General features: G+C 44.7%; 2 protein-coding genes across 4 annotated transcripts; one reads left to right on the forward strand and one right to left on the reverse strand.

Moving 5' to 3' along the window:
* Positions 1 to 10,938: 10,938 nt before the first annotated feature.
* On the forward strand, positions 10,939 to 17,410 carry ccnh (cyclin H). Of its 2 annotated transcripts, XM_080852098.1 has the most exons (10): positions 10,939 to 11,258; positions 11,615 to 11,741; positions 11,853 to 11,972; positions 12,068 to 12,141; positions 12,320 to 12,530; positions 12,651 to 12,814; positions 13,153 to 13,223; positions 13,624 to 13,729; positions 17,084 to 17,147; positions 17,243 to 17,410. In XM_080852098.1, exons 2-10 carry the CDS (start codon positions 11,625 to 11,627, stop codon positions 17,276 to 17,278), a joined length of 963 nt encoding a protein of 320 aa, XP_080708224.1. In that variant the 5' UTR covers positions 10,939 to 11,258; positions 11,615 to 11,624; the 3' UTR covers positions 17,279 to 17,410. The 2 variants fall into 2 exon arrangements, with proteins under 2 accessions (XP_080708224.1, XP_080708223.1); XM_080852097.1 differs by having other exon boundaries at positions 17,084 to 17,410.
* Positions 17,411 to 17,827: 417 nt separating this feature from the next.
* Positions 17,828 to 51,900, reverse strand: rasa1a (RAS p21 protein activator (GTPase activating protein) 1a). 2 transcript variants are annotated; one of them, XM_080852094.1, is made up of 25 exons: positions 50,734 to 51,900; positions 35,359 to 35,511; positions 33,776 to 33,911; positions 33,056 to 33,126; positions 31,311 to 31,428; positions 31,135 to 31,166; positions 30,382 to 30,434; positions 29,993 to 30,143; positions 29,065 to 29,143; positions 28,691 to 28,814; positions 27,478 to 27,634; positions 26,270 to 26,357; positions 25,999 to 26,079; positions 25,702 to 25,859; positions 25,488 to 25,564; positions 24,876 to 25,048; positions 24,173 to 24,332; positions 22,897 to 23,039; positions 20,665 to 20,780; positions 20,112 to 20,198; positions 19,908 to 19,975; positions 19,546 to 19,634; positions 19,289 to 19,366; positions 19,025 to 19,159; positions 17,828 to 18,774 (listed from the first exon to the last, which is right to left on the reverse strand). In XM_080852094.1, exons 1-25 carry the CDS (start codon positions 51,261 to 51,263, stop codon positions 18,691 to 18,693), a joined length of 3,141 nt encoding a protein of 1,046 aa, XP_080708220.1. In that variant the 5' UTR covers positions 51,264 to 51,900; the 3' UTR covers positions 17,828 to 18,690. The 2 variants fall into 2 exon arrangements, with proteins under 2 accessions (XP_080708220.1, XP_080708221.1); XM_080852095.1 differs by lacking the exon at positions 50,734 to 51,900 and adding an exon at positions 43,600 to 43,663.
* Between the last annotated feature and the right edge of the window lie 20,189 nt (positions 51,901 to 72,089).

Genomic DNA, 72,089 nt, shown 5'->3' on the forward strand with positions numbered 1-72,089 from the left:
ATTATAATTGTTTTATGTTTGTGGGGTTCAAGGGGGAAAAAGTGTATCTTAGTCCAAAAAGAATTCATTTATTGAATCTTGACCCTAAATCCCACATGTAGTCACCACTGCTGTTCACAGCTGGAAGTACAGATTCCCACAGAAAGGGAGAGAAGAACATGGGCGCTACATGCTAATTGCATTCTGTGATGGGACCTTGTTTAATTAAAGGCTGTGAAGATCCCTCTATATCCACTCACACAGAAACACACCCACACACAAAAGGGCTTTTATTTCAGTCTTTTGCACATACACACACACACACACACTCACTCACTCATTCACTCTATCACACACACACGCACACACGCACGCACGCACGCACGCACGCACGCACGCACGCACGCACGCACGCACACACACACACACACACACACACACACACACACACACACACACACACACACACAGGGAACAAGACAAAACTAGCTTATAGGTTAATATACATTTGAAAAGGTTCTGTTTTAAGGGAGATTTTTGGGAGGCACTGTGTCCCTTCTCTGTTGGTTTTGGGGTTTCACTAGGCCCCCCCTAACAGGAAGCGCTTTAATCAGGTATGTAATGTGGAACTAAAAGAGGTAGACCAGGGCATTATGCCTGAGTGAAAGGGCGACCAAAGGATGATTCTTTTCCCCCGTGTCTTTACATTCACCTGCTGGGACCCATTTGGTAGCTTTCAAAGAGACGAGAGAAGCAGGGAGGAATGAATAAGGAACACAGACATGAGAGGCACCCACACCAGGGCAGGGTTTAATCACCTGGCTCTCGGAAACGCCACAGTCACACACCGCACGCCACTGTGTTTGCAAAACAATTAGCATCTCCCCCTTGTTCCTATTGCAATCCAGTAACATAGATGCTTTAATAACCAGAGCCGAGCCTTGGGAAAACTGGGAGCTAATTAGATGGGAAAGCCCTTGCATTTGTAGCAGTTCAATTACGTGTGTGTGTGTGTGTGTGTGTGTGTGTGTGTGTGTGTGTGTGTGTCTGTGTGTCCATTTATCTACTGTGTGAATAATGTATTCTATGCGTATACTGTTTCTGTATGTCTCTGTTAGTGCTGATTATGTAAATGTGTGTGTTTGTGTGTTTTCTTACAGGTGTTTAAGAGATTTCAGGCATCTTGGACTGTGCACATGTGTGTGTGCATATATATGGATTAATGGTTGCATTTTTGTATGTCTCAGTAAGTGCTTTATGAGTATATGACTGTATTTGTGTGTGTTCTTGAATACAGGTGTTTATTAGTACCCATTATGGACTGGGAATGTGCTTGTGTGAGCATGTGTGTGTGTTTGTATGCAGGTGGATGAGGGCACATTTGTGTGTGTGTGTGTGTGTGTGTGTGTGTGTGTGTGTGTGTGTGTGTGTGTGTGTGCGTACATGTTCTACTCCATGGTCTTTATATTAGAGAGAACGCAATCCTGTTCCATGGAACATTCCTTCAGAATCCGACAATATGGCAGGCTTATGCATGAGCAAACAGAGGTCTTGTGTCTCCATCTAGTGGTCAGTAGGGCTGCTGTCCCTACGCTATTGTTACCAAGCTTGTGTGTGTCCACTTGACTAACATTCTTCATAAGCACGTGGATACTCCAGTCGAATGAATAGCTAGTGTCTTTGCATCATGATAATTTACAAGATCTTACAGTCAAATACAGGTATTGTCAACATAGTTACATTTATGACTTTAATGTTTAAATGGCTAAATGTCTAAATCTGAATTAAGTAAATACTAGAGGCCTGATTTACTGTATACTTGGCACATACAATATCCAAATAATGTACCCTCAAACCAACACAACGCTGACACATTATGATAGTTGTTTGTGTTCAGACTAATATAATTGAAAGCAAAAGCAAATAACCATCACTCTCTCAACGCTTTCAATGAGGGATTTTTATCAGATATTTTATATTATAATAGCAAGGGAACCTGTATGTACAAAATTCTTAACAAAGAGCAATAGGCTATGGTCTGAGCTCATTTTTGCTGGTTTAGTAAAAAGTATGAAAGGTAGGCAATGCAATTATAACATGAACGTGACTATAGTAGGTTATACCTAATCATCGAGCTAAGGGCCAATCAAATCACTCAGAGGAAAGCTGTTTTTTAGTCCGCACTCACAGTTCTGGTACTTCATGGGCGATGACTTCTAGGTTAAGGTCTAGGTTAGGTTAAGCAGCTGCAAATTAATGCTTTGTTAAAGGAGAAAATGGGCTTAATAACATGAATACTATGTTAACTACAATTACTGAGATCACTAATTATCCATGTACAATTTTTGTCATTTTTCAGGAATCAGGAGGCAGACACTCTACCTTATCCTTATAGTAATCTAAATGCTATAATGTATAAATGTATGAGACAGGCCTAACAGCTTACATTATAGTAGATGAGGTAACAAGGGCAAATATGTATAATATTGTATATATTTGTATTGCCTAAAATGACTACAAAACTGATCCAGATCATTACATGTAATCACACTTTACGAGTGAACAGAACATTTTACATTGAGCACTGTAAAAAAAAAAAACACAAAAAAAATGATGTGATGTGTATCTGCACTAAACCATAACAGAGGCTGAGGCAATGATAGAAGCTACCTACAAGTCAGGCTCACTTGGTAAGATTAAAGAAACCAATACAGCAAGGCCGTGGATGTGATCTGACAGTAAAAAAAAAAAAAAAAAAAAAAGGAGAAAAAAACTAGCAGGAATCATGAAAGGCAGCGTGGGGCCCGGCAAGTGCGGGGGAGGGGACCCTCAAGGTTTTGACAACCTCGTCGTTAAAGGTGTGTTAATCAGACATCCTTTTCTGCGGATGTCTTCGGCACGGAAATAGCACTCCACCATCGGTGCTGTCGCAATTCATTGTGCCAGGAAAAGTGCTTCGCTCTTTTTGATATAGATCAAAATGTGCCCTCTCACCCCACTGCAACCCAGACTCACTTTCGTTAGGCCTGTATCACTGACTGATTTTCATTGTTGGAGGAGGCCCGGTCTTGGCTAAGACCTTCTCCAAGAGAGCTCTTATGATAACAAGGTAGAGAAAAAAAAGGTAATTACTTTTTCGGGGGGCTAGAAATTTCTCATTATTAGGAGCTTCATTTGAAAAGATAGAAAAAAAGAAAAGATTGCTTGAGAATAAGAATGGGGAACCTCCACGCGATGTAGGACAAGAGATCATTCATTCTAACCATAGGGTTTTAAAAAAAAAATACACATTTATGAAGACTCATAGACACCCATTGCTTGGATTTAATGATTGCAGAACTGATAGTAAAGATCTGGCCTTCTGCCCTCTCTAACTTAAAGACACCATTACCCAAAATTCTCTTTGGAAGGAAGTGTATGAGATACAGCACATCTGAGTTGGCCAGAATGACAAGTACCATAAAGGGAATCAGCTTCAGCATCGTTATGGAGCAAACTCTGGATCATGACCTGATTCAAGTCATCTGTCAATCACAAATAACAAATGATCAGTGTCCTCCCCACGGCCTGGTCCATGAAACCCCTTCATGCTCAACTGATGTTTCTTCACAATACTACACACACACACCTACAAAGACATTGAGAGGAACTATGAAACATACACACATACCTACAAAGACAATGAGAGGGCCTATGAAACACACACACTCACACACACACCTATAAAGACAATGAGAGGGTGAGGGCCTATGAAACACACACACACACACACACACACACACACACACACACACACACACACACACACCTATAAAGGCAATGAAAGGGCCTATGAAACATAGTGAAACACAGACACACACAGACACACACACACACACACACACACATAAACACACGCACGCACGCACGCACGCACGCACGCACGCACGCACGCACAGCTCCAGTCACCACAGAGTCAGAAATCCAGATCACTGCAGACAGACCCTACATTCCTCAAACCCCCCAGTGTAGAGACATCTATTCCTCCAAAGCGCTCTGGCTAGTTGCGGAGGCATGGACATGGCACATTGATAGAAAGGGTCATTTTGGGGACTTTGCAGGAGCCGTGTACTGTGAAGGATTGGATTCTCACTTGAATGCCCACACTTTCACTTCTCTGGACCCCAGCTCACCATCCACATCAAGATAGCCTTTGAATGGCAGAACTCTATTTTTGATCACTGTCTGATTGTTGGAATAAACACACTGACACACACACACTCACACACAGACACATACACAGGTGCCCCTGATAGCATTTGAATCCAGATATTTTTGAGAGTGAGCAATTGAATTCATAGGAAAGCTTAAGAAGATGGCATTGTCAGATTAAAACAATGGACATTAGATGCTTTTAAGAGATGAGAGATATCAGAGGTTCTGTAGGTAAGGAAAAAGGGACACTCGTGATTTCCGAACTAGGATTTGACTCCACAATCTACTCAAACGACGTTCAGTCTTCCCTATAATCAGCAGCAGCAGCCGTTCTCGGCCATCACCTGCCATCTCGTACTTCAGAACCACATCATACGCAGTGACCCAGCGACACCCACCACTGTTCGAACGGAACAAAAACCACCACAACTATTGTCCTGTTTTGTATGTATGGCTTCTACATATATGACAATAATCACTGTAAGGTGTATAAGTGTATGGATTTTAGGACTGTGTGTGTGTGTGTGTGTGTGTGTGTGTGTGTGTGTGTTGCTACAATGCATTCAAATATATTTTGCTGAGTCCATCATCAAACCTACTGAGAGGATCTTATTAATTTATTCACATAAACAATAAAATAAATAAAATAAAACATTTGTAAAACTAAAAGTATTTTCCACCGTATAAATAAAAAAAAGTGCGAGGCTTCATGAAACATTTCTGTTCCATCATGAAAATTAGGTAGAGATAAAAATACGGTGAGATTAAAAAACATGGGACTGTCTCTTTGAATTTTCATCAGTATGGGTGGCAGCCTTGTGATTTTCCCCCCATTTCTTTCAGCTTTCAGTTCCCCTGTCTCTTCTTTTGATGTAATTGCGGGCGAGGTTGTTTTGAGGGGGCTTCCTGTTTAGTATGCATGTCACACAAAGTGGGCCTCTGCTCCTCATTTAGCCTCGTACTGTACAGCTGGAGGTCTTGCCAACACGCCATGCAAATGAGAGTGAGCTTTGAATGAATCTGAAGCAGACACAAAGCTCAATTAGAATGGGGGCCTGGCCCGTGCCTCGTGTCTGAGGGAGAGAGAGAGAGAGAGAAAAAGAGAGAGAGAGAGAGAGAGAGAGAGAGAGAGAGAGAGAGAGAGAGACAGGGATGGGGGGAAGGGCTGACTTGTGCCAACTTAAGACACTTCAGTTGCCAACACCTTCTTACACACAGTATAGACACACACCCACACCTTCCTTTTTCTGACATAGAGCTGTTTTATATTTGTAAGACAGGGGAAACGAGGAGTGAGTGGAAAACTGGATTAAGTAATTTTAGTGAATGTGTAAATAGAAATGTGCTGGCAGAATGAATGATGCAGCGAGGTCATTTTTTCTTCAAAGAGTCTTACCTCTCTGCATGAGCCAAAACCAGACATAAAAAATATATTTCTTGCAACTACATATTTTGCTTAATTCTACGACTTTTTAGGAGATAATATTTTAATGTAATGTTTATTTTTCTACAGTGATGCATATCTGATTGTTTTTAGTGAATTGGCATGCTATTATTGTCCTCTTTCTAAAACAAAAATATGTTTACTATAAATAGAAAAATGTACACATTTTTCAAAACGCGATCAATAATTCTTTCCTTGTAACCAGGCTTGCTCGACATGATGCTTTGTCTTTTTCTGTTTCTGATGGCCTGATTTATAAGGAGCTTGCTTGTCCTTGCTGGAGCTGCTAATATCACAACAGCCACCCTGTCTCCATAGTAACTGCTGAGTTAAAAAGAAATGAGGAAATTAAATCATGCTGTCACGGTGAGACCACATTAATTTTGCATAAGGAGGGGGTAACATGCACGTGACCAACCCGCCCCTTTCACCACATCCAAATTTGTGTCTTAGTGGATACCCTTCTCTGTGTATGCGAACAACGTAAAAATAGCTTGATTACAGTTAGATGTTTGTCCATAGCATTTATTGTCAATTTTTTTTTTAATTATTGTTAATATTTCTTTTCGGGAAAACACAAAAGAAGCCACTCTTATAGCTCATATTGAGGTTTGAGTTTATATATTAATTTAGTATATTCAATTATGAAAGGTTAGTAATATTGACTGTGTCAAAAAATAATAGTAGATAGAGCAAGAAAAGTAAATCAATGCATTCTGTTTTTCACAGGAAGAAAATAAATTAATAAATAATCAGAATAAATAAAATAATCCAGATTAATAGTCTTCGTAAATCACAGTTTTATTTTTCCCTACAACAAGTGGAACACATGGAAATGTATGTTTTATTTTCATATTTTGAAATGTGTTGTTGAAAAGGTGGAACAATGTGTTCCTGGCATTTTACATTCTACTGTCCCTGATCCCTGATCCCTGACTATACATTAATGCCTTTTGGTGACAACAGATGATGAGAGGCAAGTAAAAAAAAATGTGCCTGGACAACAGCAACATAAAAACTAATTTCACTCCATAACAAGCATAACTTTGTTAATGAGGTGAGGTGTGTGTGTGTGTGTGTGTGTGTGTGTGTGTGTGTGTGTGTGTGTGTGTGTGTGTGTGCGTGCGTGCGTGCGCGCGCACGCATGTGTATTTGTGTACGATAAAGTGGATTCTCAGAAGAGAGACATTTCTGTTCTTTTAGCTGCAGACAGAATTAACACAGGTGTTGGGGTGAAGAAGATAGTTTGATGTAAGTGCTGGCTAGGGGCTGTGAGGGGACCAACACTGATGTGTCTGCATCCAGTGTCGTCCACAAAGGGCTGTCACTATGCTTTCCTGTCTCTTTGAGCAAATATACTGCACAACCCTCTCTATCATGATGGCAAAGACAGGAGCTCCAAAGACTGCTGTAGGTGGACAGACACTTTTGATGTGCTTTAGCATTATCTCATGCAATCAGATATGTGTAAGTAGGTTTATCACTGTGTTCAGCCCAGTAGCCATATCGTAGTTACCAATCATGCAATACTTCCTTTAAAAAAAGGTTTTAAATTGCAACACACAGAGGCTTTGCAACCACATGTTTTTTGAATTGTAGCACATAACAGCCCTCACCAAAAATAAGGGCACTGAAATAGCCTCCACAGAAAGGAAAGCACTACTGCAGGGGTCTCAGGGCTCTGACAGAAGAAGATTACCATATAACGCCTCTGCTGCCCGCCCTGCCCATCCAGGGACAAACCCATACACAAGTAATTAAACAGGAGATCATTCACACACACACCCTGCAGTTATTCCCACTCTCAAGACAACACTCATATATACACACACACACAAACACACATAGGCAAAAAGCCTCCCACAACACACATCCCCTGTCGTCCCCGCACAGACAGAAGCCCATTTAAGTCAAAACGCGCCATCCCTCGAAAGCGCCAAGACGCTCAGGAAACCCTTCGACGGCGTGATGAATAGAAATGACATCTGACGGTGCGGGGAGTGATCAGAGGACCAACAGCAGCGGGAGGTAAACACTGGCGCAAGACAAGAAATGTTTTTCTCACACACAAGCCTCTCCCTAGTGGAATTTCAACAGTATCTAAATTCATTCCTTTTTGATCACTAATGCACATTTCTCATAGCCCCAGCACCAGGGGGGGAATTGGTGCAACAGCCCCTCAACACACACACACACACACACACACACACACACACACACACACACACACACACACACACACACACACACACACACACACACACACACACACACACACACACACTCACACACACACACACACACACACACACACACACACACACAGCACTGGTGAGTGAGAGTGGGAGAGAGAAAGAGAAAGATAGAGAGAGAGAGAGAGAGAGAGAGAGAGAGAGAAAAGCAACAGAAGAGAAGGAAATGTAAGCGATGAGCATGACGTCTCTCCCTGCCTTGCGTGGCAGTGGAGAACACGGGCACAGGATAAAGCATTTACCTCCCTGTCTGTCTCTCTGTCTGACTGCCTGTCCATGTGTCTTCAACACGGCTATCTCTATAGCGTGACTCCGGTCTCATCAATAATGCAGCACCTCTTCATGTTTATGCATCTGGCACAAAGACCAGGCACAGACGTGCGATGGGTACTGTAGATATTGACAAGCCTCCTAAACACCCACAGCAGCCCTAGCCTCAGACCACATCTATAGATGTCAGCAGAAAGAGAGGGATAAAACGCACGACACAAATGATCCAGTTGGAGCAAGAAAGCACCTTGACAGAGTAGAGAGAAAGGGATAGAGAATTAGGAGTGGAAAGGTAATAAATGCTTACCTCCTTTTAACTCTCCTTTTGATTCGGCTTTATGCGAGTTCTTATGGCTTCATGATAGCGCAGCACGCAGGAAAAATAACTGTAGTGCCATGGTGATATGCAAATTAACGGATCAAGCCGAATACAAGTGCATTTATTATTCATAAATTACTCATGTTTATGCAAATCAGGTTACACAGAAGCACACAGAGGGGGGTGGCTGATTCCTCTGTCTTGCTGTTAGTCAACATTGGATGAAATTGCTCTTAGCTCTTTTAACATACAAAAATGTCATGTGTATATATGTGTAATAGGCAAAAAAATGATTTGAATAGCCTATATGATAAAGGTGTTCATTCTTCACTTATAATGTGCAAAAATATCATTAATACGACACAGTGTTGAGCTGGTTGTAGACATGTTTCTAAAAGCTCAGTATTGCGTATAAAAAAATGAATAATAATAATAAAAACAGCCAGACAGATATAAAGATAGACCGACAGACCGACAGGCAGACCGACAGAGACAGACAGACAGACAGACAGACCGACAGACATTAGATATTAGATAGATATCAGTAAGTAGGCAAAAATATTTAAGGTAGTTAGATTTGCAAAATATATAACAAAACATGGCGAGGCAGACCCTAATGGGTATAATGATAGAGAAAGGCACATGAAACAATGTCTCTCAGCCAACAATACAGGAGAAAGATGCAAAATGAAGATCATAGGCACTTACAGCATCAAATGTCCCTAGTGGTGGCCAACCCTCAGAACACCTAGTCAGCTATCACCACAGCTGCACGCATTTGATAACGGGGAACACACATATTTGTATTTTGCCAAACGACCCTTCAGTCCCAGTGGCCCGTGAATGCAGTCCTTTTTGGAAGAAAATCGTGATGGAATCTTTACACCATGTTTAAAGGAATGGTTGTTTCAATCAGGTGCTGAAGACCTTTCTGTCAAAATGTTTCAGTGATAATAATTAATGATTATATTTCAATATTAGCCATATCAATTGTGTGTGATCAATTGCATCTCTCTCCTGTATTGTGCTATAAGTACCTCCCTAGGTATACAATTATTGATGTAAGGTTCATCTTTTTTGAAAAGATACGCCCTAGAAATGTGGGGTTGTGGGGAACGGGGTTGTAAGGTTCATCTTTTTGGAAAAGACACGCCCTAGAAATGTGGGGTTGTGGGGAACGGGGTTGTAAGGTTCATCTTTTTGGAAAAGACACGCCCTAGAAATGTGGGGTTGTGGGGAACGGGGTTGTAAGGTTCATCTTTTTGGAAAAGACACGCCCTAGAAATGTGGGGTTGTGGGGAACGGGGTTTAAAGCAAATAAAACAGGTGATGAATTATTTATTCTGGTCACATTGCTTAAGTTATTAATATTTGCAAAAGGATCATGAACAGTAGTACATATACATACATAGCCTACATATACACACCACACACACTTAATGTGTCAATTTAATGCCTCTATAATGCTAAGTTGAATGGTCAAAGCTACACTGCCAGAGCATATAGCCTTTACATCAAAGGCTCCTTTGAATTGGACCACAAAAATGGGGCAAAAATGTATGTATGTATGTATGTATGTATGTATGTATGTATGTATGTATGTATGTGTATATGTATGTTTGTATGTATGTATGTATGTATGTATGTATGTATGTATGTATGTATGTATGTATGTATGTATGTATGTATGTATGTATGTATGTATGTATGTATGTATGTATGTATATGTATTTATGTAGGCCTATCTATCTATGTATGTATCTATGTATAACCTAAATTTGAATGAACAAGGAAGAAACCAACACCATAGGTAACCTAACCTATAGCGAATTTAGCGATCTACATAAAGTGTAGAGCATAATTGGAAAAAAGAAAAAGACATTTCCTTTGTAACCTGACAAAAAGGGTTGAATTTTGACACCTTGTAATGTGCTACTGACAGATAAAGGACGTCACCCAGTGGACGAGATTCTCCACGGCAGCGTAGGTGGCGAAAAGTCGCAAAAACATCTACAACCAACCACTAGGAGTCAACAATGACTTTTTGTATTGACAAATTTCAGAGAAGTCAGCGGAAATATGTGATTATCTCTAGCGGAAATATGAAGACAACCACTGTCAAAATTAAAGTTGTACCAGAAAAGTTGACTATTAAATTGATTAGGCAAATATCGTTAATAACGTACTAATTTATTTAATTTTGCCATTTAAATGAAATAGCTGTATCGATACACTAGTTATGATTACAGACCATCATTCTAATGAAATAACTCAGTTTTGCCAGTATGCTACTCTACGATGAAGGTGATAGACCACTATGTCTATGAACAGGACTTTTAATTCCACGACAGGATGACTTCCGTTCTGTAAAATTGCCTAACCAAGCCTTATTCTCATTGCATTCACGCAGATTCACGCAGCTTCAAGCAGATGAGAAGTACCCGGTACCATATCTAGTAGCTTACAGTTTATTATTTATTTGAAAGTACTTGGGCCATGTTTTCGTCTCATCAGCGTGATATATTGTAACTAACGCCCCCAAGACTCCTGAATTGAAATATGAACTTGTAAACTAACCACCACCATGCGAACATGTTATAACAAGACATTTAGCTAAGCTAGAAAGCTAGCTTGTCATCGTTAAATATACCTAGCGTTGTCTAATTAACAAGTGCAAGATTGCGACGTTAACTTCCAACTGAGCCCTTTCTGAGAAGGTACATGATTTAAAAACCTCCCATCTTGTACATCGCCGAGAAAACTACCATTGTTTTCTGCCAGTGCAGTAGCAAATCTCGTGGTAAGTGAAATAATCTATTTACTTAAGTTAAAGTTAACTGATATAGGCTAGTTGCTGCAATGATAACGTCAAGTTTAACACTAGCTTGTTATCTTTAATATTACCACATTTTAAGTGACCGCTAGTACCGATACATTTTGCGAATCACGTGCCAATGTGCAGAGGAAGAGTAAGAATTTATGTTTGCAGTCTTTCAAACATATGACTTGATTAGATAAAAAAAAACTTGAGCACGAATGAGTTACATTATATTGCGTAACAGGAACTGGGTACTTACTATATTATACAGCAAGAATGCTGATGTGTAAGCGTTGAAATCCGTGCAATGATAATTTGAGCCTTTATTTTCTCTGCAGTCTTCCAATCATGTACCATAACAGTTCTCAGAAAAAGCATTGGCTATTCGACAGTGAGGCCATGCTGGAGAAAAAAAGATATGACGCTAATCAGAAGTTTCGCTCAAAGATAATGTCTAGTGGAAAGGTACGATGACAGCTATTGACTCTATTGAAATTGAAATCTATTGAAATCTTTGCTTATGCTGTGTAGTGCTTCATATTTAAACTGGCTTATGTTTTGTCTCACCCTCTGCAGCCATTCAGCGAATCTTTGTTTCTTGACCCCCACGAGGAAATGGTGATCTTCAGACACTATGAGAAGAGGCTGCTGGACTTCTGTTCGATTTTCAAACCAACAATGCCCAAATCCGTCGTGGTAAATAACCCACAACAAAGCTATTGGGGGAATAAAAAAATACCTTTTAATAATTTCCAACAACTTCATTACTGCACTTTGTCACTGTCTCTAAGGGCACAGCTGCCATGTATTTCCGGAGGTTTTACCTGAACAATTCCCTGATGGAGCATCACCCTAGGATAATAATGTACGTTCCTCAATTGATTGAGAGTAATACAATTCCGCAGACATGTGGGACAGTTATTGTGTAGACACACTGCAGACAATGGCGACTGAGTGTAACTATATTATAGTTCTTTGTGAATCATTTTGCTCTGTTCAAGTGTGGTCATGCCACATGGACACTTATCATTCTGCTTCGACAGGTTGACATGTTCATACCTCTCCTGCAAAGTGGATGAGTTCAATGTGTCCAGCACACAGTTTGTTGGCAACCTTCAGGAGACACCAGCTGGACAAGAGAAGGTTCTGGAGCAGATCTTGGAGTACGAGCTTCTTCTCATCCAACAGCTCAACTTCCACCTGGTCATTCATACCCCTTACCGACCTATGGAGGGCTTGCTCATCGACCTGAAGGTGAGACACCAGTGCACCCATCTTCAGGGCGGGTCTAGAGATGATGCTTGTCTCAAAAAACTGATTCTTTGCAATTGGTCCAGCTTCGTGGCAGTGAGTGCCCTCTGTGTGTCCACCCAGACTAGGTACCCAATGCTGGAGAACCCCGAGGTGCTGCGGAAGACTGCTGATGACTTCCTGAACCGGGCTACCGTGACTGATGTTGGGCTTCTAGCTTCACCTTCCCAGATAGCCCTGACTGCTGTGTTAAACAGTGCCTCTCGGGCTGGGCTCAGCATGGAGAGGTGGGTGTTGGAGCGTGTTGCGTACTTCCACTGTGTCATAATCTTTCATGGGCTAAAGCTGTTACTTTTGGGATGGGTTATGCGTGACCAGCAAAGGGCACCATGGCTATTACCTTGGGGAAAATAGGTTTACCACATACAACCCCTTCGATCGCCACAACACCCAAGATGCATTGTGTCACCCTGTGGACTCTAGCCACAGACACTAGAGTGTGCTCTCTATATATCAATCAATCAATCAAACTATCTATCTATCTATGTACTTATTTATTCATCTCCGATCACATTTAAGTAACATTTGTAATAGTATTACAGCAAACCTTTTATGTTTTCTCCAGCTACTTGACCGAATGCATGGGACTTAAAGATGATAAAGAGAGTATGTCAAAACTGATGGACACCATGAGGAGTAAGTTCTTCCAATCACTCCACCAAATACATAGGTATACTCGTACTGCAATTGTAATTAGTAGTACTCATACTAGATACTGCAAAATTGTAGTCATTTACTGATGTTCTATGGGTATCCTTCATTGCATAATCAGCAAGTTGTACCTTCCTCTGGGTTCTTTTAATTAACCAATTATTGACACAGAGAGGGGGAAAACTGTTCCTCTTCCCCTGACAAAAGAGCTCTGGGAGATGAATGTATCTCTCATGGGGTGCTTAGGTGACGAAGAAGGAGACCCTTTGGAAGGCTGTATCAGAGAAGTCTAAGCTGGGAGCAGTTAAGTTAGGAGGAACCCAAAGCAGATCTATCAGGCATTACATTTTGAAGCTTTACAATACCATTGTTGAATTTCATGTAGGAATGAAACACCTCACTAAGAAATATGAGCTACCGAAACCAGAAGAGGTCGTCATGTGCAAACAAAAGCTGGAAAGGGTCCACGCAGAGTTCTCCTCCTCAAACTTGTAAGTACATTGACTAACACTCTACATGGGAAACTTACCTGTGGTATCCTAAAGTGACTCTGTCATTAGAGTCGCAATGTTGTGCATAGTCTGGGTTCCCACGGTGATGGACATTCTGGAAGTCATGGATTTTTTTAAATCCCATTAACTAGGCCTTGAAAAGTCATGAATTTCAATAAATTAAGTGAAAGTTTTGGAAAAGTCCTGACCGATTAAATCTGACCGCTTCCTACTCTGATTAAACAGACTGGTAACATAGAGTAGTGGAGAAAACAGATTGTGTCCAATCTCTTTCAGTTCTCTGTGAATCTTTAGCCTGAGCCTCGCCCTCCTAAGCCTTCACAGCATCCTCATTTTGGATGTCAGTCACATTATGGTGATCAAATGGTTTTATTTCTACAAGGCAGGCCTCTGGATTTGTCTGATATGACTGATAGTAAATGCTACCAAATCTAGCAAACAGAAGTATTTCTCAATAATTTTGTTATGTTTGCCCAAGCAATGTTTTGCTGATGTTGCCAAATCTGATTTATAGCCAAGAATTGTACTCATTCATGGTGCCATTGCTTTGAAAATCATTTTGATTTGTTGTATACCGAGTAAAGATAGGGTAACCCTTTGTCATTTTTTATGCAAGATATATGGATTCAGAGACCTATGCTAGAAAATATGCTATGCATTTCTGTGGTCGGTCCACGTAAAAAAATAAATAGATAATGTCCTTTGACTTTGAATTGAACATATTCAAATGGCTCATTTAATTGAATCGACTGAGCCAGCCTAAAAAAAAAACAGATCCCAGACCTAGCGTTAGCATCTCATCTGTCAATGTGCTTAGCATGAAATGTTGCCAAGTTTATTTACCACGTGTTTCAGTCCTCAAATAAATACTTGACCAGCTCAGTTTGGGTTGATGCAAAGAAAACAATAGGCTTTTAGAAAGACTGAATACAGAACCAAGCAGAAGTACTAACAGTTTTATTCAGCCTGGTCGGTCAGTTTTTCACCCCAAACACGTATCTAAGATGCAAAAGTGGCTATATTAATCAAATACAAAAATAAAAAAACACACCAGGTCTCTGATATAACAAGGAGACATTATCAGTACAGTATCAGTCTGTGCTGGGACTTTTGACCCAGGGCACGGATTCACTGTTGGGATCTGTCTTTCCTTGCATACAGTGGTGAAGGATGCTGAGGTTTCTTGGGTTTGTGACAGCAATGCACTTGACAGATCAAGTACAAACACCTTAACATACTTTGGATAACCGTTTGCATACGGACAAATCTGTTGGGTGAAGGATGAAATACAGCGTTTGCAGTCAGTGGATGTATGACAGTTTAGGCCGAGATATTCTTGGAATAGTGTCCGTTGAAAGGGTGCAAAAACAGGTGAAAATTCGAGCTACAACATCCTGCCGAGGCTACACTCTTAGAAGTGGGTTCTTTGTCTCTGTAGAACGTATGTTTAGCCTAAATGTTCTACCAAGAAACCAACAAAGGTTTGTTTAAAGAGCCCCTGTGGCTATCAGCTTAATAGCGAAGAACACTTGAACAATACAACCAAGAGAGGGATCTGTGTAAACCGTTGGAAAAAAGCTAACCACCATGAACCTAGAAGCTCACCATAGAACTGCTGTAACTTCCAGATCCTTGGTTCTCTCAGAATAGCATATACAGCATAAGAGTTGTATCAAATGTAAACACATGCACGGAGCACAAAGGGCTAAAACACTTTGTCTATCGTCCAAAGTTGAGTCCCCATACAAATATTTCAAACACAAATATCATCCCCCCCCAAAGGATACAAGCTCAGGTGCTTACGATTAACTATTAGACTAAGCAAAGCAGCTCGGAAGTGTACAGTCGGTTCTCGGGCAGTGTCTCATTCTCGATCCCCCAGTCCAGAAGAGGGCGAGGTGATCCGGTGTCGTGGTGTGTTGTATCTAGGTAAAGACTTTTGTTAAGGCTTGTATTCAGGAGAGGTGCTGTGTGTCGTTTCCCTGATGGGCGTGTTCATCACAACCTTGCCTCAGGTCACTGTCGATTAGGGAAGGTTGTCCGTGAGGTGTGACGGGATCCCTGCAGTTCTCCGCAATCCGTATTTGCTACAGTTGGCCTGCATGACACCCATTTTCACAAAAAGAAAGTCTGACGGAGACGTACTTTGTGGTTGAAGTAGACGCATCTAGAGGGGAGAGGTGCCAAGCACTTTGATTTTTAAGCTGCTTTTTTTGGGGGGGTGCACAACTCTTTAGGTCCAGACTTTTTAGGTCCAAATAGGGCAATCACACCACTTTTCGAGGTCATTTCAAGCACACTAACAACAGAATGAGAAGCATACAGTGTAATCGAAATAAGTTAGGATGGGTAAAAGGTTATATTTGGAGCTGTTTTGGTATGTATGAGGTCACTGGTAAACATTTCAGCTCCAGCCTTGTTGATTTGTTCTTTCTTTCTTTCTCTCTCTCTCCCCCATCTCTGATTGGTTGCTTGACTTGTTGATCTTCTTTTCTCGTTGATATCCACGTCACATAACCTGGATGGTAGTCAGTATGGTACATTCGTTTCTGTAAGACAAAGCGTGTGCAGTGTGAGGCCATAGAAACATGTTAGACAACACATTATGAAGATTGGCTCCAGACGTAGCAAGGTCCAGAAATTCCTCACCAAAGTACCTGTGTTAAAATGGTGTGTGTGTGTGTGAAAAAAAACTATGGCGGAAAAACACACTTAAAAACTAAAAAGAAAGGGAATAAGGCAATCCTTAATTCAGTAATTTTTTGGCACCGGTAATAAAAGAACGGTGTGGCTCAGTCAAGAGTCAAGACTTTTATGAAACTGACGGCTTTGACAATGAAACGCATCTTTCATCCTCTTTGCCAGACAGGTGAATTAAGGTGGTTTAAATTGCCTTCAAGTTTAGACATGTGAGCTTTTCCTCCTCTTTTTGCTAATTATTTTCTGCAAGAAACAAAGGGCCCCCCCTTTTTTTTCTGTTACTTTTTTTCCAGGAATTCTTCTGTAATATGCTAGTCTGACAGACTGATGAGTTCCATGCAAGGTTTAAAGCATTAACAGTACATAACTATAACTTCAGTGTGTATCTGCATAGACATTGTTGACATGCATTATGAAACGGTCTGTGGGATGCATGTGCACTTACATAACTAGTAGGTGACATTGAAATATAATGAAAACCATAATATCATGGAGCTGAATGAGGATGATGGAGGGACATGAAGATGAACTTATGAAAAGAAGAGGTCTCAGTGCCCTCTTAGCACAGCCAGATACATTTTGTGTGGAAAACGGAGATCCTTATGGTGTTCTTATCCTGTCTTGCGTTCTCAGGAAAAGAAAACGAGGATACGAAGAAGAACACGAGGTTGCCAAAAAGCCACTTCTCACCGAGGAAGTATGTGAATACCAGCTCTACTTCTTTTTCCCCCTTTTAACTCATGCATTCTTCTGTGGGTTGTTCGATGTTTGTGTAATGAGGTTGCTTTGCAGGAGGTCTGGACTGATGAGGACCTGGAGTCCCTGTGAAGGCCACAAGGCACCACCGCAGCGGCCATGTTGGCTCTGCTGCTGAAGACAGTTTCTTCCAGAGCAGAGCAATAATTTGCAAATCTGCTTTCCTGTGAATGCTTTGTCATGAGTCTTGTAGACTTTTTTATTTCTTACCAAGTAATAATAAATATTTTTTGTTACAATAATTTGGATTGTCACTTGGCTGTTGATGGTTCTTTCAAAATGGAACATTAAACATAAGTTGAGGTACAGAAATTTGAATAATATGAACTAGTCATATCTGAAAACAGATGTCAAAAACTAAATGTCCACAATCAGAGAAGCAAGTTGTTTTTCTTTTGTGTTCTCCCATGTAATGGACACTGCCTGTACATAGACATGGAATTGGCTTGTAACACTTACAAGAACCATAATTCTATCGGTAAACATTGTATTATAAAGTTACACAAGGGCATTCAACATAGACTGAGGAGATGTGCCTGACTCAATAACAAGAGACTGTACATTAATTTATAAAAAAAGATTTAATAAGTGCATGCATCCTTGATACAGTCTGTACTACTTGCAAATCGGCTGTTGTAAACATAACAGACTTCCATGAGCTCTTCCCAAGTTCATGCTTTTCTTTTTTCTATGAGTACCCTCAGGGAAGGTACAGCTCCTTACAGATATGTGAAACAATGTACAGACAAAAAAAAATTGCAGCTTTTTGTTTTCAATTTATATACTCATGATTCCAGCAAGAGAATGTATTGTCCTGATATAAAATACCCATACTTCCTGCCAACAAAATAAGAAATCCAATCTACAATACAATTGAGACTGAACCATAGAGATGGAGGGGGAAAAAGCAAGTCAGCATATTTGCATATATGTCAGTCTTAAATGTATAAAAAAAACCTTTACAGATCGATCACACAATCCAGTTAATGTAGAGAGAGGGGTTGGGGGGAGCGGGGAGGTCAGTGGCAGCTTTCAGGTCACGTGACTACTCAATTAAAGCAGACAGAGAGATTGCTGGGCAGGCTTTGGCAACCAGGCATTGGAGGAACCTTTCTTTTTCGTATTGTTTTTTTTGGAAGGTTCATGAAGCTTTTTTTTTTTTTTTAAACTGTTCATTTCACATCACCTCAAACTCACTTGGTCAAACATGTGCATTCAAAGTCAGGGAACGGAAGACGGCAAACAAACATACACAACCTCCTGTGTGTGAAATGGTTGATATGAAGTGTCACAGTCACAACAGGAGTCAGGAAGTCTTGGCTTAGACACTCTGGTGGTGGAAGTTGCATAGTTGTCATGGAGACAATGATGAGGCAGGAGGGTGGGGATGATGAGGTGATGGGTGGTGGTGGTTGCCATAAAGATGAGGGTGGAACGTGCTGGGTCCTGTTTGCTTTTCCATACACAGAGAGAAGGAAAGGGAACTACCTGTTGCTGTTGGTCATGGCATACTGGGCCTGCTTTTGCTGAAGGAGCTCAGTAATGGCCAGCAGCTTCTTCAGCACGTGCTGCAAGACACAGAAAGAAAGAAAGAAACAAACACCCATTCAGGGTTGAGAAACAAAACGCAATCTGTCAGCTTTACAATACAGTTGCTGCCCTCAATGTGCTTGCATTGCTTAGGTAAACCACATTTCAGACTGACTTCCAAGAGGTAGGGATAGAGACAGTATAAAAGAGTACAAGGTTCACAAAAGTTTGATTTGGTCTGCGGCACTATATATATACACACACACACACACACACACACACACACACCTGCGAGGCTCCTCGCTCATTGCTTCGGGTGCGGAGCTCATCTGAGTGGGCGACGCAGATCTCGTGCAGGGCAGCCAGGTTACGGGACAGGTCTGTCCTAAAGTGCTCAGTGACATCAGGGAGGTCTGGGACATTCTGGAGAGCGAAAAACACCCACACACACACACACTGTTTTAACATGTCCAAAACTATAGGTATTTCTCAGGGGTTGATCGAGATTTGATGTGGGTGTGATGGATGGCAAAAAAAGGAGGTCTGACATACACCCAGCTCATCCAGGAACATGATCATCCGATGTTTGTTGTTCTTGATAAACGGATTCACTCCCTCCATATATGGCTCCTGGAGACAGAAAAAAACACAGTCCTCTCAATAACAAACCTGCCATTCCAGCCCCTTTGGAGAGATGTCTGACCATTCACTTTGATGTTGATGAATGAGGTACTCAGGCTCATTATACTACATTATCATTATACTAGTCCTCTCCTAACTCTCAAACTGAACTGCCTGAGGGATTGTACCTTGGCGCCAAACTCCACCAGGTTGGCAAGATTTTGGACAGACTTGGCAACCAGCGTGAGCGTCCTGCCGGCTGTGGAGGAGGGAGGATCTACATGGAGAAGAAAACTGAAATCTCACACAATGTCATGGAGCACCTTGTATACTCAAAGAGTCACATTCTGTGATTGGCAAGTGATTACTTACTTGCATTAAAATGACTTACTTACAAATTACTTACAAAGTGGTGCTCTATTCTATGACCTTGCTGGGATGTTCCCCTAGTGTTTTCCTGTCAATCAACTACGCACTTACATTTTTTTGTATAATGTGGAAATGTCAGGTCACAGGTAAATCATTTTTTAGAGTCAGGAGCTGAACTCACCAGCGATAATGTTGAACATTCTGGGTTTAAGAATGGCAGGACAGATGAGTCTTAAGAACACAAAGCCACTGCGAGAGAGAGAGAAAAGATTACATTATGAACATACTCCTTCACACCACAAATGTTCTCTTTGAAATCTTTTGTCTTGTCGAATAGCTTGTATTAGCTTCTGAAAAAAAAGATGAGGTTATTGTGGTTCATTACCTGACAACTCTGGTCCTCATGGTGGTGTTTGTTGGCCACTTCTGCTGCACAGACTTCTGCAAGCAGCCGTAGATATATCTCAGCGTGCTGTGTTATGGGGAGGGGGTATGGGAGGAAGTGAGTAAACATCAGCTCTTCTTTCATTTCCTCATAAACCACAGTATAACACAGATAGGTACATGAACCATACAGATAACCCACTTTTAACACAGATGAACTAGTTGAGGCTTTCCAATTCTGTACATGTAAATATGTAAGTACAATTTGCGGCGAGGAGGTGTTTTTTGATGGAGCTAACTGGGGGCAAGGTAGGGCCACCCATGGCGATCCAGAGAACATGCCAACTATGCTTCCTTTGGCATCCCAGAGCCTCCTCACTAACTAACCACACATCTGATGAGGGAACTACAGGCAGACCACTGCCCACTCCTACTGCTCCAGTGGTGTGTGTCTCTGTGTGTCTCTGTGTGTCTCTCTGCGTCTCTCTGCGTCTCTCTGCGTCTCTCTGTGTGTGCTGAGGTGAGCAGAGAGTGCGGAGTGCGCTCATCCTTACGGTGGCAAGATCTCAGCGGCCATGAAGATCTTCTCCACCAGCTCGGACAGGATGTTGAGGAGGTGAGCTAAGTTGGGGCTCACGTCCTCGTTCTTCTCCAGCTTGGAGGGGTTCAGCTGCAGCAATGGGGTCATAGACAGTTATGTACAGAACAACAGCAAATGCAATGCAACATGCAATGCACATCAAAAACACTTATGTATATTTGACTTGATTTAAGTTAGGGCATTCAATTAATGTATGTTAATTAAATTACAAATTTCACAGAACAAATTACAGAAGAAACGAGTGAATGTTACAAAATAAAAAATATATATTAGTGTGTAATGCTAACATAAAACATCACCAAACTAAATATGTAATAAGACAATATGCACAGACAAGTTTGCCTACGTGTGTGTATTGACTTAAGACAGGGTTTCTCAACCCATGGGCCGCGGCCCATTGGTGGGCCGCAGAGCACTATCATTGGGCCGCGAAAATGATTTTTTTTCCCCCCATTGGTGGGCCGCGGAGCGAGTAACTGATTTTAAATTGAGAACAATATTAATTAAGGAGGTCAAAGTAAACGCGTACATCTATGATATTATTGTGGCCGAGATTAATGTGATACACATTTTTAATGCAGTTAACGCAACTTGGTTTACTTCCGGTGTGCGTTTACACGAAACCGGCGCGTGTGTCGCTGCCAAATGTGAGGACCCTGTCTGATGTGAGTCCGCCGCTGCCTGATGTGAGTCCGCATGCGCAAACACAAACGGTTTACGGCAGAAGGCTCAGGAGCAAACTATCCAAGACGTGCATGCTCATACATGGTTTAATATCAATGTATCTGGCTTCTCTTAACGCATAATGTAGGTTTATTTAACGTAGTGTTTTATAATTTTGTCAACGATTTACAGCATAAGGTTCAGTGTCAACATATGGGGCTATGTTGTATTACTGTTACTAGTAGGCTAATGAATGCACTGCTTAACTAATAATTCAATAAACATGAAGCTTAACATCATAAACCTTGGTGGATTTCAAACGTAAACAAATGCGCTTGTCATTCCACTTCATGCTGTAGCCTACACCACCAGCATTACCTGGCTCGTTGTACTACAGTAGTGTCGCAAAGTTTGCGCATGCGGACTCACATCAGGCGGGTCCTCACATTTGGCAGCGACAGCGTGCCTGCAGTCAGTTAGGCAGAAGCGACTGAGACGGTAGTGAAAGTTGGAGAGAGCTGAGGGATTGTTTGGCGGAAAGTTTCTGTTTAAGAGGCAAAATGACAGAACAATCGACAAATCTAAAGTTGTATGTAGCATTTGTCAAGCTGAATTTAGCTGCCACTGAAGCAACTCGTCTTTAAGTTATCACCTTAATGCAAAGCACCCGACAGAAAGCAACCCCAGGTTAGATGGTCACCAACCCACACTATTCTAACGATTTACCGTTGAGTGGCAACATTGTGTTTCGCATATTCCTTGCTTGACGGCGAGAGAGCACGGAAAATATACCATTAAACAACAGTGTCTAAAATACACGCTGTCTGAAGTGATGACTCGTAAATGTATAGGATTCGACGGACGTCAGTAACGTTGCATTAGTGTTGTTTTTGTGCGTTATCATTGGAGTGGATATGCTTTTCTGTGGACAGCTACCAACTCAAACGACTGCCCAGGAATGATTGGTGCTATTTATGTTGATAATAGATTGCAGCCACAGATTTAACCTTGTTTGTTTGCATGTCTTAAGCATCACTTATTTTAATTAGGCCTAGCTGAGTGGTCTTGTTTGCATGTTCCATCACTTGTTTTGAGTACATGCTATCTTTTGGGTCCTCAGTTGCTTGTTGTGCACAAATAGGCCTAGGCCTACTGCAATTCAGTTCTCTGTGTGTATTTATGTTGTTTTCGGGTGCACAATACAATTTTGATGCAATATCTAGAGTTAGATTTTCTTTTATTTCTTTCTAGGCTTCCACCTGTGGCAGGTGCTGATGTTGCTTTTTCTCACACATAACAATCGCTTATTAATTAGAATTAATGGATTCTAGATTCAATTAGCCTAATGGAATATAGATTCGCTAAAATAAGCGGGGTGTCTGTGTGGCTCCGACCTGTTACAAATACAAAAAGTTGGGCCTCAGAGTCAAAAAGGTTGGGAACCTGACTTAAGAGACAGGAAACCATATGTTGACTAGAGAGACGAAGGGAATGCCGGTTGCCATGGTGAGCAGAGCCTCACCTCACAGGACTGCTTGCTCTCCATGATCCTGAGGATGGTGTCTTTGAGGGCGTGGTGCACGAAGGGCGTTGCCGTGGCCTTCATGTACTGCTCCATAAGTGTGCTGGCCAGGGTCGTGGCGCGGAACAGAGTGGTGGCCTCGTCTGGAGGGAAAAGAAACACAACGGCATTAGGTCATAATCAGGGCAAAACACACTTAACGGCGCACACACTCACGCGCACGAGTACTAGGCTAAATATGCGAATGATGGCTAAATATGCGAAACCAGCGTTTACAAAAACCCTTAGGTTATGCCATCTGAACTCAGATCGTCATGACATCTAAACATAAACAAAGAGCACGCAGACATCATGAAACTGGAACAAATATTACCGTTAAGATCATTGTGTGAACTTTGTGACATAGCAACAGACAGAACATGCATTCATTCCACAGGTTTAATGTCTTAACTGGCGTCCCAGTGAGCCTTCACCTCTATGCGCTCTTCATGTTATTCCAAAAGCCCTACTTTGTATGTGAAAATGACGGCTCATTTACCCAAGTGCCAAATTAGGTCTTGGGGAGAGTACAAATGATCACATTAGCTGACATAATAGGGCACTGAACAGAGTGATGGATTGGCCACCATATGGCCACGGGTAGTGCAAGCTCGCCATTGTCATCTGGTCACAGCCTCTCCAAGAGAGAGAGAGAGAGAACAAGAAGGTGTGTGTGTGTGTGTGTCTGAGAGAGAGAGAGGTATAAAGAGACATAGAGAGAGTGTGAACAAGAGAGCGAGAGTGTGCGCTCCATGTAACTGGCCTGTTTTAGTGGGCCCAGACAGAGCGCACGTATGGCCGTTATAAACTGCAGCTCGTTGGCTGAAGTGGCTTGTTGGGGGGGGGGGGGGGCACAACGAGCAGCACAGGACAACGAGCAGCTCACGCAATCTGCCGGCCCTTACATACACATCTGTCAACAAACAGCTGCGATGCTGATGGTGGTGTGTATGTGAGAGATATGGGTTTCTGTGTGTATGTGACTGCGAGTGTGTTTGTGTGTGTGTGTGTCTGCGAGTGTGTGTGAGTGTGTGTGTGTATGTGAGTGTGTATGTGTTTGTTTGTGTGTGTATGCATGTGAGTGTGTGTGTGTGTGTGTGTGTGTGTATGCATGTGAGTGTGTGTGTGTGTGTGTGTGAGCGTGCGTGCGTGCGTGCATGCGTGCGTGCGTGCGTGTGTATGTGAGTGTGTGTGTGTGTGTGTGTGTGCGCGTGCGTAACGGGCTGGTCCTGATTACCTTCCATGCTGATCTCGCGGTCGTTGAGGACCCGGAGCAGGGGTGCCTCGGACTGCTCGTGTCTGAAGATGCGCAGCAGGATGCTGGCCAGCTGGGTGCGGTCCTGGCCACAGACGTGGGCCAGCGCGTAGATCACGTGGAAGTCCTTCTGCAGGATGAGCTGCAGGGACAGAGACACGTGAAACAGAGTGAGACAGTGGACTCTGGGCAAAATGAATAAGCCACTGTGTGAATATGTGACATTGAATTATCAACACTATCTGTATCAGAGACTGAAACATTCTCAAAGCTTAGTGGTCTCCAAGACCTGAATCCAGTTCAGCCTCTTTGTAGCTCCACTCTGTTGGACCATACACTCTACTCCTCTACACTTAATTACGATCATATAAGAGGTAAGGACCTCCTGTAATCCATGGACCCCGAGCTATGACTTTACAGCAATGAGACCTGACAGACTTGAATGGAAATCAATGTGGCCATCAACTCTGGCTAAGAAAGCAAGCAACTCTTGCTGAGAATCCTTTCATTAACCTCCTGAATGAACAGCTAAACTAACTTAAGCACGGGGTCCAAATTCTTAGCTAAACATCATCTAACATGCTTCCTTTCATCCGTGACGAGCCGTCTTGCGAGGATGCGGGGGGGTGGGTGTATGGGGGGGGGGGGGGCTTGATGGAGTCGGATGCGGCCTGCTGAGGGGTACCTCTTTGAACTCGCTGTACTCCTCCTCGGGCATGATCTTCTCCATGGAGTAGCGGGCGCGCACGCGGAGCGAGCCTGGCTCGATGCCCTTCAGCGGGATGTGGGAGCTCAGGGGGAACCACTCATCTATCATCTGCCCCCGGTTCAGCCGGTTCAGCTGACACCGCATGAACACTGAGGAACACAGACGGGAGTGCACACACAAACAAGCATGAACAAACATACGTATATGGAGCACACACACATGTACGTACACACGATGAAACATGATGAAACATATATGTCCATCCATTCACACACAGACAGACACACACACACACACACACACACACATATACAAATAGGAACAAACATATGTATATGGTACACCCACATATACATAAAAAACAATAGAAACTAAACCAAACATGTTGATACAGAAATGCAAACAACACACAATTGACACACAAGTTTGCTTTTTTTTTCATCCGGCAAAGTGTGCTATGAACACCAGAGGGCGATGTTGCACAAAATAAAACTGAGAGCAAGCGTTTAATCTGCTCAGCCCAGACAAAAACACAGCTCTTTGAAGTAATACAGAAACGAGACTATTTGAAAGCACAGATTCACTCACAGATATCACTCTCCTTGCTTTTCTTGGTTTTGTTGCTCAGGCTGATCTCAAACCTGTTGATTTCACTTGATAGATCACTGGGAAAAAAAAATTAAGTCATAATAAGTCAATTATAATATCATGTTATTCACTTAAAGTTGCCACAACTAAATAAACAAACAAGCGAACAAACAAATCTAGAAAGAGGCTAAACTCCGTTCTGTGGTGGACTCACTCGAAGATGAACTCCTCAGTGAAGACAGGGTTCTGGCCCTCTCTGGGGTGGGTCTTGGCCACCTGGACGCTGTTCAAGTAGATGTTGCAGTAGGGGTTGGTGAAGTGTTTGATGGGGAGTTTGTGGGCCTCCTCCACATACAACACTAAGCTGCTGACCTAAGGGACGAGAGGAGCAGCGAAGAATTACTGGGTGTGACTGTGTGTGTGTGTGTGTGAGTGTGAGTGTGTATGTGTATGTGTATAAGAAAGAAAGAAAAAAAAAAAAAGAGAGTTAACAGTGTAACCCCACACGTACCTGCCGTAGTCTCTTGTTAGTTGTGGCCTGTGTAGGTTTCCTAAGGTTACTGCAGAACGTCTGTAAGCATTTCATCCAGTCCTGATAGGGAACAGTCCATTAGGAGGGTAAGCCACAGCACAGACAGATAAGATGCACACACACGCACACACGCGCACGGGCACACGCACAGGCACACACACACACACAGTATAGAGACATAAACATACAAAGCAAACACAAACACAGACAGAAACCCAGCCAGACGCAGGTGGGTGAGAAGAGGACAGACCTGTGCCTGTTCTGGAGTGTCTCCTGCAAAGTAGAATATGTACTGCTCCTCGCTAAAGTGCTGAACCACAATCTGGAAACAGTTTGGCCTGCAGCAGGGAGAGAAAAAAGAGTGGAAATGCATCAGGTGATGGGAGAGTGACTGCACATGGCTGCCTAACACAAGCAGCAGGCACACTAACTTTATGGACACCTCTAGACCCAGTGCTAGGGGCTAGGGACAGTGGCCAGAGAGCCGGCCCACTCAGACCAGTGCCTCGGCCGGTCTTAGGCCTACCAACATAACAAACAGAAATGACAAAGAAGCTTCCAGAGTTATATGGAGTTTTTTTAAATCAGAGGTTTTTCTTTTTGACCAAGACCTTTTTATAGCTTTTTCGAGTGCCTCTGGACAAGTGACCTGGTCTCTATTAGTTCTGTTGGAGTCCCACTTCCAGAGGCAGCAGACCATGCAATACAAAGACAGCCCAGTCAGAACCTAATTCAGCCCAGTCAGAACCAAATACAGCCCAGTCAGAACCTAATACAGCCCAGTCAGAACCAAATACAGCCCAGTCAGAACCTAATACAGCCCAGTCAGAACCTAATACAGCCCAGTCAGAACCTAATACAGCCCAGTCAGAACCTAATACAGCCCAGTCAGAACCTAATACAGCCCAGTCAGAACCAAATACAGCCCAGTCAGAACCTAATACAGCCCAGTCATAACCTAATACAGCCCAGTCATAACCTATTACAGCCCAGTCATAACCTATTACAGCCCAGTCATAACCTATTACAGCCCAGTCATAACCTATTACAGCCCAGTCAGAACCTAATTCAGCCCAGTCAGAACCTAATACAGCCCAGTCAGAACCTAATACAGCCCAGTCAGAACCTAATACAGCCCAGTCAGAACCTGCTACAGCCCAGTCAGAACCTAATTCAGGCCCCGTCTCTCCCTCTTTCTCGCTGGCACAAAGTGATGAACGGTGGTTAAGACACCCAGACGAGGAGATTGATAATACCTTTCAGCACAGGCTTCTGGTTGTTTTCACCATGACTTTACATTTACTAAGAATGGTTGCCTTAGGTCAAATTTAGAAATATGTTACGTTTCAATGTGTTCAGTGACAGACAATGAACAGATTATCTCGGAAATGTTAAGCAATGTAATATAATGTAGCCTAACGGGGACTGCGGGTGTGTCCGGAGGTGATGGAGGCTCACCTGCCAAACAGACTGTCGTGGACGCCGTAGACAGAGCACACGCTCAGGTCGATCAGCCCCTTGGGCTTGGTGGCTCGCTTCTCGCTCTCAAAGTAGATTAGCTGGGCGTCGTTCCCCTCCAGGATGAAGTAAAGGTTCTTCCAGCGCTTGCCTTTGCCTGAAAGAAGGTGAGGAGAGAGAGAGGTGAGAGAGGGGAGAGAAAGAGAGAGAGAGAGGGGGGGGAGAGGACAGATCAGGCTTCAGCACAAATAATGAATGGAAAGTGGGTTTTGAACTCTACGCTTGATCTCATTTAAGAGATGCAACAGAGGGAACTATGTTGGTGAATGCCCGTGAATACCAAATGGAGAGGGCACGAGGTGGACGGCTCTGGGCGGAGACCAAGCAGAACCTCATCTGCATCAATATAAGCTTCTGCATGTGTAGTGGGTAGCGGGCAGCCACAGGGCTCACCCATTAAATGAAGTGCTTAGAGAGTGGGGGGCATTAAAAAGTCCACTTTAATTGTGTGTGTGTGTGTGTGTGTGTTTTTGCGTGTGTTTGTGCCTGTGAGAGTATGTTTGTGTTGGTATATATGTATGTGTGTGAGTTTGTGGGTGTATGTATCTGTATCTGTATATATATATATATATATATATATATATATATATATATATATATACACACACACATACATACACATACATACACACACACACACACACACACACACACACGTATGTGTGTGTGGCTCAGACGGTGAGTGTGAGCTTCCTCTCTCTTGAAGCTTTCTTTGAACTCTGCTGGCTGAGTCAGACGAGATGATCACAGAGAGCCATAAAGACGTGGGGGATTTCTGTGAGGAATATTAGCATAAGGCCTCCATCCTCTACAAACGAGGTGGGAGCCTGCTTTCATTATCGCTTATGGGACACACACACACACACACACACACACACACACACACACACACACACACACAGAGCAAAGAGTGGAGAGAATACAAATACGAGGCCTCATACTCCAACAAGCCTTTTAGGGCCATGTCGAAGTGTAACCTCGAGAGTAGTTCTAGCCTAAAACATGCCTCTGGTTGGACGTTGGCAGCTTTCGTCTTGTTAGTAGGGTTTGCTAAAAGATTGTAAGATTATTGCCATGATGAATGAATGTCTTGTCCCTAAGTGGCTCCAATGTGTTTGCCAGTGTGGAAACGGCTTAGGGAAGCACACAGTACCTTTGTTGAACAGGAGGTATCCTTTCTTGACAATGTTTTTGTAGAAGGCATCTTTCGTTTTCCGTCGGATAGTGTTATAGATCTCCCTGCCGTCCACCAGGTCAGAGAGGACTTGTTCTTGATGCTAAGGAAGGGCGGTGCCATGGTGGATAACACGGTAAAACACACACAAACACACAAAAGCGTGCGCACAGACACACACACACACACACACAAACAAAAGCGTGCGCACAGACACACACACACGCATGCGCACAGACACACACACAGAAGAAACAGCACAGTTAGTGATTGGAGACAGGCACTGGAAGAAAAAAAAAAAAAAAGACATGACTAGAAAGCAAACCATCCTCCATCCCATGATATCCACCCACCTGCACGGACACAGGATCTCTCAGGATGTAGCCCTCCACGATCTGCTCCTTCTTATAGTGCTCCATGATATCAGCCATGCTGCCAAGAGAAGCATTAAGGGAGAAGCCATTAGAACCCTAATGCTGGCTGGGGCCTGTATTCCTGAGACGGTCCCTAGTGTGCCCCACACTCTCATTAAAAACCCTGCTAGACAAAAGCCCAGGTCACAGTGAAGCGCCGTCGGCAGTCTTAAACCGCTTCCACAGAGTGGTGTGGTGAAGTTGCTCGGAAGATTAAACATCAGCAAAACAAGAGCGGGTCCCACATTTCCATGCTGGTTTACAAAGCTGGCACACCAGCGGGTTTGAAGTGTAAAAAAAAGGCAGTGTCCTAGCTATCCTGTGGCCTAGTGTGTTTGGATATGGACAGTGTCCTAGCTATCCTGTGGCCTAGTGTGTTTGGATATGGACAGTGGGCCAAATGTTTTCAAAGGGAACGGTGCATATGGATGAGGGTCAGGCGGTCAGAGGGTGAAGGAGAGGTGTCCTGAGAGGGCCTTTTACTCATTAGCACACCAGAACTTTCCATGATGTGTGTGTGTGTGTGTGTGTATGTGTGTGTGTGTGTGTGTGTGTGTGTGTGTGTGTGTGTGTGTGTGTGTGTGTGTGTGTGTGTGTGTGTGTGTGTGGGGGGGGGTGAGTTCTACCCAATTCAAATGAATATGTGCTTCATGGCATATCAAGTGATACAATGTTTTGCTGAAGCATTCATGGGGACAGTAGACCACAAAGTATCCAGTCCATTCTGTCAAGTCTCTGTGTCGCTCTCGGTGGTATAACAACCAGACATGCATTCATGTTAGAGCAGCCAGGATTCTCACCTGTGTCAGGTAAGTAATACAGTTTCCCTTCACATAACCTCACTTCTTGTTCTCTGTAGACGACATACCTGTTGTAGTACCTTCCTCCCATCATGTACTGGTTGTTGGGAGTGGGGCTGATCTTGAACCGCTGGATGTTCTCACCAGTGCGGAAGAAGAGGGAGTAGTCCCCCGGGGTGTTATCCGACGGCCTCACCAGGAAACTGCTCACTTGCCCCACTGAGAGAGAGATAGAGAGAGAGAAAGAGAAAACACAGAGAAGAGTGACAATTAGTCTTCATTTAACATTTTGTTCTAATGCCAATTTGAACAGAACAATTCACATCATTTAAATGATACATATGTTGGTTTAGGTACACATTTGTCTTTTTGTTTGGAAAACCATCAGATTGTGTTATTCGGTCAATTCCTGTCCATCTCCTGTAAGTGACCATGAGAAGTGCGTCCGCCTAGGTACCTGTCATCAGCAGGTTGTAGGCCTCTTGTTTGCTGATCTTCCCATGATACCAGCTGCAGCAGAGGTGAATGGAACACAGAAGGGGGAGAGCAAAGGAGAAAACAGGGGCATGGTTAGCGTGGGTGGAGCGAAGTGGAGAGGGTTGCCGTTGTCGGGCAGGATCGGGGCAGAGGGTGAGTCAGCGCTGGTTGCTCAGCACCCACGGCTTTCTGCCCCCTCTGCCCCCTCCACCAACACTACAGCCGCTGGCGCTCTGATGCTGTTCTTGCTCACGCCAGTTTGCGAGGGCATCTGCACACGCACACACAGATATGCATGCACACACGAAACCACACACACACGCGCACGCACGCATACACACACGTCCAGTTCTAAAGATGCACAAGCCACTGAGGGGGAAAACATTACTGCCAAATCAGTGTTAAGTCAGCTAATATGCTCAATCAGACTAGAGAGCGCTTGCACGCACAACCATTTACTGCATGTCTGTTTCGTCCTCGTTTAGTTTGCTGAACTTCAGTCAAACTCACTACAGCTATGGCAAAAAAACAAACAAACAAACAAAAATCGACTAAAAGAGGATGACTGTGGATGATAGTTGGGAGTATAACAAGCGGACCACAGCTATGACGCTCCTGTGATTGCACTGTGCACAGTCAAGCTGAACGAAGTCTGTGTCATTTACAGCCACCATGAAAACAGATTGTCCCCTTAAGTCTGTTTACCAGCAACAACATAAATTAATCCACTCACATTTTTCCCTCATGAGGATCCTCTTCTCGTCCCTAAAGAAGGGAAAAACAACAAGATCATGAAACAGTGTTCAGATAACTCAGATGTGAATCTTTGTGTCTCTGGTGCTGTGCGTGCGTGTGCATGCGTGTGTGTGCGTGCGTGTGTGTGGCGTGCGTGTTTGTGTGTGTACTCACCACCTCCTCGACCAGGTCGTCCACAATCAGACCCTGCTCCTCAGTGCGCACATTGGACACCCACATCCAGCCATCGTCCAGTTCATTGTGAACAATAAACATGTCTCCCTTCAGGAAACTACAGGGACATAACAGTACATCAGTGTCTTTCAACGCTTTCAGAGAGATAAACAGGACAAAGGTCATACTATTAAAAATGTGTCTGAATAAAGATAATTTGGGGGAATAATGTTCCATCCTCTGATGTCTTATCCAGCAATATCAAAATATTGCCTGTAGGGGTCGCTAGTGAATCAAATATCATGTGTTCTTGTCATATGACATATGCCTGCTGAGTAGTGATGTCAATTTTATTTTGAGACAGTGGCTGTGTTCACCCCAAGACTGAACATGATAAAAAAAAGGGATGTGTCTGATTCTTTAAGACCTCCCTATTAAAGCCTATTTAACACCACACACCTCAACATAAGACAGAAGAAGACTGAACTGGGCAGTGAACTGAGGTAACGGATCACAGTGTGACCAGATTGGTACCACTGAGGCGAAGATAGAAGAGGCTGCTGTTTCTACGGGAAACTTCTTCCCCTCCTTGCTCTGGGGGTTTGGCAGATGCCAACCCCGTAATCAGAGCAAACGCAGGCTGACATTACCCGCTGGATAGGTCGGGAAGTATTTGGGAACGAGAGGGTAACCTTGTCAAAGCCGTGGCTCTGACGCACAAGCACAGGCCCATTTACACACACACACACACACACACACAGGCTGAAAGACTCCTTGTCTCATGCAAAATTGAAATGGTAACAATAACATACAAAAAATAAATAAACAAACAAAAAAAGAATGTCACATTGTGACTGGCCTCTCACTAAAACCTAGCCTGGATACCAGACTGAACTTAGCCCCTCCCACCACATTTGTGGTCTGGGAAGTTCGGTCTGGCACTGCTCTGATGGGGAGAAATGATCAGTTTTCAGAAAAATGATCTAACCAATCAAATTGTAAGGGCGGGCTTTATACGATGATGGACAGATGATCAACCAACGATTTAGTTTAATTAACGGTAGATTCGAAATCCTACCAAAATGGCGGCGTCTCGGGAGCCTGTTAGTGGGAAATATTTGATATGTATTAAGCTATCTACACGACTTTTTTATGTCTACATTGACTCGGTTAGTTGTGTATGTGCAACACGAATGTTGCAGAGTATTGTAGGTCTTAACTGAAGCTGTAGACCATTATTGTTAGGTTATTGCTAACGCTTATTGCTAATGCTAACCAAAAATCCATTGAAACACATAGTAGCTAGCTAGCCTCACTGCTAATAAGTATAACGTGAGCATGCATATCTCACAGATATTGACAGCGCATTAATTATGAAAGAGGAACAGAGAAACGCGATCAAGGCATTTGTCTATCGAAAAGATGTTTTTGCCGTCCTTCCTACGGGATTCGGTAATAGTTGAATGTATCAGATGGTCATACTACGTTTATCTGATTGGTTCTAGGTATCCAATTGAGTGAAGAGGCATTTTTTTTCCTGGTTCGTTGAAACACGCCCCATAATCACAGCTCAATGGAGCAGTATCAGACTCATATTCTGACTAGAATTATGAGTATGACATCATCAGGCTAACTAAAACCCACATCTGAAATAGTTTCAGATCAGCCAAGGTGAGCACCAGGCTTGATCCTACAGGTTTAGATGATGGGCTGGGTGAACATGGCACACTTTGTCAGGACAGTACCTGATCTCATCGGTGTCTGGCACTTTGGTGTACGGGAGGATGGCCCTCACTCTCTTCCTGTCTTCCACGGGCTGCAAACACACACACACACACACACACACACACACACACACACACACACACACACACACACACACACACACAACGCAAACAAAGGATAGACACAGACAAATACACACATAAATTCAAAATGGAATGATGGGGGAGTTGTGGTGCAAGCAGTGGCATCCCAACCATGATCAGGTCCAAGTCCAAATCATTTTGTCAGCTCCAGTTGCAGTCATTTTGTTCGAGACATGCAATAGAAGTGTCATTGAATGCACACAGACAATCGGACAGTTTCACACAGGATGGCGATACACACTGGGATGCCCTTCACAGGTTGAGAGTCTCAATTCCTCTGGCAAGTGATAAGCCTTGAGAAGTGTGATGTCTGCCGCACAAGTGAAAACGAGAGAATGAGTGTAAAAAGGAAGTCGGAATGAGAGAGAGAGAACTAAGTAAGACCTGCTTCTGCAGAAGAGGCAGTTAGAGATGTGTGTCTGCGATGAAGACTAGAGTGAAGAGTCTGGAGAGAGAGAGTGAGAGAAAGAGAGAGATAGAGGGAGAGAGAGTTAGTGAGAGAGAGAGAGAAAAAAGAAAGAGATAGAGGGAGCGAGAGTGAGAGTGAGAGTGAGTTCCAGTGAGGGCTTTTCACAGGGCCACCGAGGGAGCTCTTACCTCTGGAGGGGCAACCGGTGACAGCAGCTTTTCCCCTTTCAGTAGGCAGGACACATAACTGTAGTAGCCGATAAGGTCTGAGAGGGATGAGAATCGCCGTCCACCGATGTAATAGTCTCCACACATCGCAATGATCCTACAATGCAACACACGCACACACGCACGCACACACACACACACACACACGCACACGCACACACACTTAGTTCATTGTTCTCATCAACAGTATCTATCATAAATAGTGCACAAAAGTACTGCCTGACACCAACATCTGTACTTCCATACTTCATTATCAGTGGCCACAGAGTTAAGATACATAAGGAGGGGTCAAATAGCTTGACTAAACAGGAAGAGAAGCTTCACTGAGGTGAGCTATGCACATGGGCTGTTGTGCTCGGAGCTACACACTTGTTTTCTGCTGGTGTTTTTTTTTTTGGTTGGTGAGGAGGGAATGGACAGTGAAGTCGAGAGATTCACAGTGGGTTGGTTTCAGTCGTTTCAAACGAGCAGAGGCATCGGAAGTGGCCTCCCTCTCATTACGACCAGAGACAGCTAGCTCGCTATCCACTTCACGAATTTGCTACAGGCCTGTCTCTCTTACCTCCTCCATCTCATCCCCGTCTTGAAACAAATACGTTAGTCTCATAGGAACAGGGGCAGAGAGATAGAGAGAGAGAGAGATAATCACTCTCTGAATGAATAAATCCTGAAGCTGTTAGCCTAACATCTCTATTTACAACTGTCATCTGTGTTTAAGGTTTTATGTCGTGCCGCGTAGCGTTGCGGTCTCTTTGCCAAGTGTTTGTTTTGCTAAAGCCACTTGAGTTCTCTCAGACCGTCTCTTAAATCATGTGTGTGGCAGTAAAGTCGGCTCGGCTGCGAGTGCACAACCGCGCCAGAAGCACTGTGTCACAATAAAACACCGCCAACAACGCCCAGCAACCCTGGCAACTGAAGTGGCCTCTGTGTACTACAAGATAGACACATATTCCTGTAAACATGTAAACACACAGTAGTGTGTCTGAAGAAATAGCAGCTTAGACTGTGAAACGGTAGCATGTGGTGCTGAGGAACGGAGCCATGTTTGGTGCTATACTGCAATATGCCGCAAAACATTGGCCTGTTTGACAGAATACCAATGTGTGTTTTGTACATCAGGAACATGCATCGCAGAAACGTTTAGAACAGTTTGAGAACCGCGACAGTGGTGTGTGTGTGTGTGTTGTATAAGTGTGGCAGGTAATGTGGAGCTGTAGTATGTTAGAGTGGTGTAAATCTAAGAACACTGGCATGTTTTGGAAACCAAAGGGGTGTTTGAGGGTCTCCTGGCAGTAATGTGTGTGTTTGTGTGTGTGGGGTGGGGGGTTGTGTCTCATCAACAGTAGTGTATGTGTGTGTGTGTGTGCATGCATGGAGGTTGGAATGTTGGAATGGAATGTGTGCTGTTCGTGTGTTTGCGTGCGTGCGTGCGTGCGTGCGTGCGTGCGTGCGTGCGTGCGTGCGTGCGTGCGTGCGTGCGTGCGTGTATGAGCACGCGTGCGTGTGTGTGTGTGTGTTTGATGTGCATGTCTGCTGCACCTCACCTGAAGTGGTTGACTACGTTGGTCACGCTGAGGAAGGACAGCACGAAGGAGCCGGGCCGCCGGTCGCTCTCCCTGATGAGGTAGCTGCCTGGCGTGCGGGCCTGGCGCAGACGCTCCTCTGCAATTGTGCGGTCCAGCTTGCCATGGTACCACCTGCGCCACAAAACACACACACATAAGCGACTACAACAAAGACCATGAGAAGAAGAAAAAGAAAAACGAGACACGTTCTGTAGGAGACTGAGCTGGCCTTATGCCAGTACACACACACACACACACGTTGGGGTTTCCCACTAAGCTCAATCAGTATGGACAGAGCAACAGGCTAGTCAGACTCAAGGTCAAGGTCAAACTCGTGTGAAGACCTCATGCTTCATTTGAAAATGAAAACGGGACCGTCTAAGATCAGTCAGTAAGTCAGACAGACAGACATTTTATAGATCCTGAAGGAAATGTATTTGTCATGAAGACTTTAACCCAAACTCGCCAGGAGAAGGAAGAATTACCACTCCGACTGCCACCACAAGCGAGAGACGAAGCAAGAGCGAGGGAGAGGGAGACAGAAATCAGGGCAAGGAGCAGCTGTGAAGGCGAAAGAGCTTTTAACGCAGGGGTCTGGGCCAGTAAAATCTTGCCGCTCTCTAAATTAAACAGCAGCCTCTTCTAACAACACTGCTGAAAATGTCAGCAAATTACACTCCCTGCAGAGCCATGGAAGAAGAGAGGGAGGGAGCCAGAGAGAGAGAGAAAAGAAATGAGAAAGAAAGAGGGCGTGAGAAATTAACACACACTCCAGATTTAGCACCTTACTCATAAAAAGAGAAAGAGAGAGAAAGAAAGGGAGAGGGTTGGGGGGTATAAAAGGCATAAAAGAAAAAATGGGATGGAGAAAAAATGCACTGGTAAGATTAATGGGATGCTGTGGAAGCAATTTTTTTCAATGCCAGCTTTAAAACAGGGCTCCCGTCTGGCTTAAGGGGAATGGAGTCTCTACAGCACTTGTTAGTTAGAGAGAGGGAGAGAGGGGGAGAGAGAGAGAGGAAACAGCATTAAAGAGAAATAGAAAAAGACAGAAAAAGAGGAGAATGAAGGAGGAGTGAGGGAAGCAGACAGACAGAGAGCAGGAACATGTGGGATCGCGAGAAAGAGAAAGAGAAAGAGAGAGAGAGAGAGGACTGATGAGCAGAGATGTGGGCTGGCGGGGTGGGATGGGCGGTTGCAGGGTGGTGACCTCAGCACTGGAGAAGGGGCTGACGGGGAGGACAGAAGTGATTACTTTATGCCTGACACACAGTGACGAGGGACAAGAGAGAATGAGAAGAGACAGAAGAGCACGGAGGTGATGAGTACGAGAAGGATGCGAGAGAAAAAAAGATAGGAAGAAACTACGAAGAAAAGAGATGGGAAGCGGTTGTCACAGAGTGTGAAAGAATGACCGAAAGGAGAGAGACAGTGAGAGAAAGAGAGAGTGAAAACAGGAGAAAGTGCAGGTAACAACAGAATGCCAGAAGGAAAGTGTTTTTTTTTCTCCGGAAATGTGCGCTTGTGACTGGCTTTAGCTCAGCCTCTGAGAAGAAGCACAATCAAAACATTACCTGTACACACCACCTCTGAAGAAATATAGAAATATTGATTAACCAATTAAGTCTACGATCTGCTGTGTGATGGTCTACTCTAGAGGCTGTAGGTCCTCCTGGCTCACATCTTCATTGCAAGTATCTTACCAACACACGTTTTAAGAAAAAAGTTGGATAGTCTGTCCTACCGTCCTTGCCTTGACCTCGATGGAAAACATCATGAGGTCAAGGAAAGATGTGAAATATAATTCATAAGGACTTAGGAAAAGACAACCGCCTTGTTAACAGGATCCGACAGCACTTACACTAGGCTACTAATTATGTAATGGTGGATGTCATTACATGGGTCACGTTGATCGGTTGTTGTTTCTGCTGCAAGGACTTGTGGTGCAGCACTATTTCCTTTCCTTTCCTAAGGGACTTCCTTGCAGCACCTTTCCTAAGCATTCAGAGAATTCAACCAGCTCCCATCATGGCTGCCACTTAGATACTTCAGCGTCATTTCAATCAGTCAGGAACCTTCCTTTAATAGCAAAAAAAGACTGTCTGAACACACAACACACTTTGTCACATTAATAATGAGAGGTATGTAATATTAGCCTGGCTAACAGCTAAGTTAGCAGACAGCTAATGCTATACATGTCTGTAAAAGCCTAAGAAGCCAACATCCGCTGCTAACTGTCAGGCTTGTGTATGTTAAACCAGGTGGTTACGGTGTCAAGACTGTTGTGAGTCCATGTTCGTGTTGGAACAGCACGTGTTGAGAGTCCATGTTCGTGTTGAACATGTTTTTTTTTTGACCAGTCAGAATCAGTATCTTGAATCAAATGGCGGATCTGTTTTTGCAACGCTAAACTTTGTTGCATCTCCAGTTTCCATTTTGCTACATCGGTTTCTTTTTTTTTTTTTTTTACATTTGATATGACACGTGTGTCAGTGCAGATTGAACCAAACGCTAAACACATTCACCACATCAGTAGACTTGTAGACATCAGTAGATTTAGATCACTGTAATTGAAAATATGCTGTATTTTAAAAGGAAGTTGAAACTATATGCTTGAATTAAAACCGATTATTCAGATTTTAGTGGAAAGTTTTATTCATCTTCTCTTGTTTGCAGCCTTGTTACCATCGAAGGGGTCATATTTCATAACCACTATGAAAACATGAAAGCGGTGAGGGCCCTGCATTATATAGGCTACATCAGATTTCCATTTGTAACGTGGTATTGAAACTTGCACCGGTAATTTGTTGGAATGTGTCTGGTGAAACAAATTCTTTCCGGACACTGGGTCGGACAAGAAAAAATCCTAGTGGAAGCCCTGGTGTGTGTGTGTGTATGTTTGTGTGTCAAATGGATCTGAAGCAGAGGTGTGAGATATGAAGATGGCTGCTCTGGCAGGAAGGCTGCATCAGACAAGGGTGGCAGCAGGTGTGTGTGTGTGTGTGTGTGTGTGTGTGTGTGTGTGTGTGTGTGTGTGTGTGTGTGTGTGTGCGCGCGCATGTCTGAGAGATACAGAGACGGCTGGCAGTGAGGCTGTATCAGACAAGCATGGCGGCGGACACAAAGCAGATAGCCTAAGGCAACACAGTCTGCCTGCATCCCTGCTGACTCCCCATCTCTCACTTTCTCGGTCACACACACACACACACGACACAAAACACAGCATGATGCACTGATAACGATATTGACACTTCCTGTCAAGTGAAGTAATTAAAAAAGGATGCTGTTAGGATGGTAATAGTATAATATCATGCCATTTCTCATCTTGAGTTCATAGTTAACCCTGTCATCTCTCCAGGCGGCACCAAAATCATGCATTTCCAAAGTCTTAAAATAAAAGAAACATTTCAAGCAAGAAGATCAAGAAAGATTAAGGTATGAGAATGATTTACTCTGAGCGACTGAAATATAAAAATTAAACGCGAATGAAGTAATAACAATTGCCATTAGCCTCAAACTTTTTCGCCAGGAACAACAGCCTGTTGACATTTGAAACGTATATGCTACTATGTAGGGATGTGTCACCTACTGGTGTTTGCTAGGCATCTTACAACCCACAAGAAAAAGAGAGTGAAATAATGTGCGCTCTCGCTGGGCTTCCGGCTGCTTTGGGGAACTTCAGATGCTAGGCATCTTATTGAACTATACATAGCTTACAATGGCAAACTCGGCAAATCTCATTTGGTAATTGTAGGCAAGCGATTTAAGCTTACTGGTTACTGATGAGGAATTCTCGAAATTCTCGACAGCCAAAATGCTTTATTAAACGCTTTTTAAAAGTATCCTGGTATTGCAAAATTCATGGGGTGTCCCATGGTATGATGTAATACCGCAGACAACTATAAAACCAAAATACCACCCACCCCTTGTGTGTGTGTGTGTGTGTGATGCTGTATAGCTGTGTGTGAGTGAGTGCTGAGAAGGATGAACATCGGGCAGAAAGGCCAGCCCAACATAAAACCCTTATCCTCTGCTCCCCAGCCTCCGTAACCCAGGCTGCAGTGCTCAACATCAGCTGTATGGCAACGTTTCTATGCCTTACTGACTGACGTGTAAATAAGCTCTGTGTGTGTGTGTGTGTGTGTGTGTGTGTGTGTGTGTGTGTGTGTGTGTGTGCGTACGTGTGCGTGTGCGTGTGCATGTGCAGCGGTTTGGAGGGGAAGGAAATCTACTGCGAGGTGTGAATTATTCTGGGCTGTCGGCGAGCAGACGTGTGCTAGGTATGCGCGTGTGCAGATGGCTTGGCGGCACAGGGCAAGAAGGAAATGCATGTGTGTGTGTGTGTGTGTGTGTGTCTCAGAGACGTAAAATGCATTATCTTTTAGAGCACAGCAGAGGAGGGTGGTGAGTTGGTGGTGTATGTGTGTGTGTGTGTGTGTGTTGGCTTTTCTGCTTCCCCTGTCCCATGGACCCAGCACTAAATCTGCTCTGCTGATGCTGAGCCACTCATGGTCTTATAGCAGTGGAAACAGATTACATGAATCAAGCTCCCCTTCACAAGGTCTCAGAAGAATCTTCCCAGAATAATGGCTAACTCCAAAGCCTGTTGTTCTCAGTGACAATGTCTCTTTCAATCCCTCCCTCCCTCTCTCTCTCTCAGAAACTTTGTATGTATGCATGCATGCCACTTAGCCCATTTGTGTGGGTCAAGTTATATGTGTGTGAGTATTTTATTTGTTTTTTTTATTTGTTTCTGTGTGTATGTGTTTATCTATGTGTATGCACGATTTTCTGTGTGTGTGTGTGTGTGTGTGTGTGTGTGTGTGTGTGTGTGTGCACGTGTGTATGTGTGTGTGTGTGTATGTGTGTGTGTGCGTGCGTGCAAGTGTGTGTATAGCTCTAGAGGGTTACGGGCTGACGTGGTCTGTGTGATGTTTCAGCAGTAGCAGGTGATGGGCTAGGCTGGGCTTGGCTTCAAGTTGCTTTTACCAGCCTGAGGAATGCGCTGGTCATGTCAGAGCATGAGCCAGAGCAGTGACGTCGTCTACTCTTCTCTTCTCCTCCTCTCCCTCCCACTCCCCTCTCCACCCCCCCCCCCCCCCCCCCCCCCCCAATCCCCTCCTCTCCTGCTATGAAACCCTGAGGCGATCTGCAGCGTAGAACAAAAAGCATGGCAGCCCTCTAAGCAGGGCCCATGCTGAGTCTTCCACTTCAGTGTCTAAATTGAAACAAACCCCCAGATGTTTTGGGGCTCTGGGCATTCTAAAAATAAGACTGTGTGTGTGTGGGTTTTTTTTTCCCGCTTACTGCACGTACTCTGCGCACAGTTAGTCCATCTGTGCAAGTCTACTCAAAAGCGACAACTAATGTGGAAATGTGCAAGTCTACCTGCAATTCCTGCAACCCACAAGAAAAAGAGAGTGAAATAATGTGCGCTCTCGCTGGGCTTCCAGCTGCTTTGGGGAACTTCAAGTTGCTCAATGTGGAAGAAGGCAAAGTTAGTTACACCATGTTCTGGATGCTGGGACGACTAAGGTGCTGTAGCTTCTACGTGAAACATTTTCATGAATTAAGAGCAAACCAATTCACACGCACACGCTCACGCACACACACCAGACACACACCTTCCTCCACACAGAGCATGTAAGCACCTCCACCAACTTCTCAGGTCACATGACTCACTTTCTACTTTCACAAATAGTTGTCTAAGCCACATGAGAAATGACACAGAAGCTGCAAAACTGCAAGCACCCCTTCTGAAAGGGACAGACGGATGTAGAAGACATAATAGAACAAATGGGTGGTGGGGGGGGGGGGTTGAAGTGTGAAAGGAAACAAGTGGGCTTTCGTTTCCAGTCCAACCAACGCGGTGCGTTACTTTTTCTTCTTTTTTTTCTTTCCTTCTCTTCTTCATCGCAAAGCAGGCCTCAGAGGAGCATTGCATGTTAAATTAAAAAACAAACAGGGCTCTTTGCATGACATGGGGCAAAGAGAGAGAGAGAGAGAGAGAAAGAGAGGGAGAGAGAGAGAGAGAGCGAGAGACAGAGAGAGACTGAGAGCGAGAGAGTGTGTGTGTGTGTGTGTGTGTGTGTGTGTGTGTGTACGTGTGTGCACTCAGCATTCCATGTTTTATACATCTGGGCCAACAGATGTCATGTCAACACATGTCACACCAACGCTGACACACACACATGACAACACCGCGTCAGGCAGCATGGCACGGGTATCTGTGATGTCACAGGAGACTGCTGAACAAATCCCAGCATTCCATATGAGAAAAACTCCAAGGCTAGTGCCGGGGTTTTACCATTCAAAGTTTATAAGTGGCATGGGACTGTCACTGTACATTTAAATAAAAAAATACCGCCTCAAGATGTGTGCTTGCATGACTGACAAAAATACATCAGCATTGCTCGGAATCCTAACATGAAACACCAATGTCCTCTGACGATCTACGTCAGGTTGGCAGCGTGACAGAGGGGTCGCAACACCAAAGGGTTATCCGCCCACTCTTCCATGGCAAAGACGATGCCTTTCTCCCTTTCTATTCACCTCTGAAAATACCACACCATTAGCACTCCTGACGACTCCATACACTTTCTTTCCCCTTTACGCTCCCGACGTGCATTTCTGCACCACCCAGTGTACTAGGGACCCGGTGCATCAACGGCCGTCATGGAGGGGTAGCTACGGCGTTTACTGCCCCCCTAACTAGTGACAGAGTGGTAAGATGCCAACATAACGCTGCTTTTTTTTACCCCCAAACAGCACCTTAAGAGGGAGCGCACAGCCCACTGAATTATTCACCAAAATAGGAAATGGCTTGTGGGGACATTCCCTCAGCGAAACACCTTGCAGTAAAAAGCTAAGCTTAGAGAAGTGTGCAAAGGACAACTGCAAAGATCAGAACCGGAGCACTTAGAGGCGACACAGAGAGAGACAGAGGGAGAGAGAGAGAGAGAGAGAGAGAGAGAGAGAGAGAGAGGATTAAAGAATGAGAAGGACTGAGTAGACATACGTGTCAGGAAGAGGATGTTAATCTGACCCCGAGAGAGTGAATGAAACAGTTGAGAGAGAGGGTGAACAAGAAAGAATGTGTGTGTGTGTGTGTGTGTGTGTGTGAGAGAGAGAGATAGAGAGAGAGCTCTTGATTTACAGGGTTACGTCTCTTTGAAGCCAGGGCAGGTCAGGGCATGTCCAGGATTGATTGTGATGTGTGTGTGTGTGTGTGTGATGTTATCCCTCTTTTCCGCTCTTCCCTTCTGCCATCACTGCCCCCCCCCCCCCCCTCTCTCTCCCTCCCTCCTTCCCATCGTTCCCTCTCTCTCCTCCCTGATGGCTTCTGTCTGCTTTCAAAACAAGTGAAACTGGATGAAAAAAAAAAGGGGTCCAGCTCAAGAGACGAGCCATCAGGGCCCATCAGCATCAGCCTGTAATGACACGGAGCCACTGAAGCAGGCGGCCAGCTGTCAGGAGACAGGGACGGGAGGAGAGGGGGCGAGAGAGAGAGAGAGAGAAAGAGAGGAGGGGAGGAGATGAGAGTATGGGGCGAATATAAGGATGGGAGAGGAACAAGACAGGATGGGAGAAAAATATGGAGTGGAGGGGATGTGAGAGACAAGGAGAGAAATGAACAGGTGAGGATGAAAGGAGAAAAGCAGGGAAGAAGAGAAGGTTAGAGTTCAGGAGAGAAGTGGAGGAGAGGACAGGGGCAGGAAGACATGGAGACACTGAGCACCAGAGGACTGACACAGAGCCACTGGAGCAGGCGGCCAAGCTGTCCCTGCTGGTTGGGAGACAGACACAACTATTTTACACAACAGTGCGATGGAATCAGAGCCTGCCATTCTTGTGCAGAAATGCCAACCAGGTCATCAGCATGACAAAAAAGCAAAGAACATGGCCATGATTCAGCCAGAAAAAATGCTTGCAATGTCTTAAGAGCAGAAGGTGCCTCAAGAGAGGCACTTGGCCGACTCTGACACAGAGGAAAGAGAACTTCAACCAGCTTCAAACAAGCAAGAAACCCCAGCCAATCATTGAGGAGTGTGCCTGTCAGGAAGTCAGACTTACCCAAACGCTCGACCACGCAGAAGTTAAAGCAAACACACAAACATAACGTAAACAAAATGAACTGGGGGGGGGCAAAACACCCCAGGAGGCACTCCAGCAGCCAGAGACAGTAGTGGGTGGACGGAACGCCCGAGGTGTCCCACTTACGCTGCGTTGGCCCTCTGCTGCATCGCTCCCTCTCTCTCGCTCTCCTTCGCTCCCTCTCTTCCTCTTCCTCTCACTCCTCCACGGGGCTCACTGCACTGGGCTCTGTCTACGGTCTCTTCTGCTGCCGCTGCTGCTGCTCCGTGGATGTCTGTGCCGGCCGAGACGCCCGGGCATGACGGAGTAACCAGAGGGGGAACTGCATCCGCTCCTGCCACTCGCTCTGTCCCATACTCCTGCCCCTTGCGCTCCTCTGCCCCTCACTGTGCCTTCGCCCCGGCAACTGCTGCTGCTGCTGCTGCCACTGCTACACGCTCCCAGGTCACTGAGCAGAAGCCCCTACCCCACACACACACACACACACTGACTCACACACTGACTCACACAACTCATAAACACACACCTCCTACAATGGGGAGGGGGCAGAGAGGGAGGAGTCCTGGGGCGTGGGAGACTGTGGGACTGGATGAAAGGATGCGAGAAGGAGAGAAGGGGATGGGGAGGAATATGAAGGGATAGGGCGAGGATGAGAGAAACTTGGAGGTTGTTTAAGTGCTAACTCGGAGGAAGGGAGGGGAAAGTCCACGGGTGCACAAAAATCAATAATGCATCGGTGTCATTCCACAGTGACGCTCACAGGGGGAAGGAAAAGAAAAAGATACACGACGGGATGATCTGATGCTCGTTTTTCTCCTCTCTCTCTCTCTACTCCCTCCATCACTATCTCTCTCTCTCTCTCTAGGTCTCTTAGGAGGAATCAGTGGCTGTTTTTGAAATCTGTTTTTCCTGAAATCCTACTTCTGAGAAAGCCATCGCTCCAATGAAGCTGTGCATGTGAGAACACCAAGGGCAGCGTGGGTGCAGGGAAATCATGAGATAGCTGGACATAGAGTCCAGGAGGAAATGAGAAATGAGGAGGGTTGAGATCACGACACAGGTGATGAAAGTGACCCAGTTTCCAGCAGACAGACACACAAACACACACACACACACACACACACACACACACACCTGTGGCTTACACTGCCCTGAACTGGCATGGGGGTTAGTATTCACAGCTAGCCCCCGTTCTCACACGGCACCTAGCTACTCTCGGGGCACGATAAATATTAGCCACGGCTCCTCGTTTCGATGCCTGTGCGGGTCACATAGCAGCCCTGCCTTATGCAAATTGTACTCACTAACAAGATGGGTATCTTCAACCACCTCCACCAACCAATTCCCCCTTTCACACAAACACACTTTCTCCAAAAGCCACCCCAACCCCCCTTTGAAAGTTTCCATGCTGGAAAATCAACAGGGGGAGAAGAGGTGGATGGGTGGCAGCTGTGTAACAGCTTTGTTTTTCTTCCCACATGTGCTCGCTCCTGCTGGCGTGACCGAGAGTGACCGTAACTGTGCGAGCGAGAGAAGAGAGGAGGGGTGGGGGTGTGAGGTGCAGATGGAAGTGCCATCCATCTATCCTCACATCCTGGGCTCGTGTGTGTGCGTGCGTGTGTGTGTGTGTGTGTGTGTGTGGCGGGGATGCATCAGAAGCTCCTGAGGCTAAAAGCAAGGGGATCGCCCACCTCCATTGTGAGTTTTCTCGACAGGAGGGTCGGAACAGAAACAACGTTTGTGCTCAGTTGCTGACTCGTCGATTCTTTTCGTCCCTATTGTTTACGCCTCGCACATCAGATGAAGTCAGCCACTGAGCCAGCGATCCCCTCTCGGGAAGTCAAGCTGGAGAGGAGATCCTCGATCGAGCAACAGGACATGGCTGGGCAAGATCAACGGACACCAACTTTAATCATTTAACCAAATACAGACAAAATTTTAAAATAAAAATAAATCACTGCCAGACTCTCTCATGCCTCTAAACGGTATTCATCTCGCAGAGCAACTTTGGCTGAAATCAATACAAGAAGAGATTTTGATCTCTTTGTTGGGGAAGACAGGAGAACAGGTACATGGCTCATGGGCGAGACTATGATTCAGCAGTCAGTAGACAGTCCGTTTAGTCTTTGTGTCGGACAGCTGTACACACATGCAATTATCCACTGGCAGCTCTGCAATACAGCTGATGGAAGTGAAGCCAACTGTTTTTTGCTCGCTTCTTCCACTGCTTTTCGCTAACAGAAGAAATCCAACCGACATCCTGCAAAATGGTTTTCGCCATGGATCAGAGTCAGTCAAACTGAGCTGCAATTTCATAATGGACGATTAGCCTTGAGCTTTTGAGTCTTTAAAACCAGTCCCGATGCAATATCCACCTTGAGCTTGAGTGTCTGTAATGCATTGCTCAACAGCTTGTATGAGGATCCTGTGAGGTCAGAAAGAGCAAGATGGACGCTGGAGGATCATTGCAAGGCCTAGAACCCACCTAAAAAAACCTAGAACACAGCTACTCTTACTCTTATCATTGCAAAGCATGTGGCCACAGCCTCAGTGCGACTACCCAGTGTCATGCTGCAGCTTCAGGTTAATTAACAAGAAGTCACATCTGGCTTTGATGTCCCAGGCTGAGAGACAGAGAGTACTAAACAACATTCATGGTCCATTACTGCATCGCTATTAGATTCGTTGAATTTCAGAGGGGCAATACGTCACTGAAAAGGACAAAGCTTCATAAGGAAAGGAGAAGCTATAGATACTGTATCCCCCTCCCCCCCCCCCACACAGCCCAAATGTCCATAAATATGCAATAAGTAGTATTTCATGCTGACAACTAATACCTGTGGGATTGGGCTTAAAGCTACTCAACAGAAGGTACTGCATTAAAAACAGGACAACAAAGCCAAAATGGCTCCTCGGTTCATATTTCAGGACAACTGGGGCTTCATGACTAACAGCTTATCGGGGAAGTGCATATTGCAGTGCCACTAATCTTCAAATGCAACATTCTTCCCCTGTGTCACACTTTGTATTCCTTCTATTCTCCCTAGGGATCTCTGACTACCCATCCTCTTTATGCTTTGAGGAAAATTTGAAAGATGAATAAATAATACTAAGCAATACACTTTTTTATGCTATTATCTGTTTTTGGCCTGAAGGCATTCTGGGCACTTGTGTGTGTGTGTGTGTGTGTGTGTGTGTGTGTGTGTGTGTGTGTGTGTGTGTGTGTGTGAGAGAGAGAGAGATGGGGGAAGATAACTCTCTGAGGACAGGTGTGTGTGTGTGGGATGGTGGGGGGGTAATACCTCTAAAATATTCATCCCACCACTGTTTGCCCCCCCCCCCCCCCCCTCCTCACAGAGGATGGAATGATCCAGGCTGTCTCTCCACCTCTCTCTCTCTCTCTCTGTGAGGTGCTCAGCTTGTTTCTCGACAGTGAACCCGTCCAGACATGCCAATGTCCCCCTACCACCTTCCACGTCCCCCGTTCAGCCCCGTGCCGCTTGTCCTGCCGCTGGACGCTCTCTCTCAGCATGGCTCAGGCAGCGGAGGCCTTAATGGATTCAGGAGCGGGTCACGCCATATTCAAGGAGATATCTCGGTTATTTTCGGCCACTCCACTCAGCTAGGTGGGGAGACGGTGACAACACCACGCTGCTGTTTGATGAATGCCAGAGCCTCCGGCGCCGAGGGATGGCCATATAAACCAACGATCCTACGCTTTCCCTGGGCTTCCAATCCACCAGGGAGCCACTGGAGTCCGGCTAATTAAAACACACCAGGCTATAAAATGGCTGCAGGACCAGGTCATACAAGCCTGGTCCGTACCCCTCAGAGGCATTGGGGGACAAAAAGGAGAGGCCACTTAGGCCTACTGGTAGTTGTACAACTTACTTGCTACGTCAATCACTTTCATTTTAAAGTCTCAACAACAAACTATGCTACACTGACCTTTATTGCAACTCCATATCAGTTCAGGGATGTGGGTACGTGGGTGGATAGCGGTGAGGTCTGTGACAACACAGAGGGACTACAGTGTCTCCTTTGTACACAGGAGGCAGAACCTAACTGCCTTGCAGAGGTATTCAGAAACACCCTGCCTTGGAGTGGGTCGCCTCCTCAACAGCTGCACAGCACTTGAGCCTCCCTTATGACCCCGCCCCCCCCCCCCCCCCCCCCCCCCCCCCCCGCAGTCACCCAAATCAACAACAGCAGCCTCTTACTGTGCTGTTAGATTGCAGCTCTTCTGGCCGACCAATCAATCAAGTGCCTAGTTCCTTTTATGGATAGATAAATAAATAAATAAATAAATAAATAAATAAAGTAAGTAAGTAAGTAAGTAAGTAAGTAAGTAAGTAAGTAAGTAAGTAAGTAAGTAAGTAAGTAAGTAAGTAAGTAAGTAAGTAAGTAAGTGTCCTGGTTTGTATCAGTTCCCTAGTGCTTACTATGCTGGGGCCAATGGTGTGTGCTGAGAGGCCTGATTGTTTTAGTTCATCAATGAGATTAAGGATCATTTCCGGGGCAGCTTCTGCTGCTGCTTACCAAGACAATCTCCTCTCCTTTCCTGGCCCTCTCCAAGGCCACGTCAGTCACAGTGCATCAACTGGCACGAGGCAAGAGCAGATATCATTGCCTAAACTGGGTCAGTGGTCAGTGGTCCGTTGCTCACACACACACACACACACACACACACACACACACACACACACACACACACACACACACACTTTAGTGGGCTGGAGATTGCAGAAGGCTGGGTCAGGCTGGTTTATCCCGCACAGGAGACAGGGTGAGTCAGAGCTCATCGGATCTCCAGACACCAGAACACTTACAGCATAGTCTGCTGAGTTATCAGAGAGAATAGAACCGCATTAATTACGCCACATGCTGCGGTTCTTCTCCAGCTCACTTCACTTTCAATTCAGCTGGTCCAGGAACAGTTATACTATCACTGCAAGGTGTGGCCCTCACTTCACCTTCAATTCAGCTGGTCCAGGAACAGTTATACTATCACTGCAAGGTGTGGCCCTCACTTCACCTTCAATTCAGCTGGTCCAGGAACAGTTATACTATCACTGCAAGGTGTGGCCCTCACTTCACCTTCAATTCAGCTGGTCCAGGAACAGTTATACTATCACTGCAAGGTGTGGCCCTCACTTCACCTTCAATTCAGCTGGTCCAGGAACAGTTATACTATCACTGCAAGGTGTGGCCCTCTGAAAGAATGAAACAGTGATCACTAAAAACGGGAACTTGATAATCATCGCAATATTTGATCATCAGACGTCCTATAGAGAAATGTCCCTACTTTAGAAGGCAAGAGCTCATCTCTGTCGCTCGCTTTTCTCTCTCTTTGGCTTTTTTTTTGCTTCTCTTTCTCTCACTCCGTCTCAGCCTCTGTCTGTCTCTCTCTCTCCCAGCCCACACAGTCGCAATTTGGCCCGCCAGCGTTTTAAAGGCCTCGCCGCAAATACCCAAAGAGGAAGCTCGGGCTGCTGTTAGAAACTAGTGTTCCACCGCCCACTCGTGCGAAATCCCCGGGCTGCGCTGTGCTGCCGTGCTGCGAGTGGGCTCACCTGCACAGCTGCACGTGGTGACCTCATTCTCCCCTTGCGGTGGGTGCAAAATGCTTAACATCTCACGCTACAAGGACGAAGACAAAAACACAACTTGGTAACAAAATATCTCATTCACAGAAACTTGTCACAAACACCTACGTGCAGGGTGACATGTAAGAGGATCTGTTTGCTGAAACAGGGTTGAGATATGGACACTGGTGCCAGGTCAAGGACTGTGTATCGGCAAGAATCTGGCGATACACATCATGATACCAAGGTTGCGATTTAATTTAATGCGATGGTCATAGTAAAAGAACACACCACCATAATGGTGTATACTGTAAGTTGGAATGGAAGAACTCAAATGGCTGAAGACAGATCACTCTCTACAACACTCTCTCGCAGTTCACAAAATGAACTACTGTTTGCCACTTGCCTTAGTATTTTACTATTAATAAAAAAATGTGTAGTATCAATACAGTGATACTCAAGTGTATCAATATTCCTTACATCCGTGACTGGATCCCTCATCTATTCTTTCAGTGACATCAAAACATAGCAGTTTCTTGCTGACTAACCACTAAACCTGAATGACATACAAGACTATCATGCCTTCCTGTCTCTGAAGCAATTTGCAAGACAATGCATTGAACATGACCAACCTGATATTTTACCCAAACTGAACTGATCACAGCATTCACTGCCAAATGAAAACTAATGACTCGGAAAGCCCTTTTATGATTCATTAGACAAATCTCCCAACATCAAATGAAACCTGCTATTATGCCGCTCTTGCATGCAGCCAAAATGTCTGCTTTGCATAGCTCCCCACACCCATGCATACACAATTTCCACCTAGGTTGTTCATTGCCCCTTAAGGTAAAACTGTGCGTGAGAAAAAACAGTGTCCTCATAATAAATTACACTTAAACTGTGATGCATCTCTGCGCTGGGCCATTTTGTAATTGTCCGTGGCAGGCCGCCTTGGACATCTGCCACAGCCAGCTTGGACAGTGTCCAGTGCCTCGTCTTACAGACCCATTTCTCAAAAATGCCTCTGGTACCAAGCAAGTGCACACAAAAAATGTATAATATTGCAGATAGTGTAAAAAAAAAAATGCAAGTGGAGCTTGTTCAAAGCACCATTGTCCATTCAAAAATAGCGAACAAGAACAAAGGATGAATCACTGTCTGAAGCAATGTTTGTGTCCTATAGCCAGAAGTGATGCTTAAAGGCAAGTTTCACACGTCAAATAAAAAAAGTCCTTTGAATTTGTGAGGCAATCTACCACAAAAGCCACACAAAAGAATTAAAACAGACCCTGCAATTGTGGAGCAATTTACATACAGTGATAATAAAACCAGATGCAAATTGATATGGCACTCAAAATAGCACCAGTTCTAAGATAAACCTATGAGATATAAGCTTTGCAAATCATGGTATGAGATTGTGGATGTCAACGGGGCCCTTTCCAGGGAAAAGTCTCACAGTGTTAATCATGTTATTTGGGGAATCAGTTGCAGTCAACAAGTTAGGCCCTACTGCTGCTGTGCTGTGTCTTTGGAAACTTCAGGACACGGGTTAAGGGAGAACGCTGGATAAATGGGTTATAGGAATGATGAATTAATGATGAACTATTTCTATGATTAACTACTTTTTGTAGTTTCTGAAAAGCGTGGAGTGGGAGGATAAAGGTATGCTTACTGGTTCGTGGGTGGTGCAGACAGAGGGAAAACAACCTCCTCTTCCTCATACTCAGGACCATCCGGCAAGTCACCCTCGTCCACACTCCCATATGCCCCGTAGGCAGGAGGAGGTGGTGGTGGCGGGGGTAATGGAGGGAAGGCTGTGGGTCCGTCCACACCTGCTGAAGTAGGTGACATCCGGCTATCGGGTCCTTCTGAGGAAGGGGAGTAGCACACGCTGCCACCAGTCCCTGAGCTTGATCCATGAACATAAGCGTGTCCGACACCTCCGCCACTCCCTCCAACGGACAATGCCGATCCAGTTAAACCTGCAGCGGTCGGGAAAATCATGTCCGGAGGGCTTTCAGGGGAGAGACTGGAAGGGTGGCGAAGGCTTTGAGTTGGTCCCTGGCACAAATCACTAACCCGCACTCGGGTCTGTTTAGGAAAGAACGGAAACTGGGTCGTCTCAGGGCCTCCGCTGTCTGTAACCCCTGTCCCCGATGATACCGACCCAGTATCCTCTCCACTGATCTCTGCAGCCATCATATTTGGAAAAATTGGCAAAGAGGGAAACGCCGAGAAGGGGGCCTGCCCTTCCCCTCTGGTCCGATCGGCGTTCTGTTTGTTTTCGGGTCAGGGAAACAGCGCCAGAAACTTTCTTGGAAAACAACACGTTTAGCTAGCTGCCTAGCTAACGTAGCCTGCTAAGCTAAGTTAGCAGCACACACTCCTGGAAAACGCTAGCCAGGCTAGCTGACGAGACACTTGATGAGTTAAGTGTTCATTGTTTTCTGAGTTTTAAGTTTCAGACGGAAACGAAAAGAAAAACGAGATATCAAAAATGCTCGGTTGAAAACGCACGTCCAAAAGTAAAATAACGTTTCACTTTCCCAGTCCCTCGTCCTACCAGTTCTCACTGCAGTCCACTTGTCGGGAGTGTGAGGTTTTATTGTATTGAGTGAGTGTACATGCCCCAGTCTTTTTGTGGCTGTTATTTTGTTACCAGTTGAGTTCCAGAAAAGCCTCCTGCTGTAATTCGAAACGCTCCACTGTTGCACAGAAGTATCCAATTCAGTTCTGATCATTGATGCCGACAGGGAGAGAATGCTACACTGTTTCTTTACTGTCGTAGAAAAAAATCTTTTCTATCGAGATTACGGGACTGGTGCTACATTACTAGCGCTGATCTACCAGTCCCACTCCTTTCAGACATAGCCAAGCGAGCGCAGAGCAGCCCCAAGATCCATTATATCGATCCATGATATCAGCTATCGACGGTCAGCGAGAAACATTGTGATGTCCAGATAGGAGTATGGTAAACAACAAATGAGAGCATCTTTACTTCGGGTATGTCATTAAATGTTATATGCCACGAATGTATTGAATGACAGTCATTCATAAGTTTCACCTCTTCAAACCTCACAATGCACTGGAGCTTAAAACTGTTTCTCAAAGAAGCCTAGATAGATGAGGTTTTGCTCACATAACATATGTAACAGCATTATTTTATTGTTATAGGCAACCAGTTGTTTTGTGTCAAGAAACATGCACTGCAAGGTGTCAACTTCAAAGATTTGCCCATTATTATAATGATGATTTTATTTCACTGTAATGGAAATCGACGTATAACACTATTTCACCAGTGTGTTAAATGTATAACTTGCGTTTAAGGAAATTGCTGTTACAGGTGCAGTCCAGCACGTAATGGCTTTATTGCATTTCCATAATCTCAACTGATCGTGATGAATTGCGTAATGTCGCCTATACACATACATAATTGCCCTCATAGCAGTACACTTAATGTTGGCTACGTATTGATGTAAAACACAAATAAGAAATCTTCAAGATTGCAAGACTACAGAATATGTTGTCTACGTTATACCAGTTTCTTATCTCAGAATGAATTAAAGTGGATTACTCCTCACGTAGCTGAGGTCTGTGATTCCTGACGTATATAACATTGTATACTGGCAATACTGAATTAAAAACGTAATGGTTTTACGCTGCGCTGCAAATAATGTGAAGGATGGTCTTTACACACACGTAAGTGAGGGAGTAGTCCTGCTGGGCGTGTTGTTTAGTCTATATGGCTGGACTGCTGTGTCAGCGTCAGGTCTATTTCATGAGAATGCTACAAACCATTAGGGAGTGTGGCTCTATTTCCCACAATGTATAGCTAGCTGGACCTCTGAATACAATGAATGGCTTCCATTTGATATTCCAGTCATTTCTGTCCTGTAATAAAATAAATACAGAATAAACTCAAAATAAGAAAATGTTTTGCATCATTACATTTGTATGAATACACATAGAATGTGTAAAAATACAAATTCACTTTTTTGTAATGTTGGAAATGTCTAACATATCATTGCATTTAACAGTAAAAGTTATTAAAGACAATATGCTAATCTGACAAACACATGCATGCCCTATTAGTGTTAGAGTCAGCTGTTCGGTCAGACTGATTTGAGTTTTGTGTCCAGGGCATTATTGTATTATAAAGAGTGTGTTTGTCATTTCCTTATACCATTCACCGGCACCAGGCTTTTATTGGTGTCTGTTGTATGCCTTGCCCTTTACCCAGGAGGAGGAGATGTTGATGACCGATATGACTTATCAAGCATGCATGCAATCCAACCATGAAAACAAGGAAACATTATCCCAGATGCACAGACTAAGTCAGAAAGACATCTTTTTCTTACCAGCTCTGTCCCCTGTTCTGGTTTTCATGCTTATTGTGGATTGAGTTGAGTGCATCTGATGATTGGAGGCTATGGCCTCTAGCAGTCTTTATTTACAAAAAGCAACTAACTGCATTCAAGTGGATACATCTCATTCTGAAATCTGATGACATGATAACCCCCTCAAGTTTAGAATTCCCTCATAAACTACCTTTAGAGGCACCAACTGTGCCAAGTGGGAAGGGTCTATGTGGACAGTGAAGTTAAAATGGATGAAACCAATAGTCTAACGAAACCTGACAGTAGCGTGAACAGGTATACGGCGGGCAAGGCAGGACCTTTTCCCTCCCGCCGAGTTGGCTTCTTATGTGCCTGTCTCCCTGCAAGCAGGTGGTCAGTCACTCCCCATAATCCTCTTCACTTCTCGTATGCCTTTGGGGAGGTTGCGCTAGCTGGTTCACCTCCTCTCTTTCTTACTCGCCAGTGGTACTGACACACACACACACACAAACAGGCACACACACATTGACACCTCCAAGCATGTCTGTGCATCACTTCATCTCTTTTCCTTGACACATCTCATCTCCTCTTCTGTTTCATGTCTGCCTCGCTCACTTGCCTCACAGCCTCTCTCTCTCCTCTTTTTTGCTCTCTTTCCCTCTACTCATTTTCACTTTGTCTCAGTCCCCCTCCCCATTCTATCTCCATTTCCCCAACCACTTTCTCTCTCTCTCTCTCTCTCTCTCTCTCTCTCTCTCTCTCTCTCTCTCTCTCTCTCTCCATTCAGAGTGGGGTTAGAGGTAGAGCTCTCCCACCACTTTCTCCCTGACAGCAGTAGGTGTTTGCAGCTTGCTCTTTTGGAGCCTCGCCTCTCATGGCTCCGGCCGAGAGTGTCTCGGAGCCCAGCTGAGCGAGTGTGGTGTGACATCTGCTGTCACCCTCTATCTGTGTCTACTCTGTGAGCCCCTGCTCGCACACACACACACACACACACACACACACACACACACACACACACACACAGAGTTATACACCACTCCCAATGGTAGTCTCTCAGTCCTCTGCTTCCCTTTCTTACCTCTCCCCCTCTCTCTGTCTCTGTCTGTGTGACGGTCGTGGTGCGACAGCACATGACAAGCACACTCCTGCCCTATCTTTGCAACCACAAGCGCACCCAACAGACATGGTTTGCGCACACACAAACACTCATACCACTGATTACAATTGGATCCACCTCATGGACATAGCTAATTGCCTAGACTGGCTAGGGGGGGGGACATCTAAAATGGTATGGGCCATACCATTTGCATAAGGTGGTTTTTAACAAACCTTTGAGATATGATTTATGAATTACATATTTCTGTTGTCATTGTTGAATTGTTTGGTTTTTGTGTCTAACCCGGTGTGTGGAAATGGTGCCGGCCGCCATGTATGTTCAGTGTTCTGTGTTGTTCAGTTAGTCTTGTAATGTCAGGTATGTGTTCTGCTGATTTTTGTCCTCTACCCCATTTAGAGGCTAAGCAGGTATTTTAATTGAGCTTTGTTCTGCTGAATATTGTCCTCTACTCCATTTAGAGGCAGAGTAGGTGAGACTGTGGAGACTGTTGCTCTTTGTCCTCAGTATGTTTGTGAGGCTTAGCAGTTCTCCTGGGTATTTTGAAGCCTAATAAAACTTTATATTTGAACCCTCACTCTGTCTCTGAGCTTTCGGGCCAAACCCACACATTTCGACGGCAACCGAGGCTCTATCTATATCTATCTATCTATCTATTTATCCTAACTCCTGCTATTTCACAGAAACTGCTACCGCCTAGAAAATGCCTCAAATGAATCCCATGACAAGATCTGGGGCTCCAGGGGGGGGAAATCAATAGAACCACTATGGACTGGATCATCACACTTCTCTTCCCTTTGGTCCTCCAGAGAGCCTGGCTGGTGCAGACTGTTTGGTGCATTCACGCCTGCGTCTGCGGAATGGGGACAGAGTGCAAATGAATACTAAAAGCTTACATCACCCTCAGGAAATATTCGTCAAATCTTTTATTTAAACAGATAATTAAGGTTAAGCCGAAATGAACAGAGCCGGAGCTGGAGCCAGAGGTAAAGAGACTGGTAAGAAGATGAATAAATGATGAATAAAAAGAGCAGCACTCGTGAAAGTGAATGTACTTACACAGTCGCAGAGCTCTTTGTTATCTTAGACAGTGTACGCCCCGGCCCCATCTCTCTGGGATGATGACTCGGGCCGGCAGCGGAAAGTCGGCACATTCTGCAAGGATGATTGGTGTGGGAGCGAGACAGTCTTTTGTCCCTCTGCCTGCGTTGACCTTCTCCACCCATGAGCTTAAAGCTGTGGGATGAGGATCAAGGGCCCAGAGACAGTCCTCCCTGGAAGGTGAGGTTAGTGGAAGAGGATGAACACCTGCGATGAGCACAGTGCCTTTTCTTTTTTTAGCCTCCTCAATGGATGGAAAAAGATTGTATTTAAAGGAGAAGAATTGGAGGTATAGATGAAAGGGGCAGATAGAAAGTGAAAATTCAGCCACCAAAGTATTACAGAGAGCCATCACAATGATAGAGTATGTGTCAATGGAGGTAGTGCAAATGCAAGGTGATTAACAGTATGAGTAAGAATAAATATTACTGTAAATAACATGAAATACAAATTGGACAGACATATGTATAAATGACAGTCCAAGCAGCCTAACCACAGAACACTGGTAAGCATAGCAATGGAGAGCCAGCAAAATGCCCAGTAGTCAATTTCACATCGCCATCCCTCTCAGGAATTCAATAACCATATGGCCGTGGAGGTTCTGACCACCTACACATGGACCCCCTTAATGGATACCAGTTGCACATAGGGCTTGGGCCTCCAGACGTCCACCACCATCCCTTTGGTCTTGGAGGTGTTCAGCTGCAGATGGTTTGACCTGCACCATGCCACAAAGTCCTCCACCAGGCCCCTGTACTCCCTCTCCTGTCCACTCCTAACACGCCAGACAACCGTAGTGGCATCTAAGATGCATGTGGCATAACTCGTACTTGAGGTGTACTTGAAGTTAGAAATGTAAAGAGGGAAAATGACAGGAAGGTAGGGCCAGAGTGATAGAAGCGGAGGATAAGTAGAAGGATGAAGGACAGAGAGGCAGGGTAACGGAAGGTAACAGCATAGTTGTGCCTGACTGGCATGCAGTATGAGAGCATTACGTGCTGCTGATTATGGGAAAGACACAAATCAGATCTTCTCTTTGCTGTGTTGTTTTCTGTATGCAGCTCACGAAGCCTTGCAAAAACGACTCTAACTGAAAACCCAGCGCTATTGATTAAAGAAATAACTTTAATATCTGCGGCAGATTATTGTGCAGATGAAAGCATAACCAAGGGAGCATGCACACAGCATCCATATCCCTCATCGTAAATGCAACAGCTTACTTGTATATTGCAGTTGTCTCCGGCAGCCTACATATGTCAATAGTAAACGTGTTGAAGGATGTGGGGAGTAGACCTCCCCCTCTGAAGTGTGTGTGTGGGATTCATACTAGGCCATTGGAGTGGGTGTTATTTGAAGCCTGAACCATACATTGTCTTAATAAAGGCCAGTCACTGGACCTTCCCCCATTCCTAAGCCATCCAGTGAATCCCCAGATGATTTCTAATGCCCTCATCAATGAATAGTAGCCTGCATTAGTATGAAACTTTAATACCACTCGGGTATGAGCGATACATGAGGCTGAGGGTGAGGGCTGAGCCATTTTTGAGAGGAAGGGGAAACATTTTTAGTTTCTTCTACTTCAGAAAAACTGTCCTTTTGGAAACCTAAAATAATCGCCTTGTCTAGCGGCTGCACGCTTCTTCAAAATGGATGCAGTGTGAATTGTAAGGATTTGAAAATGAAGGGAAGCCACGAGTCCTGCAGGCAAAAAAAGAAAAGAAAAAAACTGGGATGAATGCATTTTTGTCCACTGTGCATTTAGAGAAGTGTGTGGGGCTTCTGAAGAAACTGTGCATTTAGAGATGTGCGTGGGTGTGTGTGTGTGTGTGTGTGTGGGGGGGGGGGGGGGGGGGGGGGGGGGGGGCGAAGAAACTTTGCATTTAGAGATGTGTGTGAGGTGTTGAAGAAACAAGGGAAGCAACAAATGTGAGCAAGATCACATTTCCTTGAGGCAGAACAGCTATTTCTCTATGTTCGCCTAAGATACAGAAACTGCTTGAAGGGGACATTATGGGACACTGTCAAAGGGACACAATGCCAGCCATGCCTATGCTACTGTTGGCACGGAATAGGCACCCCCCACCCCGTGGTGAATGTAAATACAGAATTCCTCCATTGGACATCAGCCCATGTCAGAACAGCGAATCTTGAGACATAAACGCATTACAGGCAGACAGGGAAGCATTACTGCATTACTGGCAGACAGGGAAGGACCAAAAACAAAACAGTGTTTGCTGCACTCGGGACACTCTGTTGCATGTGCCATTTCTGTTCTCAAAGCAATTTTCCAACGCCACGTTTTAGTGTCACATGAGCAATTAGACCACTTCAATCCTTTTGGGAGGTGTGGGGGGAGGGCATGAGAGTCAGACAGTGAAACAAACGGGAAGAAAGTAAAAAAAAAGAGATAAGTGTGGTAATCTAATTCATCGCGAGCGGCAGCCTCGTGTGCCTCATGCTGGCTAATTTGCATGGTGTTATGAGAATCATTACACTGAACAGAGCATTGTCACACCAAATTACATGTGTGAGCATGCCTAATGGGTCTAAATGAGGAGGGATAATGCTCTGAGAGTGACAGCACTTTAGAAGGGTTTAGATAATCATTGCATCCGTTGCTGTTGCAAGACTCCTCATATCCTATTTCATCCCCACATCTCTCGCTCTCAGTCTCTGTATTTCTGTCTCTCTCTCTCTATCTCTCTCTATCTCTCTGTCTCTGTCTCTTTCTTTTTCTTTCTCTCTGTCTCTTTCTCTCTCTCTGTATTTCTCTATGCAATCTTTTGCTCCCGGTGGTCCCGTGCTCTCAGAAAACAGAAAAGATCCAAACAACTTAGAATGACTTCAAAAGCAAGATGAGCTGCAAGTCTTATTTGTATCTTGTTGCTTCTAATTTAATTTCTCACTTGAGATCAATATTACTACTCACAATGCACAAACACACACACACACACACACACACACACACACACACACACACACACACACACACACACACACACACACACACACACACACACACGCACGCACACACTCACACCAAACCAGCTAGCCAACCAATAAATAAATAAAAAAATGCATCTCATGGCACAGAGCCTGCTGCTGTTTTTTAATGGCGTCTACATCTAGGCCCTGGTCCATCTCTTCCTGACTGCTGTGGTGAGACTGATGGGGAGGTGGAAGGGGTTGGGTGGAGGGGAGGGGGGGATGATGTAAGGCAATAAACAGAGTCAACGCTGCAAAGATTTTCTCCCCCAGTTTACTGCTGAAAGATATTGATATCAGCCTGCCTGAAATGTGCTGTTCCCATTTGCTGTTCCCATGAAGGCTTTTGTCCTCTTGTCCTCTGTCAGACTTTAACTCAGCTCAGGGCTGGCCCACCACCATTTTGTCCCGGGGAAGAACTTGTTGCGGATTAAGCTCCGGAGCAGCGTTGCATTCAGGTTATGACTCGGGTCTTAAGCGCCCCCAGGCATGTGCTTTCGTGTCCCATGCGAGGCTTTTGATAAGATCTAGACTCGGGCGGGCACGTCTCCCAAGAAAACGAAATGGATGACGAAAACAGCCATTAATATCAGCCACCTGTTAAGACACATGTTTGGTGCTGCAGGCTCTCTGTACACGCCGTGTGAGAGCAGAATGCCTCTCTCACTCTCTCTCTATCTCTGTCTCTCTCACACACACAGAAACACATGACGTATGCTTCAGCCTGGTTGGTGCTCACTGCAGATATCATGGGCATGCCGGCTATCAGGAGTGAGCCCCCCTCGACCAATCAGGGACAGCAGGCTCAGTGTGCATGCATGGAGTGAGACATCACCGTCTCAGCAAAGAGGTGATGTCACCCCACTGCCCAAAAATGTTAGCTGAGTTCATCTGCTCGTCTCTCTCTTTCTCTCGCTCTCTCTCTTTCTCTTATCCTTGAGGAGCCCTTGTGTACACAAGCACAAGTCACACAGACATTCACTCATTTCATTCTTTCTCCCTCTTCCTCTCTCTCTCTCTCACACACACACACACACACACACTAACACACACATTTCATACACACTTGCGATGCCTCTCAACTTTCCCCCCTCCCTCTCATTCTCTTTCTCATACACACCCACACACACCTGCTCTTTATCTCCTCTTTCCTCTCTCTTTTGTCTTCCCTCTGCCTGTCTGTCTATCTGTCTCTCTTTTCCTCATCTCTCTGACTTGTTTCCTCACTCGCACTACCACCCCCCCCCCCCCCATCCCCTCCGGCCAGTGTGACATGTGCAGTGCAATCTGCGTCACTCCCCCCTGCTTTTAAGCACCCACTGTTTTATTCATGAGCTTCCTATGGTTCCTGTCAGCTCGCATTGAGTCCGCAGGAAGGCAGAGTGTAAATAATAAAAAATCCCCAGAGACATGTACAGAGCTGGCCTGATCTCCCCTCGCACTAATCTCTCCTGTGGAGAGAAGCGCTGCACCCGTCAGTGCTGTAACACACACACACACACACACACACACACACACACACACACACACACATACATACATACAGTATACTCTCTCTCTTTTTCTCTCTCTCTTGCCGCTCTCTCTCTCACACACACACACACACAAACACACACACACAAGCAAACAAGCAAAGAAGCACTTTTGAGAAAGTAATGTATTCCAAAACCAAACATTAAATTATTTTTCGCCCAGCATCACACTGGGGTCTCACACAAACAGTGAGCCGAACGGAGGGCTGTTTATCCAAGCATCCGTAGTGAAGGGTGAATATGCTGAATCACTCAGCCAACATGCCTTCTCGTCACTGGCCCAGAGTGCTCTCTCTCTCTCTCTCGCTCTCTCTCGATCTCTCTCTCTCACTCTCTCTCTCTCTCTCTCTCTTTCTCTCTCTCCTGCTGTTGTAAACATACACAAGCACATATTTACACTAGCATCACAGCGCTGCTTCCCAACCCTGAATGCATAATAATCACACACACCCACACCCACCCACACACACACACACACACACACACACACACACACACACACACACACACACACACACACACACACACACACACACACACACACACACACACACACACCTTTTAGTATTCACGGCCAGCTGTCATTGGCAGTGGTGACCTGAGGAGGCCGTCCATCTGAACGTGTCCCTGCATCATTCAATAAGCAGCCCTAATGAGATTTATGGATCAATGGGCCTGGGCTGAACTACTCAGAGACTTGAGTGGGCAGCTAGTGTGACATTCCCTCTGGAGCGAGTGCCAGCGGGGTGGGCCGGCCCGAGGGCCTCTGAGGTGAGGCTGTCACCTCACGGAGCAACTCGGGAGAGAGTGACACAGCGCGGTTGAGTCACGAGGGTTTAAGAGTGTCAGGGTGTGGATTTAACCAACGCCCTCCAGAGCCGATGCAGCACGTAAGAGTGTTTGAGGTTTCAGGTGGTATGCGCGTGCGCGCGCGTGTGTGAGCGCATGTGTATGAATATGAGAGTGTGAGCGCTTCTGTAGGACCATCAGAGTTTTTGGGAAACATAACTCGAACTACATGGTAGTATGTAGCACATATCTAAAACATGTAGGCATGACCGCTGATGACATGCTTATGGCCCTAGTGTCATTGTGTAATTTAATCCTCAGATGGATGTTCAGGATATTCAGGCCCCAGACTGTGAGGCTGTCCTTGTACAATGTGGTGTGTGTATGTGTGTGTGTGTGTGTGTGTGTGTGTGTGTGTGTGTGTGTGTGTGTGTGTGTGTGTGTGTGTGCGAGTAAGGATGAGCATTACATATTTTTCTTATTTGTCTTATAACTCCCACCTCCCAGTGTACTTAAAAAGCATGTGTCTTTGCTGTATACTTCAGTATCAATGAACTACTTGCTATATACATAATTTAACACTCTCTATCTACTCCATTGTGGCTCCACTGATTTGCGGCCTTTTGTCACTGAGCCGTTTTGTTATTCTACATTCACAACAATTACCCATTTGAAGCCCCTGCTGATTCCTAATGAGGCTCGGGCGCTTTGCTTTGTTTGATGCAGTTTGCCATGCATCCATTCCAGTGACAATTAAACCTGGCCCAGGCTGGCGTCACTAATGGCAACGATGTGAGGGGAGTGCCTGACAGCCCTGAGATACGATGTTTGATCCCAGGCCCCCCAGGGAAGGCACACACACCGAATGCAGTCTCCTACGTTCCTCCTTGACACCGTGCTCCCTTCAAACTCTCCTCCTCCTCCTCCTCCTCCTCCCCATCCGCCACCTCCTCCTTCTCTTCTGCCTGATTTACTCCCAGATTGCGAACTCATTTGTTTTTTCTCGGCTCTGTTCTCTGCGGCTTGTCAGGAGGCAGTGAATAAATATCTCCCCACGCCAGCTCTGCAGCGAGGGGCATTTAAAAAAAAAAAGTCACACAGGCTAGCTCCATAAAACAAGAGTGCGTGTACGAATATGAAAAAGGAAAGAGAGCAAAGTGCACAACTTGATGTAGTTTATGTGTGCAGATGAGCGTCATTTCCGTTAAGGCATTAGTCAATGTTTTTGTCCGCGTCTAAATATATACACATACGCGTACGCAGGGTGATTCAGTATGCCTCTGGTAGCTAGAGTTGCGTGCGCAGTGTGTGCTGACATCTTGAAGAAAGCAATGACCCAACAAATCATGTGAACAAAAGCATATCAAAGCAGTCCAACACAGATAATCCCCCCTCATACACAGAGCGGAAACAGGCAGTATCTACTGACAGCTGTCACGAGGACCAGGAGTGACAAAATTATGTTTCTGCATGCTGAGTAGATTTCAAAAGGCGAGGGCCACACCTGCGGCATCCCCTACGGCTATGCGCAGGACAGTGGGGAGGTGTGTGTGTGTGTGTGTGTGTGTGTGTGTGTGTGTGTGTGTGTGTTTGTGTGTGATTGTGTGTATGTGGGTGTGCGTGTGTGTGAGGGGGGGTTGTGGGTTTTACTGTGAAGCATTTTCAAAGCATTCCTTCCTGTGCTTCAGTCCTGTGCAGGGTTACACGCCCGGCCTGTCTTTATGCTTCCCTAATGACATGTGAAGTCATTCCTCACAGCATTATTACTCCCTAGAGCTGGACCTCGGGTTTTTTTCCCTTCTCTAGAGGAGGTTTTGGCTGTAAATTGGCAGGATAGATGTAATGTAATTAACACAGCAGTGGGGAAACGGGCAAACTGCAGGTGGCAAATGTAGGACAAAGCATAGAGAGAACGGGCGGGTGGGTGGGGGAAAGGACAAATGTGGTGCATTGTGCAAATGAATCTAAGCTTTAATCAGCGCTCTCCATAGTGCTGTCTTACCGTGTAAGTGGGGTCGTTTTTTTCCCGTATGAGCTATTGTGGGATTTGTTTTGTCATGATTTATTGTGTGCTTTTTTATAATAGCATTTTGTGTTTCACCCTGTGTTGCAAACACTAGCATCCGAGCTCCATACTGTAAGACAAATCCCACCTATTTTATAACCTCACCAAATGAACATTTCAAGACTGTATTGGATGGACTCCTAACATTTCTATTCATAAAAACATGACCACTGTATTCACACTTATGGAGATGAGAGGGTCCTCTTTGCACTTAAACAATATCTATCATGGTTCAGTCTTAGGGTCTAGGCGAGCCATTTGAACTTTTGATCTCCCTGGCACTTAATGTAATGACAGTGACCCCACATGATGGTGTTTGGACAAATGCCAATTTAAGTGGAAGAGGCCAGAAAAGCACTTGTGTGCAAAGCGAGATGCTATCATTCCCCCCAGTGGCTCTCCCTCCTCTCTCACAAGTGCTCGCCATAACTGGAGTCAAGTGAGGGTCTCTCCTCTTGCTCCAGGTTGAATTTACATTAGGATTAATTAGGACACACTCTTGCTTGCTATCTCCCCATATCTCTCTCTGTCTCTTCTTTACACACACGCAGTGGCACACACACAGTGACATGCACACACACACACACACACACACACACACACACACACACACACACACACACACACACACACACACACACAGACAAACACAGGGGTAGAAACAAGGGCACAGAAGAAAGAGAAAATTGAGCAGAAAAAGATGAGTGATAATGTGTGTTATGCTCTAATACCCCTGTGATCTTTCAGTATGGGATTTCGGTCGTGGCAAATTGGGTTTGAAATGTTAAGTTCAGTGGGCTAGGACACAATCTGAGGCTTTATTCGCGGCAGAAATGACTCAACCTTCAGATCTTCAGTCGGCAGTCTTGTCTTTCATATCTCAGTGAAACGCAGGGCAGCGCTCAGATCAATGGGCATGTCATTTGAACCTCGGCTATTTATATCAACTGTGTATAAGACACCAAGACTCGCCCTGGGCTTGCTGAAAAAGGTGCAGAACCCAAAGGTCCTGTAACATGATGGCAAAACCTGATAACATTTCATAAATGAAAAACCACATTGCAATAATTCTGCACGGGAAGGCAGTTAACAGCCTTGTGTTATGCAGTTACAGCCAGCCAGTGCATGTACCAGTAAGTAGCTCGCATAAAGCGGCTAATAACATAATTGTAGGTTGCTGATGGGCGACGAGACCTCATTACAGAGAAATACATTCTTCATTCTTTGAAGGTCTATGTCATTTAGCTGTGTCGTAGGCTGAATCATTTAGTTGTAAACATCAAAACACATTTGTGATTCATGGTGAAATACCTCATGGCAGTGTGTGGGTCATGACTGTGCGCTGGTGACTTCCTGTTTTGGTAATGTGTAACTCCGGGACTAAAACGACTGACCCCAAATCTCAGCGGTGACTCACTATCAGCAAACAGAATGAGGATGACAGCAATGTAACAACCAAAGGTCAAAATGATAAAAGAGGACAGATTTGTCTCTTTTATGAACTATTAGCGGTAGAATTTCAGCCCCCTTTGTGATGTATGTGTGCACTCGTTTTTGTGTGTTTGAGTGTGTGTGTGTGTGTGTGTGTGGAGTGCATCTGTGTGTGTGCATGTTTGTGTGTGTGTGTGTTTGAGTGTGTGTGTGTGTGTGTGTGTGTGTGTGTGTGTGTGTGTGTGTGTGTGTGTGTGTGTGTGTGTGTGTGTGTGTGTGTGTGTGTTTGTGTAAGTCGGGCTTGTTACTGATGAAGTGATTGAGAATGAGTGTGGATGACAGCTGCCCATCTGTGACTGTAGCATGCTGAGAGAGCCTTGAGAGGGGAGTACTGCTGGCCAGTCTGCCCTGACCGTCTGCTCCATGCACATGCTCTCCACAAACACACACACACACACACACACACACACACACACACACACACACACACACACACACACACACACACACACCCAAACACACACAGGCCTTGCCTCAGTGGAGGGGAAGCAAAGCTACCATATCTGATTACTCTCTGTGATCACATGCAGCTCTGGGCATCGCAAGTCAAAGGAGATGGAAAAGACTATTCAGTGGAGACTAGCGTGTGTGATAGTGACCTCAACATGCACATTCGTACGGGCTTGGTTGAACCTACACTGTTAATCACTTTCCTAAGCACTGTGTTAAAAAAAAAAAATAATCATGAATGCACAGTCCTGCAATCCTGCAATTACAAAAAAAACAAATGAGGATATTATAGCTACTGATGGCCAAATCCATTAACAAATCAGATGAAATATAGGACCTTGTGGTCAGTTTGCAGCCAGGATTTATAGACATGTAAGTGCATGCAGGCCACAGGAGCCCAGACTCGGGCCTGTTGTCTGTCTGGAGCCGCTAATCTGCTCTCTCTGGTTTGAATCAGTGTCCTTTTGCGTCACAGGGACGATCTTTCCTCTGCCTCCCCTCTGGACGTCCCAGGGCCAGCAGAATCCAACAGCTCCACATGATGACCTTAAAACAAGCCTACTTTCAATCCCCCTGCCCCAAGGCGCACTGTGTGTCCGCACTTGAAAACCCATCCTATGCAGTGAGCGAAATGAACATGATGAACAACTTAGGTCTCTCTCTCTCTTACACTCTCTATGTTTCCCTCTCTCTCACTCTCTCTCTCTTTGCATTTCCATGTTCGGTAGGTGCCCATGTGCAAATAATTGAACACATAGTCATACATACAGAACATGCACCCATACACACACACACGCACACACACACACGGACACAAACTGAATCAACATAGATACGGTCCTGTAGATACACAAAGTACATATACTTCATATCCATTTTAGTGAGGCACAGCACTACCGGTGTTTAGCATCCACCTTGATGACGCAACAGCAACCCTTTTTGTGTCACTCACTGCATCGACATGTTGTGCATACAGGAAGAGTTGTGAGACTGGAGGGAGAATTAGGTGAAGGGAAATCAGATCAAAACAGATATTTCTTCTCCAACATGCCAGAGCTCGTTTGTATCCAGACAACTATGCAATCTTAGACATATCTCAGACCATCTTAATGAATAGAGCCGCTGAATGGGATTTAAAACACATGACTTCACAGTTCTCTGAATGCTGATGTGAAAAGAAACTGTGGGTAATGGTAAGAAAACGTGTTACGGTATGTACGTTGTGAAACGTGATGTTCTGAGAAGGTCAGAATCTGTGTAAAGATATGAACAAATTGTGAATCAGGAAACAAAATGTTTGTAATGGGGTTTGTGTGTGTGTGTGTGTGTGTGTGTGTGTGTGTGTGTGTTTGTGTGTGTGTCAATGGTTTAATGGGTCATTTGATAAAATAAGGACATAATATGAAACACTGTTGTTCTGCTTTGTCTTTGACTTGATCGGTGCTTGTTGTGTGGAAAATGAAAATGTGTAAGTGCTGCCCTCCTCTGATCATCTGTGGTAAATGTACATGAAGATTTGCTCAGTCAGTTTTGCCCAGAGCAGTTACTCAATCCTACACATCGTGGATCCATAAACAAAATAACCATTAGGCTACAGACTTCATACAGAATAAATGCTAAATTAAGATAATTCAGTGAACAGAATCTTACCCAACATGTTAAACAAACATAATCATCTGTTTTATTAAGATAATTATTTGTTTAACATAATTACTAGTCAATGAACTTCTCATATAATGCTATTTTAAGTGCCTGTTATAAAAAAGTATTTTGAAAAAAGCTTATTTCAATGTGTTGGGCACATACACACTAATTATCAGAATTCTGTTGATTTCTGTCTTAATTTCTAATACAGTCAAACTGGGCACAAACCAGCCTTCAGTATTCCAAACAATTATCTCTTCAACCATATTTATATTAGAAATGTTATTATTGTTAAAGGTTCTGCAGGGACCACAGCAGGGACAGCACGTGTTATTTTATATTTGTCAGTGTCTAAGTATGAGTAGGTTCCAAGTGCAGCCCTTAACAGAATGACAGATCTGATTCACTTTGGCCACTATTTTAAACACTGCTGTATAAAGGCGAGACAGCTGAAGTCTTTTGAGTCATTTGAGAGTCTGGTCTCAGCATCCAGGCCAGGATTTCTCCACCATTTGCTGTCCCACCTGTTCGTTCTTTTCTTGAGCACACGGATGCAGCCATGAGTTCTCGTGCCAAGGGACAGAGCACAGTTGTTCGCTGCCGTGAGCCGTCATGACAATGGCCACGCTGACCAGGGACACGTCCGCTACTGTGACCACACACATCATGTGGCCTTCAGGCACAGCCAGCAGACAAACCCTCACTCTGTACAATGCGTAATGTGGCATGCAGGATGGGGAGAGAGAAGAGCCTGTCAATGAGAAGCTGTCTTTTGTCCCTTTCAATTCAATTAAATTTCAATTCATAGCTGTGCTACCCCAATGATGTCGCAGCACTGAACAACAATCAATCTCTCTCTCTCTCTCTCTCTCTCTCTCTGTCTCTCTCTCTCCCTTACACACACTTAAACCACTTGTCCATCAGTTCACACATTAGCCTTCCTACTTATAAGCACAAGGGAGAGGCCTTGAGCACATTCTTTTTTATTAAAGGTAAGGTTTGTCGGTTGGTGCATATTTTCATGTTGTACGTGTTTTATTGGCATAATTGTATCTACCAATCTCTTTATCTCACAAACAATTTGACAGCGTTTGACAATGCCCTCTGTCAACGAATATAAATAAAATAGACAGAAAGCGATTATGTACTTCCAGCACCAGTACCTCCATAAATACTGACAAAGACCACTGCTATCACAAAGCTTTCTGTTAGAGCTGTTTGCACTCCTGTTTAACGGCATTACAGCAAAAATGAGACTCAACAACAGGGGGCGCCATGGCCCTGGCCACAGAGAAGGAGATCGCGCGCAGCACGTTCTGCCGTTGCCGCCACTCAGCAAAGGGGCTTTATGCCCACAATAAACCACAGGAAAAGAAGGTAAATCTCTGACAGTCGTTATTAGTCACACAAAGGGAGAATAAGGGACAGCTTGTGCTTCCCCAGGGACAATCAAATCTACAAGCGTGAACACTAAAATGGGCCCACTTGTTTGGGAACTCTCCGTGACAGAGGAGCTCTGCTCATTACTCGCACGGCACAGCTCAACCGACTGTGGTTAAAGTTGCCGATTTGTTGGACTTTTTTTGACTGTGATGCAGTCATCTGTGCCGCTTCTCGACAAAAAAAAACTAGAGGAGTGAAAAGAGAGAAAAACTAAGCGAAACGGCCTCCATGTTGTTTAGCTGGTGTCCTTCATAACACAATAACGATGTATATGTTTTTACACAAAACAAAAGTTTCAGAGGTCTGTTGTACTCTGAAGTCTGTTTTTTTGCCTCTGCGTGACATCGGAAACAGGAACTCGGGATAATGGGAACAACAGGAGTGCACCTCTTCGTCTGACTTGGTCCTGCCTTAATTGCGGAAAAGTCAGCATGCACACAGGCGGCGGCGGAATGCCTATCACGCGCCCTCGGATCAGCCTTTTGACACGTTTGGCTCAGCCTGACTGAACGCTTCAGAGGGTTCTATTTTGTAGTCGGAATTGAGCTCCAGTCCCGCATGCAAAAGCGATCTTGTCTCGCCTCATCTTGTCCTGACTTGACACGCCAGTGCCGGATGTTTCGGAAGCCATTTTTTTAATTAGGCTACCGGATCTTTAGAATGACTTAAATCCAAGGCAAAGCGATGGCTTTCAAATCAGGATGCAATGGCCAACCATCCATGGCATGTAGACACAAAAAGGACTTGTGTTCTGGTGTCTCGGGAACAGTGAGAGCGTCAGAAGAAAATTATAGGGCCGTGAACAACTCTGTTAGACCGTTTCACAAAGCTCGGCCCTCCGCAGCCATAAATAAAGCTAATTCAACAAATGCTTAATTAAATCACATAAATCCCGTTTACGATGGTTGGATATAGGAAACATGGCCATGCCACTGAAAGAGGCAGAACAATTTAGCTCTCTCACTCTTTCACTCACCCCATTCTCTCGCTCTCTTTCTCTTGTTGTGCCTCTACCTCTCTCCACATCTCACTTGCTGGCAATTCACAGCATTAGTGTCTGTGTTGTGCTGAGCTGTGTGTTGGTGAAACACTGGGGACCGTAAGCAATGATTCATCGATTTCATTTAGCTGACGGTGCAGAGGTGAGCGCTGCAGCTCTGCTCTAGGGATGTGCACAGACGGACGGGCCGCCCTGCGACCCCCCTGCCCTCTTTCTGTGACCCCCCCAACCACCTCCCAAGCCCCTCGCCCCCTCTACTGTTTTCCCTAGCTAATAGATACAGGGCTAAGGTGGAGAGCTGTCAACGTGTGCAGGAGACAACCACACAGACCGTTAATTCCATTAGTGGTTCTGGGAGGGTCACTTTTGCTTTTGTTTTAGGTGTTTTTCTACACCATTAGGCACTCCATAATGTGATTAATATGTGCCAGACTTTTGAAACAAGGATTGATGAGTCATAGCTGGTGAGCCCTAATTCTACACAGACCTCCAGCTTGTGTTTATCTGTCTCAGACTACAAGTGTTTCTCACCCACTCTCATTCACTCACTCTCTCTCTTTCTCCCCCCTCTCTCTCCCCCCGTCTCCTTCCTTCTCTCTCACCCTCCTTCTCTTCTAGTCCAACTCTTCCCTCCACAGCTTAACCTAGCGAGCAGCGGCTTCTTGATTGATTGATATTAAATTGCATTGGCTGTTGTTTCAGCACCATTGAGTCTACCATAGGATCTTGGTAAGATCGCATCTGTGATTGTATTTCAATTTTTAATGGGAGGGCCGCTGAAGCAACTCAAGTTCTTTGTTGAGTTCATGTGGTGGGTTTCGTTCCATTAGCGACACTCAAAAAGACAAATCGAGTGCATTACGGACGGCATAATGTTCGTTCATTATTCGTGTTATGAAATGGTTGGTGTTTGCATGCCACTGAAATTGATTGGGATGTAAGGTTTCTTTTAGGACTGGTGCTTTTCCATAGGCTTGGTCCACAAGTCATTTGTCACAATTCTGCCCATTAGTGGATTTTGAAAAGCTAAAATAACTTTGCCTGTTCTCCTATCTGTTTCTGTTATTGAACGCAGACACGAACTCCTTTAATGTTCATTATTTTTCTCATCTATCTGTCCATGGAACAAATGGACTTCATCAAGGCACAAAGTAACAAAGGGATAAACAGTGAAAACAACCCAAAGAAGAAAAGTACTCCACTGTTGCTGAGTCGTGACACCAATGAAAATTAAATTTTCAGCCCAAAGACACAACAGCAAAGTCACAGTCAATAGTAATCATTCAACCTGAGCTCGGGGATATACACTATTTTACTTTTACAATTATGTACTGTAGAAAATCGCAGACTTGGTTGAGTCAATTGTAATAAATTGCTCCTTTTTCCCCTCTGAGAATATGAACATCTCTCGTGATGCATAGACTCATTTATATGGTGGGAAAACTCAGAGAGAACTTGGGTATATCAGTCACTTTTGTTGCGGATTTGTAATTGCTCATTCATTTGAATAATAATTGATTTCATTTGGTCCCACTTTATTTGAATTGCCTGTTGACACTATGTTGACAGTGAAAGAACAGATGTCCTTGATACAAACAGCTCTGTTCGAGTAAATGTTACGAGTGCTACTGTGGTCAGGACTTTGTTTGATGTTTATAGCAGGTAGAAATGTTATTGGGATTTTCAAGGTTGTTAATAGAATGCATTTCCAGTAAAGCAACTGTTTATAGTTCCATAAAGTTCCTTGATAAACTGAAAATACACATTTCTAAATGTAGAAATGTGAAATTGGGTAGATTAACTATGGTGTTTTCTCAAAGCACAGGGGAAAAAATAAATAACAGTATATTTCCACACATGAGGCAAACACATTCCATTGTCTGCTCTTATCTAACCTCTAAAGACATAAAGTCAGAATATTGTTAGCTTTGGCGTTCCCAAAGAAGCATTGCTGTTTTGGCAGAATAAACCTGTCAGAGAAATATGAAAAATGCCGTAGGTGAACCTGCCCTCTCGGCAGTCTGACGGAGATAGACGAAGACGCATCAGCCAGCATTTGTTTAGGGCCAGCACAATGACTGGCCGTCCTCGCTCGTTTTGCACAGACGCCATCCATAACTTCCTCGGCCTCGCAATTGCACTCACAAATCAGCCGTCATGACATCATTTCTGTTTGTGTCCTTGTGGATTGTGGAGGGCTCAGCACAGACCCTCAGCACACAGCACAGAATCCCCTAGCCTCTCACCGATGAGAATAATTCTCTGGAGCCTTGCAGAGCCAAACGACAAATGCACATATTATATTTTAATGTCTCCCCTCCATAATTCAGCACAGGAAATTGTACTCAGCAGATACATCCTTTAGGATCTCAGTGGCCCCCACACATTCATACATAACAGCTCAGAGCACAGTTATGTTCCCTGGGCCAAGAATAGCTTGTATCAGTATGCACACGAGCACCAAGGTGACAGGACAAGAATCCCTACCATCAGGACTACATTAGTAGTTAGCCGCATTTCTTAAAGAGGGAGAAAAGCATTTCTGCTTCTGACTTTTTCCTACAAAATGAGGCACCAGAGCCCACTCAGCATTCCCATTTACAGGTCTTAATGCATCCACAAATTATTCAGTGCTGGAACTGGACATGCTGGGTAAAATGGAAAGGCCCCATTCTCACACCAGCTGTGTTGTGTGAGTTATGTCCTCTGAGTCCATCCTGCAGTTGTGGACACACTGTTGCTGTGAATACTGCAAAGAATCACATTGAATGGTCTGGCTATTTTTTTTTTTAGCATTTTGATCAGCAGTTGTTATCCACAGAAACATTTCCCAAGAAGATACATCTCTGAGGAGCCAATCAGAGTTCAGCACTCTTAAGCCATTCTTCTCTCTGCAGGAGGAGCTCAGTGGGGTCAAGGCTTCTTCCTGGCCCTCTCAACCTACAGCGGAACAGTCGCTCAGCTCAGAGGGATCCGGACTCTTGACAGCCCGTCCTTTCCGTTGCATATTACCTCTAAATAAAGGCCAATTTGTCAGCGATATCACAAAGCGAAGCGTCTTTAAAATATGAAACGAT

This window comes from Sprattus sprattus, assembly GCF_963457725.1.
Source record: "Sprattus sprattus genome assembly, chromosome: 15".
In the NCBI taxonomy this organism is placed as follows: domain Eukaryota; kingdom Metazoa; phylum Chordata; class Actinopteri; order Clupeiformes; family Clupeidae; genus Sprattus; species Sprattus sprattus.

Excerpts from the sequence above, each read along its gene's own strand:
- ccnh (XM_080852097.1), top strand. The coding sequence starts at position 11,625 with ATGTACCATAACAGTTCTCAGAAAAAGCATTGGCTATTCGACAGTGAG. Across the intron at positions 12,531-12,650 it reads GCTTGCTCATCGACCTGAAG|ACTAGGTACCCAATGCTGGA; the intron begins GTGAGACACCAG and ends GTGTCCACCCAG. Across the intron at positions 12,815-13,152 it reads GCTGGGCTCAGCATGGAGAG|CTACTTGACCGAATGCATGG; the intron begins GTGGGTGTTGGA and ends TGTTTTCTCCAG.
- rasa1a (XM_080852094.1), bottom strand. The coding sequence starts at position 51,263 with ATGATGGCTGCAGAGATCAGTGGAGAGGATACTGGGTCGGTATCATCG. Across the intron at positions 28,815-29,064 it reads GAGATCCTGTGTCCGTGCAG|CATCAAGAACAAGTCCTCTC; the intron begins GTGGGTGGATAT and ends GCCCTTCCTTAG. Across the intron at positions 26,358-27,477 it reads CACGACAGTCTGTTTGGCAG|GCCAAACTGTTTCCAGATTG; the intron begins GTGAGCCTCCAT and ends TCCCTGCTGCAG.